Raw genomic sequence first — 63,534 nt, 5'->3', positions numbered from 1 at the left:
CCCTTGTGGTTATACAGGAATTGGGAGATAAATTATTAATACATAAGCTATTTTTGGAATTAATAATACTCACCCAATGAATCACCTAAACAAGGTACAGAGAGGGGAGGAAGGACCAAAGTCAATGTCAGGAGACCAGGAAGCACACTAAACTACTGAATCTAGGGCCTCCTGGAAGCTGAGATCTAGCCTCTGAATGTTGGGGAGTTGTCCTCAAGAGGGGTATAGACTTGGAAAAGCAGTTTGTATATTAATGGAATATAGAGATTCTGATGGCATAGAGAGAATAGAAGGGCTATGGATGTTTGGAGCAAGAGATTCTTTGAAGATTTCTTCTCTGAAGAACAGGGGAATATAAAGTAACAAAATAGGAGACTAACACTCAAGAAGAGCCGAGATAAGTACCAGGAGGTTCACTCTATGGCTTGGAGGCCAGCCGCACATGCTAGGGGAAAAGGCAGCTCAGATAGAGAAGGGAGCACCAAATAAAGAATGTTGGGACGATCCTCCCAGGATGGGAGATGCATGCTGAAAGTAGACTATAGACCAAACATGATTGCCACTCAATGACTCTTTTGCAAACCACAGCACCCAAAAGGAGAGAGAAAACTAAAGGGAATGCCCTGCAACAGGGGTGGGGTGGATGGGGAAGATAGGGGTGGGAGGGATACTGGAAGCACTGGCGGTGGAGAATGGGTACTGGTGGAGGGATGGGTACTCAATCATTGTATAACTGAAGCCCAAGCACAAAAAATTGTAAGTCTACAACTGTACCTCATGGTGTTTCACTAATAAAAATTTTAAAAAAAAAAAGAACAGGGGAATCTCAAGAAGAAAATCTGCTAAGTGTAGATGTGGTGTCTCTTTTTCTTTTCATATCTTAGGTTACTACTTATTTTAGTCCAGGTTTCCCTAAGCACCAAATTGCCATCTGATGGAGCCCAAAATTTGGGTGGGTGAGGGTGGAAGCAATGAGGAGGGATATGGTTTCCACTTTGCTCATAACTCTTACTCTGTTTCCCTGTTCATCTCATACGTAGGTTTCACTCTGTCTACCAATTTTCTTAGCATGTCTATTTGGTAATTTTTTTCATTCACCCAGCATGTGTGGTGATGGTTTACTTTTATACTGAGTTCATCACTGTGCTCATGATGAGGAAGCAAGGTATTAACTGCAATAGCAGGGGCTTTCACAAAGCTTGTGAGTTAGGAATTCATCAGCTTAATGTTCTGCCAAGAAAGGAATTCCCCTCTTAACTCCCCTGGCATAGTCACACAATCATGATTGAAACATTTGAAATAATGGAGAGTCGCTCATTTTTCATAGACAATTTAGTTTTTGCAAAGTTTATGTATGTATGTATGTGTATACACATATATATGCACATATATGTTAAAAATTTACAAAGTTATCAATAAATTGAGTTTTAGACATACAATCATTCAACACCAATCTCTCCACCAGTGTCGAGCATCCCTCTACCAATGTTGCAGATTCCCTCCCCATCCCAATCCTCATTTCAACCTCACCTGTCAACTTTACAGACACATTATAAAGTTTTAGTTGTTTTGATCTTATGTTTTCAGTTCTATTTAATCTGTGTTTTTGGTATATCACTTTACCCCTCACTCACATCACTGATATAACTGAAGCCCTGATGCCTTTTAAATCATTGCTCCTTGTTCTCTTCTCCCTTGATTTCTTTCCTTCTCTGTCTGTCTCCTCTCTAAACACTGGGGCCAAGATGATTTAGGCATACCTTTCCACTACAGTACATTTCCTCATCCAGTATTCTATATTCCACAGATAAGCAAGATCATCTTGTGTTTGTCCTTCTGGCTCACTTCACTCAACATGATATCTTCCAGTTCCAACCATGTTACATTAAATAAAAATATTTAATCCTATATGACATTACATAACTCAAATTTCATTTCCATAAAGTAACCTTTAGATGGTCTTCTACATTTAGTAAATACAAATTACTCACCCTCAATGCATTCTAGAGACAGAATAGTGAACCAGAGAACCACACTCTTTAAAATCACAAAGTCAGTACTTTATTTTTTTGGCTCCTATTGTTGCAGCTTTATTACTTTAAGAAATTGACATATTAAATGAAATTTTATTTATTCATCAATTATACATGGTTTCCCTTAAACACTATGCCCCAAGAATATATAAATGAACCCACTGTACTAGTAGAAGGACCAAACTGTTCAGGAATGATTGTATCATACAGTAGAAGGCAACAAGCAATCTAGAAGATGAGCAGGACAGTTATCTGAAGCTATGGTCTGATGAAAGGAGTCCTTTCTTCCAGCAGATGATGACAGAAGATTATTTCTTCATCTTGTTCTTTTCATTTGTGTGGGAGGGGAGATCACATTGACGGGTCTCAGGGTTTAGGACAGTACATAGATTAGGAGCCACTCCTGATAATACTCAGAGAACCATGTAGTACTAGGGATTAAACCTGGGATTCCCACCTATAAACTGTGCCTCCCAGTTATTTGTACCATCTCTCTGACTTTGTACAGCAGTCTTGGTGTTGATGCCTGGCAGCAAAAACCCCAAGTCCATATTTCATTTTGAGGATGTTATGGAGTGAAATTTTTATTCTGCCTCAGATTCATATGTTGACTCCTGAACCTACAAAGCTACAGTCTTTGAAGATGGGACATTTGGGAGATGATTAGGTTTAAATAAGGACATGAGGGTAAGGATTCTTTGATAGAATCAGTGACCTTATAAGAGGAAAAGAGAGGTGGTTTTTTTCTCTATGCATCTCCCTCTCTTTGTTCCTCTTCCTTTCTCTATTTCCTTCTTCCCACTGTAATTCTCTCCTTCCTCTTGCCCTCCCTTCCCCCTCCCATATTTCTCTCTTTCCTTCCCCCTTCCTCCTTCTCTCCCTCCTTCACAATCTCCTTCATGTAAGGAGGCAGTAAGAATTAAATTTGCTCACAACTTCATCTTGGGATTTTTCAGTTTCCAAATCTGTAAGAAAGAAGTGCCTACTGCTGAAGCATGGGGACTTCAGTATTTTCTTATAGCAAGTAGCCCAAGCTAAGTCAGTACTTTAACTGAAGATAGTAACAAATTCAGCTACAATTCTTTCTATTCTATATACTTTTACTACTCACAGAGAAGAAAATTAAATTGCATAAGCTGTACAAACAACTTGATATGGAAACTGCTAAATAAATCTTCAGTGAGAGCCACAGTTAATTGTATAAATGAACATTTAAAAGTACTTAGTATAGGGTCTGGAGTGATAGTACAGTGGGTAGGGCGTTTGCCTTTCATGTGGCTGACCCAGGTTCTTCCTAGCATCCTATATGGTCCCTTGAGCACTGCCAGGAGTAATTCCTGAATGCAGAGCCAGAAGCAACCCCTGTGAATTTCTGGGTGTGACCCAAAAAGCAAAAAAAAAAAAAAGTTCTTAATATAGTAGTTTTTGGTCATAAGAGGAATATTTGCAGTTTTTCATTATAGAGTCAGCAAACATTTCTAGAGTACTTGGTATTATATAAGAAATTCCCTTACACTTTTTGCTTACATTAACTCACTCAGTGTCACAGTATATTCATTTATGCATACGTTAAAACTGTATTTTACAATTGAGATTACTTAGAGTATATAACTAGTAAAAGCTGCTGATTTGTCAGCCATCTGGACTTTCTTCAGAATTTGTGACCTTTTTTGGGGGGCCTTTTTTGGGGTCACACCAGAGATTCTTAGAGGTTACTCCTGGCTCTATACTCAGGAATCACTGCTGGCGGAGGTTGGGGGACCTTATGGGATGCTGGGGATCAAACCCGGGTTGGCAGTGTGCAGGGCAAATACTCTACTCACTGTACTATGGCTCCTGCCCCATTGTGACCTTTCTTAATCCATGATCTGGACTGCCCAATACTTAGTTCCCTGTAATAAAGGGTTTGAATCCTCTAAATGAATTCTTAGGGGTTGCTATGTAGAAAGGATGTAAAGTTCGTTCTTAGAAGTATATGAAAACAGAAGAGAGAGATCCTCATTCAACAAATGAGCCAAAGCACTCATACTCCACACACATAAACAACATAGACAATACACACACACTCACACACACAAATATCCCTTGTACCCATTAAAAATGGTTAAAAAATCATTGTTGAAACTAGGAATATCTTGCTAGTTGAAAAGATAAAACTGAGACACAATTAATTGTAGGTACATTTCCAGTGAAATTTGTCCCAAGTTCTACATGCTAGAACTCCTAACATGCTGCTCAGACACTTGCACTGACCTCTTTGCCTAATTACCTGTGCTTATTCTGAGCAAAAGAAAAAATAAAACCTGAAATATCTTGGATAGTTCCATGACACAGCAGGACTGGGTATACTACTGATTATTTCTTCAAAATAAATACACCCTTTTAATGTGTAAATACACAAACCTTGCAATGAAGCTGGGAGGGAGATGCTACTCCTGGGCCTGGCCCCCATAGATAATGCTATCAGAATCCTGACAGGGCCCTTTCCAAGGCTGGCCTTACAGTGAGTCAGCTGAGCATAGGCGCATCAAGTCATATCATTCTAACCTAGATGAATGACAGTGAAGTGAGAAAAGGGAACTTGAGAAAAGGAAACTTCATAATTCATAAATACAGGCTAAGACTGTTTTTGCCTGATGAAAACAAGCATTATTCAGGTTTCTGTGTGTGCTTATACCCTTTTTTGTTTGTCTTTAAAACCCAAAGTGTTGTTTGCTCTAAAAGTGATGATAAGGTGAACCCTTCAAACCTTTGCCTCACTCCACAAACCAGTTCTGCATATTTCCCCTCTTGCCAGATTCATATGCCTGTTTTGGCATAATGATTAAGAAATTATTAAGAAATTTGGTTCTTAGGGGTTTTTTTGTTGTTCTAAGAATTAAGTGCACATGTTTTACCTATATGTGTACATGTTTTATCTATAAATTTACAATAGACTAAATTTTATAATAACTACTGTTTGCATAAATTTTTAATAAATTTTAATTGTTAGAATCTGGGGAAGTTATATAGTAGTAAACAGAGGAGAAACTCACTAAAAGACAAAAAATTAAAGGTATCATGGTATAGACCTCAACTTTCTATCAATAATACAATTATATAACTACTATAAAACTAGCCAGATTATTGTAATAGTGTATAAACAGCCCATTTTCCTCTACCTGGTACATGATGAAAAGACATTTCAAAGCATTTTAATGATAAACGATCTATTTTGCATGAGGCACAGAAAGGCATAAAATACTTCTATAACCGAGGAATATTTTTAAAATATTTAAAATACTGCCATGAAAAACAGATGTCAAAAATAATATTGTATATAGAAATCAGAATGAAACTGAAGTTTGAATACAGTCTTTGAGGCATAAATGTACATATAAATATACATATATACATAGAGAGAGAAAGCACTAAGTAATTTAATTACTATGGAATTCTTTTGTATAAAATTTGGATTATAGTTTTTATTTTATAGTTTTATAGTATCTAAATTATATCTGTGTTCTGATGCTTAACCCTATAAAAGTTAGCTTTAGATATACATATACTAAGTACCTTCTAGATGTCATCATCAGTCTGGGTTTTAAATGCATTATTTTTGTTATTATATAGCATGATATTCATCCTCTTATCTAAGTGAGTTAAGTATAATTTGTAATATGTCAAAAAATCTAAAAAGTGTAGTCAGAACGTTATTCATATCAGAATTTACTAGCAATACATAATTAAATAAACTAAAATATAAATATTCTCTTCTTTAATGCCATTTATCTCTCTAAAGGAAACCAGTCTAAAAAGTCTAGTGTGAATATTTCTATTTATTTTTGAATTGAGGGAAGAGAAAGGAAAAGGAGAAAAGGTGTTAGGGGAAAAGAGTCCTTTTAATAGTCCCAAGTTCCAGCAGGAATAATCCATGAGCACAAAGAGAGGAGTAAGCCCTGAGTGCTACAGGCATAACCCCACACCCTCAAAAGAAAATACCCCAAATATCTTTTTTATTACATAAAATAAAATATAATATGCTTTCTGTAATCATGAACCAGAGATTATGTAAAGTTTTGAAAGTCAGTGACATTGTGGAAATTCAAGATGATTTTGTATTATCCTTTGCTTTATTATTATGGTGTCAACACTTTCCCAGGAGATATAGTTTTCCACTTTCTGAGGTAAAGGAAGGTTGTGTGAGGTGCTAGATGTCTTGTCTCTGTGAGGTGAGCTACCCACTTCATTTGAAACATCAGCTGACTAGACCTGCCCCATCTTGTCCTTCAGTAACTACATAGATACCGCCTTCCACCTAGTGGTCAGAGCAACAGCTGCAACCTACTTTCCTAGAGTTCTTCCAATAAGTACCCAAGTATAAGATAAAGAAAAGGACTTGACTGAAATTATTCCCTTTTATTAACTGACGACCATTTATACTCACAGTATTTACAGTGATGTCATATTAATATTTTTGTGATAATATTTATGCCTCAACATTGTTTGAGGCATAAAATCAGAATTTATTCTTATGTTTACTGATCTATGCTATTGTACAGAGCACTAGGAAATTTACAAATGTTTTCCATAAAGACAGAAATGGTCTTCCCAAGGTCAATGAATAGGAAAAAATTAATAGATTCTATATTATGATTAGAATAAAGTAGAAAAATCACTAGTCTATGTACATGCACTACTAATTGTATAATATCAATATGTGAACAAGAGAAAAAGGGCAGGTGGGACATTTCAAATGATTGTTGTGTCGATAATACAGGTGATTATGTTAATAGTACACACATAATACAGTCAATAGCTACATGATAGTCAAATAAGTTATTGACTAGGTTAGGGAATTTCAGAAAGAATGACCTAATGAGAAAAGAAGAATAGACATAAGTTTAAACATTAAACTACAATGCACTGAAATACAAAATTTCCATGATTGTGGCAGGTATGATCTATATTAAAATAAAGATCAAATTTATTTAAGACAACACATAAAGCAATGCAGGCTTATCTAGAAAGAGTTCTGTTCCAATGCTGGCAGAAATGACAGTAAGGTCCCCCTCAAAAGTGTAAATATGACAGAGGGCATAGTTTTCTAGATAATCAGAGCTTAGTTGTATCTGTGAATGAAGCAGAAGAAGGTTCTTGGTGTTTGTCACCATGGTCATAATTGATAAAGGCAGTGCAAGAATTAAAACTTTTTATCTTACATCCATTCAGAAATATAAGTTACAGTTAAGATGTCTAACTGTATATAAGAGCAATAGTTTTATGAAATTATAAAATTAGTAATGAAATTTTGTATGATACCTTCTAATTCACAAATGAGGTCAATTTAAGAGAACTTGGAAAGTGGGAAAAATTAGGAGAGTCAACTTATACAATCTGGAACTGATAGTCACTTCATCTGAGTCTAGGACATAATAATTGAAAATATAAACAGAACTGAAAATAGTATTGGAGTAGAATTAAAATAGTAAAACATGAACAAATAAAACATACAACTTTGGTAACATAATTTATTTCATTCATTTTTGTCAGTTTCTCAAACAATGTGGTTTATTTATTGTTGTAGTACAATCAGATGCTTATTATGTTACTTTTCCTGGGTCTTTTCCCAAGCAGAGGCACAAGAATTGTGACTAGAGTTTGAAAAATTCATTGTCTCAGAGTACCTTCCTGCCCTAAGAGAGATAAACGCAGAATGATGAGAAGGCATATCTGGTTTAATCAGAAACATGTTATTATCTTCACTTTCTTTAAACCAGAAGTAGTCACATGGTCACTTAATTGCAAGGACAATGAGAAATACAGGAGAGCCATTAATTTTATTAAAGTGGATACAGGAACTCAGAATTTTGTCTTCAAACAATCAGAATTGAAAGCAAGATACTGGAGATGCAATGGGAGAACTCAGAAAAGTCTTTATTTAAGGGAAAGGGAGGAAAGGCAGAGAAGCTCCCAGATTATGAGAGGGCTCTCCCAAAAGAGGATCCCAGTGAACGGCAAAAATCTTGCCTATTTACAGCATTTTTTTAACAGAAGGAATGAATGAGAGTTCCTTTATTGAGTTTAAAGCAGGTAGACTGGTAAAACAGGGGTGTAGGCTGAGATAATTATCTTATTATGTCACGTCATTGAGGTTATTCAGTTATCTCAGTTATCAGCCCAAGCCTTAGTCATTCAGGTTATTAGACACCACGCAGGCCCATCCCTGTGACATCCCATACCAATAATTCCTTTTTATAGGGCCGTTTACCTAATTTCACTCTGTCTCATTCCCCTCTTGTCCCTGTCAGTTTCAGTGATTCATTTTGTTTTTGCCATTACTCTCTTTAGTGTTAGCCTTATGTATGAAAGCATCAGGAATATTGGATCTAAAACCAACACCATAATAAAGCATATTTTGACAATACTCATGCTATGAGAATAAGACCTAGGATTACAAAGGATTATCGAGTTGAGCTATTGCCCCAATCTAATCACTATCACCTAAAACTGTCTTATGCCAGAATAAGCAACTTCAACTTTGAAGAAATTTTGCTATATTTAATAATCTATTATTTCCTGTTTGATCTTACATTGTTATTATTTTTTTGCCTCTGGACTTTGTTCTCTTGGAAGTCCCCAATAATACTGTGCTCACACAATTCATATGTCAAGTGAGTTCATATGAGTGTAGTGACATTGTAGTAACATTGTCTACAGCAATGCCTATAGGCAGTGTCAGCTCTAAATGGTATAAATGGTAACAGTATGCAGTATAAAACTGCATACTGTTACCATTATTTAATTTTTATGAGTCTTGTTTTTGAAATATCCTGCTTTAAATGTTGAGAGTATGAAAAGTGGAATAAGAAGATGAAGCTTAATTACATACAAGTAGGAGAGGGATGAGGTGTTAGAGATATAGTACAATAGGAGGGAACTTTCCTTTTATGCACCTTACCTACAATTAATCTCTAGCATCCCATCTGGCCTCCCAAACCATCAGAAGTAAGTCCTGAGCACAGCTAGGTGTGGCCCAAAACCAAAATCAAAAGAGAGAGAGAGAGAGAGAGAGAGAGAGAGAGAGAGAGAGAGAGAGAGAGTAGAGGAGGAATGAAAGAATAAAATTTCATCAAAAGTTCAACATAGTGTGGACAGGGTGCTTGGCAGGTGAGGGGACATTATTAGAATGTTTTTCATGTGCTGGACCTGAGATCCATCCCTGGCACCATACACCCTGCCCCAGCAGTGTGGTAGTCTCTGGTATCATAGGATCAGAGCAACTCTTTATCCTTGGATCTGACTTGAAAGTATCTAGCCTGGCTTCTCACAGGGGTGGCACCTACCTCTTTTAGCATTGCTAATGAGGCCTCAACCTTCCACCCTGAACAGAAGAAAGAAAGAAAGAAAGAAAGAAAGAAAGGAAGGAAGGAAGGAAGGAAGGAAGGAAGGAAGGAAGGAAGGAAGGAAGGAAGAAAGAAAGAAAGAAAGAAAGAAAGAAAGAAAGAAAGAAAGAAAGAAAGAAAAGAAAGAAGGAAAGAAAGAAGAAAGAGGGAGGGAGGGAGGGAGGAAGGAAGGAAGGAAGGAAGGAAGGAAGGAAGGAAGGAAGGAAGAAAGGAAGGAAGGAAGGAAGGAAGGAAGGGAGGGAGGGAGGGAGGGAGGGAAGGAAGGAGGGAAAGAGGGAAGGAAGGAGGGAAGGAGGGAAGGAAGGAGGGAAGGGAAGGGAAGGGAAGGGAAGGGAAGGGAAGGGGATGGGAGGGGAGGGGAGGAGAGGGGAGGGGAGGGGAGGGAAGGGAAGGAAGGGAAGGGAAGGGAAGGAGGGGAGGGGAGGGGAGGGGAGGGGAGGGGAGGGAGGGAGGGGAGGGGACGGAGGGGAGGGGAGGGAAGGGAAGGGAGGGGAGGGAAGGGAGGGGAGGGGAAGGGAAGGGAGGGGAGGGGAAGGAAGGAAGGAAGGAAGGAAGGAAGGAAGGAAGGAAGGAAGGAAGGAAGGAAGGAAGGAAGGAAGGAAGGAAGGAAGGAAGGAGAACAACCAAAGAGGGGTGAACCTTGGTGAGAGAAGCCTGCTCCATTGCACAGAGTAGTACAGTAAAACTAATAACTTTAAAGAAAAAACACTCATCCAAGATCCATGTGGTGATCAGCAGAATTGAAAGGAACACCTTTATCCAGAGATGTGGAAAGCATTGTTTGACTCACAGGTAGATGGGGGATACTCCTTCTTTTTCTTGCACGTAAAAGTGAGTTTAGAAATTTTCACAGGAACTGGATTAGAGTTTTCATGGATAATTTCTCATGTATGTTACAAAAGAAATAAAGTTTTCCTACAGAATAAAAATCAAATGATAATTTTCAAAAATATATAACATATTGTTGAAAAGAAGGTCATACTGTTGGTGTTGGAAGACTAAATACCTGAAACAACTATGTTATAAACAACTTTGTAAATCACTGTGTTTTGATAAACATAAATTTAAAAATACAAAACACATTGTGCTTATTTATCTGAGGTAGAATGGGGGAGAGGATGTATCAAGCAGATAAAAGTCACTGACTATTTCTAAAAGGAAGAGCAAAGTTAAAATTACACATGAGAGATTCCATATGGATTCCCAATTCCATATGAAGGTTTTTAACTAGAATGTGATATATTCATTTTCGCACAAAATATTTCTAAATCAGTTAGTTAATAAGAAAATTATGCCCGGATATTAAAAATGTAACAACAGTCCAGTTGCTTTTTATCGGGACATTTATAGTGATAGAAACCTGTTCCATTAGTGTACAACTCTATTGAAATATTTTATATTATTAATTTCAAAAGACAAATTTTGAAAATGACCTCGTAAATTTTAATTCAAATTATTTAGCTATTTTCTGTAAAGAAACTCAGAATTATAGGGCATTATCTTATATCAAGTAAAAAATTTATACAAATATACTATCTGACTATCTCATTTCTTTTACCTAGTTTTAATCTATTCTCAACTTCTATGATTATAAGGTATTGTTGGTCTTTATTTTGCTTTCCTCTCTCCAAAATTTTATATTTATACTTCAATTCATAATTTTAAAATAGGCTAGCAAATACATTTTCAGTACAGTTGTGAAATCAATCCCCTAAAACACATGACTCATGTAAAGCAATCATATCTCCAAAAAGAAAGAAAATAGAAATTATTTTAATAGATATGTAAAGTAGGGAGAATTTTAATTTTTCCAATGGTGTATAACCAAATTTTATTATTTAAATGCACAATCTTAGGAAAAGCAAACAAAAGTTAAATTATTTTACCAATAAATAATTTCTCTGTACTTGACCTCCTTGATTCCCTTTGATTAGTAAGTCAGATAATTTTTGAAATTAAATAAGATGAATTTCTTACATTCCTTTATTCTATTCTATCATGACAACATAGTGAGAAGGGCATTTTGGATATATTTTTCCTTCAAATCAATGACAAGTTAATTAACTCTAACTAGTTCTCCCTTAACAGTACAAACTAAGAATCCTTTCCATAACCCTAAAGAATTGTGATGATATGGTTTTATTATAGCTAAATTTTACATATTTCAATTCTGTACTTTGTGACTTTCTCCCCGATTAGACAATACAGACTTTTTTTGTTTTGTTTTGTTTTGTTCATTTTTTAAATTTTTATTAGTGAGACACCATAAGGTACAGTTGTAGGCTTACAAATTTTTGTGCTTGGGTTTCAATTATACAATGATCAAATACCCATCCCTCCACCAGTGCCCATTTCCCATTACCACAGATCCCAGTATCCATCCCACTCCCCATTCCCCCATCCCACCCTGACTCTGTGGCAGGGCACACCCTTTTGTTGTCTCTCTCCTTTTGGGTGTTGTGGTTTGCAAAAGAGGCACTGAGTGACAATCATGTTTGATCTATAAAACTATACAGCCTTTTAAGTTAGGAAGTATATTTTATTCACCTTTATTTCTTCCATACCCATTAAAGGATATGGTACCTATTAAGCTCTTTATAAATTTTGGTAAATAAATAAAATGATTCCTCATATATTTATTAAATTTTATTATGATGCATGATTATTATTTAGATTCAGAAAAATATATATACAGCTACATAATCAAGAAAAAGACACTTCTAAAAGTTTTAAGTACTTATGAGCATGTATGCACACTTTTGAACACATCTTATTAACAAATATAACCTATTAACACAGAAAAATATGGAGGATATTATCTTGCATAAACTTTTTCAAACTTATCAACTTCATTCTCCTTTTCATTAAGGACATCCGCATACATACATTTCCATTTGTGATATCTTGAAATTCCTTCCTCAAATATTTAGCAAATATTAAGGCTCCTATGTAAAGTGAGATAAATGTACGTAATAGATTTTGAAATCTAACCAGAACATGAAAACAGAGGTTTCTCATAACTTGTACCTGTACCACAAAATTTTGTTTGTGTGTTTAATTAAATTCACCTTTGTATTACTTTTTAATAAAAAATATTAACCTACCTAAGTAACCACCTAAATCCCATTTCTTCATTTGTTTATTCAATAATAATAATAAATAATGCTTCAATGGATTTTTGTAGGGCTCAGCTATATAAAAGAATGAGCACTCTCTGGGATCAGTATCAACAGTAGAGGCAGTGTACATAATTTCTTATGTTCTATTTTGGAATACCCTGAATTTATGTGAGGATCCACGTTCCATATTTAAGTTTTTTTAAGCCACTTTAAGTAAAACACTTGCATCTTCCTATCTACAGTTAAGGAATTTGATTCTTAATTTTTGCACAGCATCGTGTTTTATAATTCATTAAGCTTTTTTCTTCCCAGTCTTCCTCGGTCAACAATAATTTTGTATTCAGCTGTTCAACTATGATAATACCTCTATATATCAAGAGATCTGGGTGGAGTGGCAGAAGAGTAAAGCTAGTGAATGAAACCAAGGGTATCAGCAAGACCTCAGAAAAAAGTAGAAGTGGCAAATGATGTCTCACAAGGAAGCAGCACATCTGGACAGAGAATAAAGATAGGAGAGGAAAGACATAGAATATAGAGACATCAAATACACAAGGCTCTGTAAGAAGCATGAAAAAGAAAGATAGATAGGATATAATGACACTTAATATTTGAATGTGAAAGTAAAGACTAAGGGCAGTGGACTTAGGAAAGGACTTAAAAAGGGGTGATTAAAGCAAAAACAGTAATTTCAGGAAAAATTAGTCTACATAAAATGAAACATCTATATACAAAATACTACTAAGCAGTGAAAGATAAATTAACTATTGACAAATGCAACTTAGATGAATCTCAAAGGCTTTATGAAAAATGGAAGACTAATCTCAAAAATTACACACTGTGTGATTACTTTTTATAGTATAATTTTTGTTTTGGTTTGTTTTGTTTTTCTTTTTGGGTCACACCCAGCAATGTGTAGGGATTACTCCTGGCCTATGCACTCAGGAATTACTTCTGACAGTGCTCGGGGACCATATGGGATGCTGGGAATTGAACCTGGGTTGGCCGCGTGCAAGGCAAACACCCTACCCACTGTTACTATCACTCCAGCCCCTATAATATAGTTTTGAAAGACAGTAAAAGCTGCAGTGCTAGAAAACAGATCAATGTTGCTAGAAGTTTACAATGGGATGTATGATTATTTAAAACATTAGCTGTATTTCTCTCTCTCTCTCTCTCTCTCTCTCTCTCTCTGCATGTTATATGTGTATGTATGTGTGTGTGTATGTGTGTGTGTGTGAGAGAGAGAGAGAGAGAGAGAGAGATAGAGAGAGGAAGAGAGACAGACAGATAGACACATGGGAAAGAGAGTAAATATTCAATACCATTATTTTACTTTTAGAGAAACAAAAGTTTGTTATGAGGTCTAGAGAACTGGATTTTCACAGTTAAAAAGTGTTTAGGAAGAACCCTTACTCCCAACATACATTCATGCACACAGACCTATACTGTACTCACAGATTATTTATGGAGGAAGTGTATAGGGGCCAAGATAGAGAAAGGATCTTATTTTCATTTAGTTTTTTTTTTTTGATTTGGGGATCAAAAATTGTTTTCCAATTTTAGGCAAAACTTAAAGAAATAGAGCAACAATTCCATCATTGGAGTGACACCCAGAAAAGAGAATGTCTGTTAGGGCTATGAGACATTTAAGAATTGTGAATTAAATAAATCAGACCTGGCCACACAGCACAAATAAAATGATTTATATTTTTAAAAATTTTATTAATAGTTACAACAGTTTACAGAATAACAATCACCTCAGGGAACATCACAATGATCAGAAAACAATATTGCTTTGGCTGAATTTATAAATTAATGGAGAATAAATTTCTAATTCTTCAAAAGGGAAGCCTAGACATGATTTCTCCTTTTTTTTTTTTTTTTTGGCCAGTGCTACTACCCCTGGCTCTATGCTCAGCTGTCACGCCTGGTAATACTGGGAACCACATGGAGTTCCAGGAATCAAACCTAGGTCCTCGTCCTGCAAGGATAATGAGCCTTACCACTGTCCTATCTCTCCAGTCCCTGGTTTCTGCTCTCATGTACTGAATAAGAATGTCTTAAATTTGGAAAACTATACCGCAGATGTTACAGGGTGAAGATTGCAAAACAAATCTAGAATCTATGACTGTTTGATAGGACATTACTATTATTTAAATTGCAAAAAGTCTCATACATGACTTATAACTAGGTTAGTACTTTTAATTAAAAGTTTTTTCAAAGCAAGAAACTATAAAAATGTATATTATGTGTTTTATTTGCATCCACGTGTTTTATGAAAACCAGTATTTTCAATAGTAAATGTTATTTTAGCCTTTGAATTTTTTTGATAAATGACACAGGCTACTTAAAGATAAGTATAAATGCACATTAGTGAACATTGTATGACTGAAACCCAATCAAGAACAATTTTGTAACAGTGTATCTCAGCATAATTCAATTAAAAACAGATAAATATAGTTGCAATCGTATAATGTCCCTTATTGTCACTTTAGTAAGTTTTTTAACCTGATATCACTTTTTATTAACATTTAAATTTTTCTGTATCACTTTTTGAATTTAAGAATTTTTATCATACTTTGTTTTCTCAGTACATTGTCTTTTAATCTCTACTTAAATTTATGCTAGAAAGTAGTATTCTGTAACAAAAGAATGAAATTTAAAACTCCTTAAATATCTTCCTATGAAAATGGTAATAAATTAAATTCATATAATTTTTATGACAACCCTTTAGTTTCCCTAAAATGTGATACACCAAACTTTTTTTAAATGTTCTTAGTGACAGGACAAAGGTAACTACAAACCTATTTTGGAAATTAAATAGACTCAGTATGACAAATTTATAAAAATTAAGTAATGAGTGTATATATATATATATAAAGACAATGAAAATAACAGTGAATGAGACAGGTCCAAAATTCTAAGAACTATCACTAACCAGGTGTACAATAACTGAATTGTTCAGGAATAAGTAGACATTTATTGGCTTTGGATAGTCACATATTCAAATATCCCCCTCAATTAGAAGGAATACAAAGATATCTCATTGTTACCACTAAACTTTAAAAAAATCATTTTAAAACGATTTGATATTTTTATTACTTTGAGTTTTTAAAATTTTCCTATCATAGTTTACAATAGTACTGAAATCACTGTTTCATACTTGTTGAATTTCCATATCAACCCTCCGTGTGTCAGGACACCTCCATGATGAACACAGAACTTCCATACAACCAAGTGACTCTGTTCCACTCCCCCCCAAACATTAAAATATTAATCGGAAGAGACATATGCATACCATTTTGCTTTTCATAGTTTTTTCTATCATGGAAGTCAAAACGATAATATTTTAACTATCCTTGATGCAAATCCAGGACACAACGTTTTCTGGGCTCTGAAGCTTTGTTTAAGTATAAATGTCTCTAAATAAATTGAATTTTTTTTATCTGTGTTCAAAAGTGATATATAAGTAAATAAATAATATAAAATAATGATGCTGGGGAGACTATGGTGTCTCAGCATTAGAATTAATAGCTTCAATAGCAGATCTTATATCCTGTTTTTGCTAAAAGAAAATTTCCATGTGTATCATGGGAAATGTCTTATTTTCTTACATATTACGTATTATTTTAACATCACTTCAATGTTCTTAAGATAAATGCTCTATTGATTTGATAGCCAGCTCTAATGTCACTAATTTGCAGTTTGTATTGTTTCTAAAGATTTGTAAATGAAACAGAGTTTTTAATAGTATGGTTCACATTAGAAGTTATTTGGCTCTTTATTGACGTAAAATGCATATCCAAGTAGATTATTTTTTAGAAATATATGATTAAAAATCATTCAAGAGGCAACAGTTAAAATAAAGTAAAAGTAAAGGCCCTCCCGTTGATCATCGATTTGCTCGAGCGGGCCCAGTAACGTCTCCATTGGAGACTTTGTTGTTACTGTGTCTGGCACATCGAATACTCTCGGTAGCTTGCCGGGCTCTCCGAGAGGGGCGGAGGAATCGAACTCGGGTCGGCCATGTTGGCTGCGTGCAAGGCAGACGCCCTACCCGCCGTGCTATCACTCCAGCCATATATGTTATTTTTATAGTAAAAATAACAGATGTGCTTTTTCTATGTTGATACTTTTGGAATATTCTTAGATTGCTTGCTGTCAGAATATGACATGCAAAAGCAAAGATTCCATATTCAAGTTCAGATATTTTTATTTCCTTATATCTATATTTATATAAGCACTCAGTTATGAAATAAGATGCTAATAGATAGCATTTATTGAGAGAAGTAGCAATCACCAAAGAGAGCAAAGTAAGCAACATTTAATTTACATATCTATATCAGTCAAGCTCCATAGATAGTTAACAGTAGATGAACAAGTATTCTTTTTTTTAATTTTTATTTACTTTTTAAAATTTTTATTAGTGAGAAACCATGAGGTACAGAGTAGACTTACAAATTTTGTGCTTGGGTTTCAATTATACAATGATCAAATACCCATCCCCCCACCAGTGCCATTTTCCACCACCACAGATCCCAGTATCCCTCCCACCCCCCTCCCAAACCCCCCCATCCCACCCTGCCTCTGTGACAGGGCATTCCCCTCTGTTTTCTCTCTCTCTCCTTTTGGGTGTTGTGGTTTGCAAAAGAGGCATTGAGTGGCAATCATGTTTGGTCTATAGTCTACTTTCATCATGTTTCTCCCATCCTGGGAGAATCCTCCCAAGACCCTTTATTTGGTGCTCCCTTCTCTATCTAAGCTGCCTTTTCCCCTACCACGTGTGGCTGGCCTCCAAGCCATGGAGGAAAATTCCTGGTACTAATCTCAGCCATTCTTGGGTGTCAGTCTCCTATTTTGTTACTTTATGTTCCCCAGATGAATGCAATCTTTCTATGTCTATCCCTCTCTTTCTGACTAATTTCCCTTAACATGATACTTTCCATGTAATACCACTTTGAACAAGTATTCTTAACAGACAATAAACTATGGTTCAGCCACAATTAATGTCATAAGATAAGATTTAAATATATTGAAGGAAGAAATTGCTCTATCAATCAATAGAATTTCTTTCCCTAGATTTCTTCCTGGATTATCAAAAAAGAAAAGAAAATTAATTTAAATTTTTAAACCACATAGTGCAAAAGTCATTTCTTTTTTTCTCTCTTTTAAAAATTCATTTTGGTTTTGAGGTCATACCCGGTGAGCTCAGGGCTTACTCCTGACTATGCTCAGGAATCTCTCCTAGCAATGTTAGGTGATCATATGGAGTACCTCGGAAATCAAACTGGGGTTAGCTGAGTGCAAAGTAAGCTTCTTAGTTGCTTTTCTATATTTTTGGCCCCATCTGTATTTATTTTATGTAAAAACTAAGCAAATAGAGAAGCAGTAGGGTATATCTAAATCTAATCAGTAAAGTAAAATATCAGGAAATAAAGAAGAAAATCTGAATAATTAGTGTGTAAAATTTGTTGCAAAATATAGTGTAGAAGAAGAAAAGGAGTGTTATAGGATCTAGTTTCAAAAAAACAAATGGTAAAGTAGTTGATGGTTACTTAATACACACACGGTCCTCCCGTTGTTCATCGATTTGCTCGAGTGGGCCCAGTAACATCTCCATTATGAGACTTGTTGTCACTGTGCTTGGCATATTGAATACGTCACGGGTAGCTTGCCAGGCTCTGCCGTGCGGGCGAGATACTCTCTGTAGCTTGCCGGGCTCTCCGAGAGGGGAGGAGGAATCGAACTCGGGTCAGCCATATTGGCTGCGTGCAAGGCAAACACCCTACCGCTGTGCTATGGCTCCAGCCCGATGGTTACTTAATCTGTATAATTTTTTTAATAACTAAATACACTTGCATGCTTAAGAAACAAGTTTTAGCAATAAGCTTTCTGAATTGTGTCTTTGATATTTTACCAGCAAGTTTTGTTTACTACAGGTATTATTATTTCTATATTATTCAATATCATTTCCAGTATGGTTAAAATAAAATCATAGTAATGTAAAAGTGTTGATTGTTGTTGTTATATTTATCCTAACACACAAAATTTATGTCCAACTACAAATCTTGCATCAGATTAACTATTCTTTCATTATGTATAGGCTCTAGAGTGTCCAATCTCATTTTTTGCTTACCTCTTTTATATATTTCTTTTTCTTAAGATCGCTAGCATTTCTTATTTTTTAAAATCTACTTTTCCCTAATTAAAAACTCTACATGTGGTAATTTATTGTATATGTATCAATCATAGTCAACTTTAACTCTACGTAATAGTTATGATTTTATCTATTTGAATAAAAGATGAAAAGAGAGAAAAGAGAAGGAGTGGATGGGGGAGCCTGATTATGAAACCAAGGGATTATCCAATAATGGGAAAGGATTAAAAATCCTTGAGTTCTCAAGATATGAGAGTTAAACATTAAGCCCTCCTGTGTACAAAAAATAAGTGAACAATGCTTTTCTTAATCTGTTTGGTCTTGATACTGTATATAATGGGGTTCATTAAGGGGGGAAAGAGAAAGTAGATATAGCTCATGCTAATGAGAACTATACGTGGTGCATGTTTCCCAAACCTGTGAATGAAAGTCAGGCCAAGCACAGTAACATAAAAGACTAGAACACAGCTGATATGAGATATACAAGTGTTAAGGGCTTTAGATCGCTCCTCTCCAGATGCAATTCCCATAACCGTTTTTAGGATTAAGATATAAGAGAAAAGAATAATCAGAGCATCTAGAAAGAAAGTAAAAACAACCAGAATAACTGGATATATACGATTGAATGTAATATCAGCACAAGCAAGTTTCATGATATCTTGGTGAAGGCAAAAAGCATGGGAAAGAACATGGGAATGGCAATATGAGAACCAAAAGAGTGGTAGAATTGGGGGCACAATGGACACAAAGCCCCTCATGACTACTCCAAGTCCAATTTTTATCACCCGGGAATTGGTAAGAATAGAGTTGTATCTCAGGGGGGTGCGGATGGCAACAAAACGGTCATAGGCCATGGCAAACAAGATACCTGATTCCACGATGGAAAGGGAGTGAATAGTATAGGCCTGCAGGAAGCAGGGTCCATGACTAATCTTCCGGTAATTCACCCATAAGACACTCATCACACTTGGCATCGTGGTGAGTGTCACCATCAAATCTGAGCCTGCTAGCATAGCAAGGAAATAGTACATAGGTCCATGTAGATTGTGGTCTTCTTTGATGAGGTAGAGGAGTGTGCCATTGCCAACAAGGACAGAGACATAGACAGCAAAGAAGGGGATGGAAATCCAGGGATGAAATTCTTCCAGACCTGGGAATCCAGTCAGTAAAAAGGGTGCATCACTATTATTGGGCCACATGGTATGTCCATAGAACTGAAAAACAAATGTATGGGAAATATGAGTATGACCACAGAAATCCAGAATTTTTAGTTTTTGCGATGTCTTCATGGAAAAACATTACAAAAGCCTTAATCACAATATTTGTACATAGGATAATCAATACATTGTTGCATTAATTATATACATTATCTATGTAATTATATAATTATCTTAAAATAGTAGATTTCTAAATTTTACTAATTATTATTAATTATGATTATTATACTCCAAATTAGCAGTAATTTAAGTTAATGACCAAAATTTTCTTAAAATATTTTGAATATTTTCATTCAATTTTTTTAATTTTTAAAAAATATTAGTTCATGCAGTTATATAAATTCTGGACTATACTTGAAAAAAGTGTTAAAAATTAAAAGAAGAAATAAACTACGTGCAAATGTCAACAATATTACTTAGCTACACTATTTGATTTTAGAATTCTAAAATTTATTTAAATATAATTCTAATTTTACATTTTATAGTCATGATATAGACAATCTCTTGTTACAACTGGTTTGTTTTGAAACTGAATGTTAATATTTTACAAAATTTCAACCAAAGTCATAAACTTTCTATAGAGAAAAATAGTCAAGTATAAAAAAGTGTAGTCACATTTTTGCTAAAATATTCACATTTTTCTTAAAGTTTATCTTTGGACCTCACATTAAAATCTTCTGATCTACTTTGACAAATTTATCTAAAAGAAAATTTTGTGTTAATTGACGGCTCACCTCAGTTAGATCAAGTCCAGCTATTGCAGATCTCTAGAAATCTCTATCTTCTTCTACTGCAAGCACTCAACATCAAAAGGGAGAGGAGTCCATCCATATTTCTGCTCCTAGCATATATCCACTTCAGTCCTATTGCTGAAAACTCCTTGTTTCTTCCTTATTTGAGAAATTAGACCTGGCTCTTCTTAAACAGTCGAGGAGCTGAGGTTAGAGAGTATTTCTGGATAAATTACTTCCCTAGAGTTTAACCTCTCCAGACACTTGGGAGATTCTTTGGTTTTCTTTCTTTCTTTCTTTCTTTCTTTCTTTCTTTCTTTCTTTCTTTTTCTTTCTTTCTTTCTTTCTTTCTTTCTTTCTTTTTTTTTTTTTGGAAGTCTTTTACACAATGTCCTCAAACTTCTCTTACTTCTACAAGAATGTGAGAGGAAAAATTGAAAACTCAAATGTTACTGATTTGGGCATGCTAAGGCTTAGTTAGGTGATTTCAAGATACTCTAAATCAATATTAAACAAATCCATTTATGTATATTTTTCTATTGTTTATCTCAAAGATCAAGAGAATTTCATATACTCTCAGGAGTCATATATGTCTTTGGTATTTTTATTATTCCTAGAAATTCTGAATTCCAACATTTCTCTCTTCCTTTGGAGAAACCAACTCTGATTTATAAGATCCTCAGTGGACTATAAATAATATAAAAATGTTGGACAGCTTACATTTTAGCTTAAGATTACTTTGCTAAATTTATAGTTTTAATAATTTTAAATTTTGTTTGTTGAATCACTATGAATTACAAAGATACAAAGTAATTAATGATTGTGTTTCAGATACACAATGTTCCATTGCCAATCCCTTCACCAGTGCCCACTTTCCTCTACCAACTTCCCCAGCTTCCCTCCCACCTACTTCCCAATTTAAACCATTTTAATGTCAGTTTTGTATGATAGATGGTGTTAGTAACAAATATGAATTTATTAGCATTAAAAATAATAAGGCTGTGGGGATTAGAGATAGATAGTATAAAAGGTAGGATAATTGCCTTAAATGTGACCTGACCTGGGTTCTATCCTCAGCACCACATGTGATCTCCAGAGACTCACGAGGAGCGTTACCTGAGCCCTGGCCGAGTCAGGAGTAAGTCCTGATCACCACCAGTGTGATCCAAAACCACAAGTAAATAAAATAAAATTTTAAAAGTAAATATTAACTTATTAGCATTAAAAACAAGGGTGAACAAGAAAAAATTTGCTATAAATTTACATTGCACTAGCATTTCTGCCTGAACATTAGTATCTTGAAAAATGCACAAATAATATCTCCGTGATCTAGAAAACCTATAGTTACTTTGGGTTGCACAGCATTCATTCTACATAAGACTGAAAAAGGGCTACAGTTAAAAAAAAAAAAGAAGTATGCCCTAAGTATGGGCCAAGCAACAAAGGACAAAACCAAACAAAAAATAATTTTATGCTGAATTTATACTAAAGAACTATAGTATCTCTCGAATAAGACATGAGTCAAAATAAGGGTTGACTCAAGAAGGATCTATTATAGGTGCTAGAGAGATGGTAGGGCAACTCAGGTGCTTGATCTTGATGTGGCTGATAAAAATTCAATCCCAGACACCACATATGGTTCCTTGAACACTGCCAGGAGAGATTCCTGAACTCAGAGCCAGGAGTAAATCCCTAGTACCATTGGGTGTGGTCCAAAAACAAAAATAACAAAAGTGAACTTATAACAGGTTCTGATCCCTTAGGGTCTTAACAATTCTGGCAAGAGTTTTTATTTTAATTTAAACATGCTAAATTGGTAGTAATAAAGATACTCAAGATAATATTGTCATTGTTTCAAGTCCCTTTACTATTTTACATTAGCACATTAAAAAAAAAGCATGACAACTAAGAAGAATCAGATTCATGTAATAAATTATGTTGATGAGGATGATGTGTTTTAAGTAGTGGTGAACAACAGAATATGTAAGAGGGTTTCTCTGATTCAGAAAGAACAGAATTTAGTAATTACTGTAAATGGTAGATTAAAGAGTAGTAAGAGGAAACTGCTGACTTTGTGACTTTTACTGAATGGTGGGTATTATATTTACTTACAAAGGATTCATGGGAAGTTAATGATTAATCAATGAACTTCAGGTGATCTCATTTACTATAATTGGGATCACACAAAAAAATGACTTTATCATTAGCCCACAGTGGTTTGTTGATTGGTTTGTGTGTGTATGCATGTGTATGTGTGTGTGTGTGTGTGTAAACTCTAAATTTGGAAAAAATCAAGAAGAGAGAGAACCCATTTGTTTTAAGTAGTTTTTTGTTCTGTGTAAGCAACTACATACAATGATGAATCATCAAATTAAATTAGAACTTATTCTAAAAGTAAGATTAGAAGCATTGTTTCTAATTACTAGGATTAATTATGAACACGGGCTGAGTGGGTCTACCTGAGTGTGAACACTAACCTTATTTCTTTTGTTTCTGTGTTGCTGCGTATTCAATATTTTGCTTTCTCCTGAGGATACTAAAGTTTATTAAAAACACTTTTGAAAACACAGGTTAAAATAAATACTAATATTTATGACAAATTCTTCACTGTTTATTGACATAGTCTTAGAAAATATTTAAGAACTCAGTAAGTGTAATTTTGCTTTGGTTTGTTCTTTCATCAAAAGAATACAAAAGAAAAATGTGTTTTTAAAATGAAGATTTATTTTTATTTAAAATAAAACAACACCATGATATTTATTTGAGTTTCTAAAGAATTGAAAACAAAATCTATAAATGTGGATGTAGATGTAAATGTAAATATAATGTAAATATGAATGAAAAGAATCAGAAAAAAAAAGTATCTGAAAGTCCTGGTGTTGTAGGGATAGCTAGATTGGGAGTAACTGAAGGAGAAAACTTGATGAAAAATGATAATTTTCAAAAGGCACTTAAAAATTTTCCATAACATTATTCTCATTGTCAATATATTTCATTGTAAGAAAGAATCATATATTGATTTCCAACTGGCTGAAAGTTCTTCCTTTGAAACTATTTTGATAGGTTGAATTTTTAGATATATGTCTTTGTAAGTGATAATTATAGTTATATAAATAATATAATGTAGCAATGTCTGTAGCACTGTCCTCCCGTTGTTCATTGATTTGCTCCATCGGACACCAGTAATGTCTCCACTGTGAGACTTGTTGTTACTGTTTTTGGTATATTTTATATGCCAAGGGGAGCTTGTCAAGCTCTGCCATGCCTGCGGGATATTCTCAGTAGCTTGCCAGGTTCTCCAAGAGGGACGGAGGACTTGAACCTAGGTCAGCCGCGTGCAAGGCAAAATCCTTTCATTATAGCTCCTAAATCTATCCTTATCACTTAAACATTTGTTAGGATGGAGCTGTATCTCAGGGGATTTCGGATGGCAATAAAAATGATCATAGGCCATGATGTGCAAGACTCCAGGCTTCACAAAAGAAAGTGAGTGAATGAGATAAGTCTGAAAAAAAGCAGACTCCCTGACTCTTATCCTGTGATTCAAACACTGAACACCAAGCATTGTGGACAGCATTGTTAAAGTTACTCCTAGGTCTATAGACGCCAAGATAGCCAGAAAGTAGTACATAAGTTCATGACGAGTGTGGTCTTTTCTGATAAGGAAGAGAAAAGTGCCATTGCCAAGGAGTATGGAGACACAGAAGACAAAGAAGGAAATGGAAATCTAAGGATAAAATATCTCCAGACTTGGAAGTCAAAAAAGGAAGCAGCACTGGTATTGACTCACATGGTAAATCCCTAAGAAGAAACAAAAAAGGCTCTCTTGAAATTAACCTTTTCTAGCAGAAATGGAATTTTAACCACAGAGATTTTAAATTTTCTGGAGCAAACTTTAGGGTGAAAAGGGAAGAATTTTTTTTTAAAAAAAGGGAATAATTTTTAAAAACTAGTAATATTTTATTTAATATGCTATATCCAAAACATTAATATTACAAACTATATAGTCAGTATAAAATTCAGCGATGAGGTAGTATTCATTTCATGATACTAGTTATTATATAACTCAGACCAAAGTACTTATGCAGCAAAAATCTACATCTCCTGAGAAAAAAATCACAATTGCTTATTAATTTCTTGAATAAAGTATACCTTCTTTTTCTCATGAATAGATGGATTCGTTTTATAGAATTATAATCTGATAGTACTATGGCTTTTCAGTATATCGCTACATTTCTACCTCTCTCATATGTGCATATTTAAAACTGGCTTCTGTTTTTCTTCCACAGATACACATACTTCAGTTTTCAATTTTCTAATTTAAACTCAATATACTTAGAGGAATTTTTTTTGTAATACTCTTCATAACAAAGAAAGATATTTGCATTTTTTGTGGTAGACATCTTAGATTTCCTGTAAATAAACAAGCTGTTTATCTCTACAGATACCAGTGAACTGACTTATCAACAAGTCCTCCATACAAGTTACCTTTTGTCTTTAATGATTATCTTATAAGTTTACCCTGTATCAGAGAGATTCATGGATGTTTTGGAGTATTGGTCTAGTTGACCACTCATATATTTCCTGCTTATGTAAGTAGAACATATATGTAGTGCCCTGGGAATCTAGTGTTAAAAAATAAGTTGCTGAAATATCACACTGATACCAAAAGCAGACAGAGATACCACAAAGAAAGAGAATTACAGGCCGATATCCCTGATGAACACAGATGCAAAGATCCTCAACAAACTACTAGCAAATAGAATCCAACTACTCATTAAAAAGATCATACACCATGACCAAGTAGGATTCATCCCAGGGATGCAAGGATGGTTTAACATTCGGAAATCAATCAACATAATCCACCATATCAACAAAAGAAAAGATAAAAAGCATATGATCATGTCAATAGATGCAGAGAAAGCATTTGATAAAATCCAGCACCCCTTTATGATGAAAACCCTAGCCAAAATGGGTATAGAGGGGACCTTCCTCAACATAATTAAAGCCATCTACCACAAGCCTACAGCAAGCATCATCCTCAATGGGGAAAAACTGAGAGCCTTCCCTCTAAGATCAGGGATGAGACAGGGATGCCCACTCTCTCCACTGCTGTTCAATATAGTACTGGAAGTACTTGCAATAGCGATTAGGCAGGAAAAAGATATTAAGGGCATTCAGGTAGGAAAGGAAGAAATCAAGCTCTCACTATTCGCAGATGATATGATACTCTACTTAGAGAACCCAATAACTTCCACCAAAAAACTCCTAGAAACAATAGACTCGTATAGTAAAGTTGCAGGTTATAAAATCAATACCCAAAAGTCCATGGCTTTCCTATACGCAAACAGTGAGAGAGAAGAAAGCAACATGAAAAAAACAATCCCATTCACAATTGTGCCCCAGAAAATCAAGTACCTAGGAATCAGCTTAACTAAGGAAGTAAAGGACCTGTACAAAGAAAACTACAAAACGCTACTTCAGGAAATAAAAGAGGACATGAGGCAATGGAAAGATATCCCCTGCTCATGGGTCGGGAGACTTAACATTGTCAAAATGGCAATACTACCGAAAGCATTGTATAAATTCAATGCAATCCCTATAAGGATACCCATGACATTCTTCAAAGAAATGGAGCAAACACTCTTGAAATTTATATGGAACAATAAGCCCCCACGAATAGCTAAAGCAATTCTTGGGAAAAAGAAAATGGGAGGAATCAACCTCCCGAACTTCAAACTGTACTACAAAGCAGTAATAATTAAAACAGCATGGTACTGGAACAAAGGCAGAACTGCAGACCAATGGAACAGGGTTGAATACACTGACATCTCTCCTCAATCATATGCTCATCTAATCTTTGATAAAGGTGCAAGTAATGTGAAGTGGAGTAAGGAAAGCCTCTTTAATAAATTGTGTTGGCATCACTGGACGGCTACATGCAAAAAAATAGGCTCAGAACTCTGCCTAACACCATGTACAAAAGTAAGATCAAAATGGATTAAAGACCTCAACATCAGACGAGAAACCATAAGGTACATTGAAGATAAAGTTGGCAAAACCCTCCATGACATTGAAGCTAATGGTATCTTCAAAGATGCCACGCCACTGGCCGAGCAAGTGAAAACAGAGATAGATAAATGGGACTATCTTAAACTAAGAAGCTTCTGCACCTCCAAAGAAACAGTGACCAAAATACAAAGACAGTCTACAGAATGGGAAAGGATATTCACCGAATACACATCTGACAAGGGGTTGATATCCAGGATATACAAAATACTGGTTAAACTCCACAAGAAGAAAACATCCAACCCCATCCAAAAATGGGGCAATGAAATGAACAGAAACTTTCTCAAAGAAGAAATCCGAATGGCAAAAAAGCACATGAGAAAATGCTCTACATCATTAATCATCAGGGAGATGCAGATCAAAACCACAATGAGATACCATCTCACACCTCAGAGACTGGCCCACATTCAAAAGAACAAAATCAACCGATGCTGGCGTGGATGTGGCGAGAAAGGGACACTCCTTCACTGTTGGTCGGAATGTCCACTGGTTCAGCCCTTCTGGAAAACAGTATGGACGATTCTCAAAAAATTAGAAATTGAGCTCCCATTTGACCCAGCAATACCACTCCTGGGAATATATCCCAGAGAGGCAAAAATGTATAGTCGAAGTGACATCTGCACTTGTTTGTTCATTGCAGCACTCTTTACAATAGCCAGAAACTGGAAGAAACCTGAATGCCCAAGAACAGATGACTGGTTAAAGAAACTTTGGTACATCTACACAATGGAGTACTATGTAGCTCTTAGAAAAGATGAAGTCATGAAATTTACATTCAAGTGGTACAATATGGAAAGTATCATGCTAAGCGAAATGAGTCAGAAAGAGAGGGATAGACATAGAAAGATTGCATTCATCTGGGGGATATAAAGTAACAAAATATGAGATTAATACCCAAGAATAGCTGAGATCAGCACCAGGAGGATTACTCCATAACTTAGAGGCCAGCCGGGTATCCTAGAGGAAAGGGCTATTCAGATAGAGAAGGGAGCACCAAATAAAGGATGTTTGGAGGATCCTCCCAGGAGGGGAGATGCATGTGGAAAGTAGACTATGGACTGAACATGTTTGCCACTCAATGCCTCTTTTGCAGACCACAACACCCAAAAGGAGAGAGAGAACACAGGGGATTGCCCTGCCACAGAGACAGGGGGGATGGGGGGATGGGGGTGGGAGGGATATTATCCATGGTGGTGGAAAATGGGCACTGGTGGAGGGATGGGTATCTGATCATTGTATAATTGAAACCAAAGCACAAAAAATTGTAAATCTACAACTTTAAAAAAAATAAAATAAAATAAAGGGAAAAAAAAAGTTGCTGGGCTAGAAAAATAGAACAGGAGTTAAGGCACTTGAGGTCAAACCTAGTTCAAACTCTTGTACCGTGTTTGGTCCTCCAAAGTCATGATTAGTCATGGCAACTACTGTGTGTGATCCCCAAACCAAAATAACAACAATGACGATTTATCTTGTCAATTATTTTAAAATAAGAATTGAATTTTCAAACACAAGCAAATACTTCAGAACTCATTCAACAATACTTGCCTACTTCTCATATTTTTAACATCCATTTTCTGTTTGGGGAGAAAATAAATAATTCTCTATAATATTTTATGATTTTTGAAATGTTTTTATTTAGGGGCCAAAATTTACAATGCTGTTAATAACAGAGTTTCATATATCAAATGTTCCAACTCCAAACCCACCACTATATCAACACCCTGTTACTATGATGCAAAGTTACCGTTCATCCTCTACTTGCCTTCTCCTCAATCTCATTTTTCAAATTTAATTGTATTTTATGCACATTTACTGTAATACTCACTCATGTTCTTATACATATGTAGGTACCTCATCTCTCCACTACCAAACTGTCCAAGGTTCCTGACCAATGACCCCATGTTCCATCAGTTTGTATCCTCTTTTCCCACCCCCTCCATCATTGGTATTATCATTTCTAGTCCAGGGACAAGGGTTTGCCACCATAATAATTGCCACTACCTTGTCTTGATACTCTATATACCACAGATAAGTGAGAACATCTTGTATTTGCTCTTCATCTGATTTTGCATAACATCATGCCCTTCAATTCTATCTAGATTGCAGTAAACTACATGGTTTAATCTTCCCTTGCAGTTGAATACTATCCCATTGTGTATATATACCACAATTTCTTCAATATTGGATTTTAAAGTTTTTTTAAACATATCCTGGCTATGCTACTAAGCACTGCAATGGATGTAGTGGTGCATATATCTTTTTGAATTTTTGTTTTTGTGTTTTGGGGAAGTAGATAAGAAATCGAACAGCTGGGTCAACTGAGGACTCTACTTTTACTTGTTTTGAGAAATATCAAGAGGACATAAATGGACACTTTTACGAGAGGAAATATCATCAGTTATTATCAAGGAAATACAAATCAAAAGTATTATCTACACACCAAAGAGAATGGCATTTATCAAAAAGACTATTAGCAATCACTTTTGGCAGAGATGAGGTAAAAAATAAAAAATTTTCATTCATTTCTTCTAATAATATTGTCTGACTCAGCCCCTGTTTTATTATTTTCAACACCTGGGTACAGAGCCACTCATCTATAACTTAGTGCCATAATTGATTTTCCTATGAGCTTACAAATAACTCAAGCTCAACTAAACCTTGTTTAAATTAAATAAGGCAAAAAGAGGTTTTTATTGGCTATGAAATCAGAGGTGGAAATTGAACTGTTGTTATTGAATCTTTAGGAAAACATGAAATTGGTGATTCTTGTGGATTTTTATTTTCAGTCTCTATAATTTAATCTAAGTAGTTCAAATAGCTTGAAATCGTTAATCTGATAGAACATATAATAATCATCTATTCTGTCTTTTATTATTTCTACAATAATAAAATGATACATCTTTTCATTCCATAAGGTTTTTAAATCTTGAAAACCATCTAGGGGCTGGAGTGGTAACACAGTAGGTAGGGCTTTTACCTTGCCCATGACCGACCCAGGTTCGAATCCCAGTATCACAAATGGTTCCCCGAGCACCGCCAGGAGTAATTCCTGAGTGCATGAGCCAGGAATAAGCCCTGTGCATCACCTGGTGTGACCTAAAAAAAGCAAAAAAAAAAAATCATCTAACTTTACTTGACAGAATATGGGATTTCAGAGATATAATAAAAACATCAACTCCTAATCTAATACTTGAAAGATAACTTGATGTTTTGGAGTGACAATGATAAGATTAAATTGCTCTTTAAGTTCCTTTACAATTTAATTCCTTCCTAAAATAGAGAGATAAAAAAGAGAGATTTTTTTTAATATACTGGACTTACTATAAGTAAAATTTAAGACAGGGATATAAATAAGTATAATGTTTTTAATGAGTTCTCTGAAAAGTGAGGTTTTCATCACAAAAGCTGAATGTAGATGCAGGAAGGAAATAAGCAATAAAATTTTCCTAGCTAGAGTTTAACTTCAGAAGGCAAGTCAATCAGCATATATTTATACCTTACTTCCTGAGAGCCAAAACCAATAATCTTAGAGAGGTTTTCCTAATTCATTGACAATAACAACCTGAAGGAAGCAGAAAATGATTGAAAACAGATGACAATCACAGAATAAAATTATTGGTGTCACACTATAAAATGGTGTCACACTATAAAAGGATCTGGACAATTCATCTTCCAACTAGAAAAAATCATTTTTTTCTCTTTATTCAGATTTTTTTTAGTTGAATGTGACTTTGTATTTATTTCTTTTTAGACTTACAAATTTTTGTGCTTGGGTTTCAATTATACAATGATCAAATACCCATCCCTCATTTTTAATTGAATTTTTTCATTTTTATTTTTAGCACTTCCAATTTATATGCATTAGCAATAAAGGCCCTCCCGTTGATCATCGATTTGCTCAAGCAGACCCAGTAACGTCTCCATTGGAGACTTTGTTGTTACTGTGTTTGGCATATCGAATACGTCATGGGGAGCTTGCCAGGCTCTGCCGTGCAGGCAAGATAATCTCGGTAGCTTGCCGGGCTCTCCGAGAGGGGCGGAGGAATCGAACTCGGGTCGGCCATGTTGGCCGCGTGCAAGGCAAATGCCCTGCCACTGTGCTATCGCTCCAGCCTAGTCCGAAAGTAGTAAAATATCGTTGATTTTTAATCATACAACAATTCAACACCAATCCCACCAGGGTCAATTTCCTTCAACCAGTGCTCCCAGATTTCCTCATCCCAACCCTCACTTGTCTTGACAGGCATATTAGGCAGTTTCAGTGGTTGCCATTTAGATGTCATGTTTTCAGTTAAGTAGAATCTCTGTTTTGGACATATGGCCATATCAACTAGAAGAATCATTTTTCTTGTTCTACCTAATTCTGATAGTCTGATTGCGAGATATTGAAGACATAGTTTCCACCTTAGAGACTGTTTTAATTTGAGTTGCATCTCCCTTTCAAGGTCATGAGAAATTTTCAACCAAATAAAATTATCATTTTACTCTGGAGACAGTTCTACTTATGTAGTAAGAATACAATTACAGAAAGCAACTATTTATTGAAAAAAAAAAGTAGAATGCTGGAAAGATAGTACAATATGTAGGACACTTGACTTTCATATGGATGGCTCAGGTTCAATCCCCAACACTACATGTAGTTCCCTGACCACCATCAGGAATGATCTTTGAGCACAGAGCTAGTAGTAAGCACTGAGCACTGCCACGTATGACCAGCAAACTAAAATATATAAATAAGAAAGAAAAGAATATGGGAAAAGATCACTTTATTTATTTATTTATTTATTGAATCACTGTGGGAAAGGTTACAAAGCTTTCAGGTTTAGGTCTCAGTCATGCAAATATCAAACACATTTCCCTTTACCAATACTTATTTTTTACCATGAAGAACCCCAACAAAACCCTAACCCCCACCCCTCCCAGTCCCTGTGAGGCAGATGAATTCTAGTTAACACTCTATCTGCTTTGATTAGATTCATTGTTTCAATAAAAGATTCACCACTATTATTTAGAGTTTACCCCCCCCCCCCAAATCAGACATGCTGAAAAAGCATTGTGAAGTGATTTGCTTTCTACAGCTGGGTTCAAGAATTAAATGTTGGTTTTGGATTTCTGCTATTTTACTTATTGACCCTGGAAGTATTTCTACTGAAAGTCAGATAGTTAAGAAATTGGTTTCTGTGCTCTGGAGTCGTGGCCGTGCTGGAGAGCCGCTCGTGGGGGGCAACTGGTGGCCTCGCTAGGGCGTGAAGGGCGGACCAAAACGCCCCCCTTCCCATGAGGTTTTAGTCGCCCCCACACCCCCGGCTCATACCTGCTATCCACAAGGCTCCCATGCGGTCGCCATCTTTCTTTCCAGAGAGGAGAGGGCGAATGGGGCAACCCCCTTTCCCCTCCAGACAGACATGATCACTTTAGACCCTCAAACTTTGTTAATAGCTAAAGGAGGGAGAGAAGATGACCGTCTCTATTCAGATATACTAGTTAGCCACTGACTGATACTCTACATATGGCATGAATATTTTAGGCTAAGGCAGAATAAAAATTGGAGTAAAAATGGAAGAAGGCACTAACAATGTTTATTTTCTCTCAGATTTCCATGATTCTTCTCATTACAATATTTTTTGTTTGTTTCTATTACAGTCACACCCATCAATGCTCAGGGTGTACTCCTGGCTCTGCTTGGGGATCATATGGGGTGCTGAGAACCAAACCCGGGTCAGTCATGTGCAAAACAAGTTCCTTACCCACTGTCTATTGCTCCATAACTCACCAAAATTTTTTTATAATTATGTACAGTCTTGGGAAATAAATGCAATTTAATACTTTTGAAACAAAGTCATAATCTTTTACGGAACGGATTTAGGAGATGATTAGGATACCAAGTGATGAGTACACACTACACTAATCAAGGAAGAATGTATGCTTTTTAGGAAAACTTCTGAGGCTTAATGGTCAAAGTATAAGTCTCCTTAGTTTGTGTGAATATATATTTATGGAATAATTCATATTGTATAGAGATTAGATTGGATGTAAGAATTCAAGCTTCATTTCATTCACCCGATGAAAATTCTTATGTCCACATATTGCCTTTCTAACTTTAAATAAATATATTACAGTTACACTATAAACATAGATGTATTTAAGATACTATTGTCAAAAAATACTGAGTGCCAAGCAGATCGATGTACTTAGTCTCCAGAACTTTTGTGTTGTTTTGGAGTCACACCTAATTGATCTCAGGGCTTACTCCTGACTACTCTGCACTCAGGAATCACTCCCGGCAAGGCTTGAGACCATGTGGGGTCCAAGGGATAGAATCTGGGTCAGTCACATAAAAGGCAAGCATCCTAATTACTGTACTATCTCTCTAGCTCTAGCATACACAATTTTTAAATTACAGTAATTTTACAAGTGGATTACACCAAAGCCTGATCTTAAAGAGATACCTTAAGGATACTTTGTAACTCCACATTTAATATTATTTTACCAACAGAGATGATAACTTTTGGTTGCTATGAGACTTCTTTATACCCCTGCCAAAACTCAGAGTTTTCATATAGCATATGAAGGGCTCAAGTTCACAATAGATTAGGCTTCAACTTTATGCATAGTAAAAATGCGAAGTATTCCACTGCGGATCTGCTTGGTCTTGATACTATAGATTATAGGATTCATTAAGGGAGGGAACAGAAAATAGACATAGCTCATAATAAGATGAACAAGATGTGGAACATGCTTCCCAAACCGATGAATCAGAGACAACCCTATCACTGTAACATAGAAAACTAAGACACAACAAACATGGGAAACACAAGTGTTAAGGGCTTTTGCCCTCTCCTCTCTGGAGGCAATGCTCAGGACACTCTTTAGGATCAATATATAGGAGATGAGGATAATTAGAGAATCCAGAACAAATATAAGGCCTACAAGCACAACTGGATACAGTCGATTGAAGGTGATATCAGCACAGGCCAGTTTGATGACATCCTGGTGAAGGCAGAATGCATGGGAAAGGATATGGGAGTGACAGTAGGGGAAAAAATAGAGTGGTAAAATTGGGGGCACAACAGATACAAACGCTCTCATCAGAACAGCTAGCCCAATTTTCATCACTCGAGTATTAGTGAGTATAGAGGTGTATCTAAGAGGATCACGGATAGCGATAAAACGGTCATATGACATAGCAAGCAAAACACCAGACTCCACAAAAGAAAGTGAGTGTATGAAATAGGCTTGAGTAAAGCAGGCTACATTCTGAATCTCCCTGTGATCCATCCAGAGGACTCCCAGAACTGTAGGTAGCGTGGTCACAGTCAGTCCTAGGTCTGTGGCTGCCAGCATGGCCAGGAAGTAGTACATAGGTTCGTGAAGATTGTGATCTTCCTTAATGACAAAGAGGAGAGTGCCATTGCCGAAAAGGACTGAAATGTAGACAAAAAAGAAGGGTGCAGAAATCCAGTGGTGAGCTGCCTCTAAGCCTGGAAAACCAGTCAACAGGAAGGAACTGGAGTTGCTGTTGGGCCACATGTCAGGGTTAGCTAGAAGAAATGTCCGATTTTTACCTCAATAATTACCATAGGCTCTGCTTTCAGGGTGTCTCTCCACTCTTTTTGTCTCAGAATTATTTCTAAAGGTAATAATAACATTGGTATAAGACACTGGTTTTCTGAAGATATTCTTAAGATTATCTGTATCTGCGTTTTCTAGGGATAACTCCTTACCTGTTTGATCAAATGATTGGATTTTTATTGGCCCTTTATATTCTAATATACTCCCCCCAAAACTACAGCTTACAAAACATCCTCACTGATTTTGCAGACATCACAAATTCCATATTTGAGATATTTTAAGAAACCTAAGCTAGATCTTACTCTGATATAATATAATATCAAAAGGTACAACTACAATTTCTTTCTCATACTATCCTGAATATACATATTTCTCTGAATTCTCAACCAGAGTTTCAGAAGGTAAAAGAAAACCTATGGAAACGATGTACCATTGTTACTATTACTATATAGCTGCTTTTGATATGAAGAGCTATTGATATGAAGCAACCTTTGATATGTAAAGGTATTTTGCTTTCCACCTTCTTAGAATAGTGTTAAACAAAAATGTTTACGTGAAAAGTACATTAGGCTACTCAGCAATAAAAACTACTTACTATAAGTCTCAACAATGCACATTTAATTAGATAGACCTTTGGGCTGAACAAAATGCATGAATCTGTCCAATGGCATAATTCATGATAGTTTGTCCTATTTAATTTTTTATCTTTATATAAATTTTACTTTTTTGAATATAATTTGAATGTAGTCACCAGAATAATTCCTCAGAATATATCTCCCTTTAAATTATCCATATATATTAAAACAGCCATCCTGCCCCTCTCCTTCCTTTCATAGAATCAGACACTTCTAAATATTTCTTAAACAATGCTAAGTGAAAACACTATTATTACTTGTACAGAATGAAATTTGTCATTGAAGATAAAAGGTATCCTCACTGAAGAGGTTTTGACATCTCTTCTCCCTCTACACAGTGATTTTTGCAAATAAAACCATGTTATATTTGTCCTGCTCAGTACTTAACAAGTATATAATGTGACCTGCATAAATAGATATTTCACATATATACGCCAGATTTAAATGTATGTTTATCTATTCATATGCCATCATTGTATACAAAGTTAAATTTGTATATGTGTTTACAGATATACAAAATTCACCCAATATTTATTCAAAATCTTCTATGTAGCAATACAATATATTAAGCACTGGAATTAATAGTGATAAATTCCCTGATCTAACAGATCACTCTGACTCAAAAGAAAATATTAGATAACTGTCATTATAATTTAAAAACAAAATCACAATCATGATCACAACCATCCTGTTATTCGTCGATTGCCTTGAGCAGGCCCCAGTAACATCTCCTTCGTCCTAGCCCTGAGATTTTTTTAAAAGTGCCATATTCAAGGCTCTTTCAGAGTTAGGAGAAAAACAAAATAGTTTTATTTAATAGATATGCATCTAGATGGTATTAATATAAGCTATCAATAATTTGAGTGATCTGGGACTCTCTAAGGATATGACATTTAAGCTAAGACAAAGATAATAAGATCTAGCATTTGAATAGAGACATCAATATTGTTCTATTGAGAGCACTGCAACTAAATATATAGTGGATCTGATATTGGTAACAGATGAAGTCAAAGACACTAGAAGTAATAAAAATTTATAAATCTTATAGATAGTGATAAAAACTTCGCCCTCTCTTCTCTGGAAAGAAGGATGGCGGCCGCATGGGAGCCTTGTGGACAGCAGGTATGAGCCGGGGGTGTGGGGGCGACTAAAACCTCATGGGAAGGGGGGCGTTCCAGTCCGTCCTTCACGCCCTACCGAGGTCACCAGTCGCCCCTCACGAGCGGCTCTCCAGCACGGCCACGGCCCCAGAAGCACAAGGACTTAATGCAGAACCCAGCAGCTTGGAGCAGAAAAGTGAACGGACTATGCGTTGATCCAGCCCATCAAGTCTGCTGGAGGGGAAAGGGTGTTGCCCCATTCGCCCTCTCTTCTCTGGAAAGAAAGATGGCGGCCACATGGGAGCCTTGTGGACAGCAGGTATGAGCCGGGAGTGTGGGGGCGACTAAAACCTCATGGGAAGGGGGGCGTTCCGGTCCGTCCTTCACGCCCTACCGTGGTCACCAGTTGCCCCCCACGAGCGGCTCCCCAGCACGGCCACAGTCCCAGAAGCACAAGGGCTTAATGCAGAACCCAGCAGCTTGGAGCAGAAAAGTGAAAGGACTATGCGTTAATCCAGGCAATCATTTCTGCCCAGAGGGGAAAGGGTGTTGCTCCCTTCCGCCCTCCTCCCTCTGGAAAGAAAGATGGCGGCCACATGGGGGCCTTGTGGACAGCAGATATGAGCCGGGGGTGTGGGGGCGACTAAAACCTCATGGGAAGGGGGGCGTTCTGGTCCGTCCTTCACGCCCTACCGAGGTCACCAGTTGCCCCCCACGAGCGGCTCTCCAGCACAGCCACGGCCCCAGAAGCACAAGGACTTAATGCAGAACCCAGCAGCTTGGAGCAGAAAAGTGAACGGACTATGCATTGATCCAGGCCATCAAGTCTGCCGGAGGGGAAAGGGTGTTGCCCCATTCGCCCTCTCCTCTCTGGAAAGAAAGATGGCGGCCACATGGGAGCCTTGTGGACAGCAGGTATGAGCCGGGAGTGTGGGGGCGACTAAAACCTCATGGGAAGGGGGGCGTTTCGGTCCGCCCTTCACGCCCTACCGAGGCCACCAGTTGCCCCCACGAGCGGCTCTCCAGCACGGCCACAGCCCCAGAAGCACAATGACCTAATGCAGAACCCAGCAGCTTGGAGCAGAAAAGTGAAAGGACTATGCGTTGATCCAGGCAATCATTTCTGCCCAGAGGGGAAAGGGTGTTGCTCCCTTCCGCCCTCCTCCCTCTGGAAAGAAAGATGGCGGCCACATGGGAGCCTTGTGGACAGCAGGTATGAGCCGGGGGTGTGGGGGCGACTAAAACCTCATGGGAAGGGGGGCGTTCTGGTCCGTCCTTCACGCCCTACCGAGGTCACCAGTTGCCCCCCGCGAGCGGCTCTCCAGCACGGCCACGGCCCCAGAAGCACAAGGACTTAATGCAGAACCCAGCAGCTTGGAGCAGAAAAGTGAACGGACTCTGCATTGATCCAGGCCATCAAGTCTGCCGGAGGGGAAAGGGTGTTGCCCCATTCGCCCTCTCCTCTTTGGAAAGAAAGATGGCGGCCACATGGGAGCCTTGTGGACAGCAGGTATGAGCCGGGAGTGTGGGGGCGACTAAAACCTCATGGGAAGTGGGGCGTTTCGGTCCGCCCTTCACGCCCTACCGAGGCCACCGGTTGCCCCCCGCGAGCGGCTCTCCAGCACGGCCAGGACTCCAGAACACAGAAACCAATTTCTTAACTATCTGACTTTCAGTAGAAATACTTCCAGGGTCAATAGGTAAAAGAGCAGAAATCCAAAACCAACATTTAATTCTTGAACCCAGCCGTAGAAAGCAAATCACTTCACAATGCTTTTTCAGCATGTCTGATTTGGGGGGGGGGGGGGTAAACTCTAAATAATAGTGGTGAATCTTTTATTGAAACAATGAATCTAATCAAAGCAGATAGAGTGTTAACTAGAATTCATCTGCTTCACAGGGACGGGGAGGGGTGGGGGGTGGGGTTTTATTGGGGTTCTTCATGGTAAAAAATAAGTATTGGTAAAGGGAAATGTGTTTGATATTTGCATGACGGAGACATAAACCTGAAAGCTTTGTAACCTTTCCCACAGTGATTCAATAAATAAATTAAAAAAATATATATAAAAAAAAAAAAAAAAAACTTTGTGTTTTATAAAAATATGTGGTGACAAGACAATGTTGATTTTAAGTAATCTCAGTAGGAATAATTGTAGTGAAATTATAAAAAGCATTTTAAAAATTATAGCTCAGGCTATCTATGGGAATAGCAGATAAACCACAAAGCAAAACAAAAAGGAATAGTTAAAGAGCTATTGACAAAAATCTATAGGCTACATAATAAGGACCGTGACTAGGACATAAATTGTACAAAAGAAAAAAAGTAAAACAGATAAGAATACATATTTTAACATTGACATGATGATAAGACAGAAAAGGGAAATAGAAAAAAAAAAACAAAAAAGGGCTGGAGCAATAGCACAGTGGGTAGGGCATTTGCCTTGCACGTGGCCGACCAGGGTTAGATTCCCAGCAACCCATATGGTTCCCTGAGCACCACCAGGAATAATTCCTGAGCGCAGAGCCAAGAGTAATTCCTGTGCAATGCCAGGTGTGATCCAAAAAGAAAAAAAAAGAACAAAACAATATTTACTCTTAATTTCTTGCTAGAACAAATGAGAGAATAGTGAAGTCATTTTTTAAAAAATATATATGTGGAGAAACCAGAGCAATAGTTCATTCATTCATTCATCATCCTGTTATTCATCAATTGCCTCGAGCAGGCCCCAGTAACATCTCTTTCATCCTAGCCCTGAGATTATATTCAAGGCTCTTTAGGAGAATGAGACCCATAATTGTTACTGGTATTTGGCATATTTGGTACGCCACTGGAAGTTTGCCAGACTCTGCCCTGTGGGCAGGCTACATTCGATAGCCTGCAAGTTTGTCCAAAGTAGGAAGACCTCCAGGACCAGCCACCACCATGCCGAGACCACTCTCCGCACACATGAAGGTACTGGCAGAGGGACAAAGAGCAATAGTACAACAGATATAATGTTTGCCTTGTCAACCAGGGTCTGATTCTTCAGCATCCCATTTGATTCCAAGCACCACCAGAAATAATTCCTGAACGTAGAACCAGGACTAACCCCTGAGCATCAGCAGGTATGGCCCAAAATAAATAAATAAAAATCAAAACTATGCAGAATATATATGCTTGTGAGAAAACCAAGTCACTATTAAGTGTATTTTAATTAAGCAGTTGTATGTTCTACTTATTACTTTTAATATAGAAGAACAATTTCTTCTGGGTGTCTAAATTTATCTCTCATTAAAATCTTTTTTAATTATGTAAAGTTCAAAAAGATAGTCTATATAAAATGAGTTTCCTTTTGTGAGGTTATTTTGTCTGTGTAAAGCACCACCGTTAAGCTACTTCTAAAGAATCCTCTTACCTTGCACCTGTTCAGATGGGATCTAGCTGTAAGCTTCCTGCACCAAAAAGGTGTCAGATAAGTGGAATGAGGTAGTGATTCAAACCCTTTGTTTAACCCTAAGAGACAGGAAGTTGTCAAGAATCAGTAATCATTGTCCATATCTTGTCTCCAAAAATGATAGACACAAACCCTAATTTACTGTTCACTTGAAAACATGAGTGGTTTTAAATCGTTAGTCATTGAATGCACAGTCCCACACAGCTGCTCCTTTTTATTGCTCTAATTACACTCTTAGCCCTCTTGCATCTCTGGACCTTTAGTTATGATCTTCAACACAACTTTTTAGCAGAACTTTGTAAAGAATTTCCTCCTAAAAAGAGTATATAACACAGAGAGTGAATCACTGTTAAGAAAATTACCCCCAAATAGAAAGGAATCAATGTATTTAGCCCATAACTCTGGACTCAGTATTTTCTTTATTAATAAAAAGAATAAGATACAGGTCTACCTAGCACTTCAGGACTTTACCTTGAGATTCTCTTAGCTTTTGAGAAGTGCCTTGAAGTAAAACCAAAAAGCCTGAAAAAAAAAAAAAGACTATAGAAGGCATAGAGGCTACAAAAGTTGATAATTGAGCCAAGAAAAATAAAGAACTTTACTTGAGTAAGTCTAAATTGAGCAATGATTGACACCAATAATTCTGTGCTCTATTTAAAGTGTGATAGAATAAGAGGTGTCATTGTATTCTTCGCCTGGAAATAATATGGGGACATAGGCACATCAATTAAATTCAAACCACGGAGCTGGCAGATCACAGGTAGTCATGCCCAAATGTCTTCCCAAACATTACCAACTTTGTACTGAGACCCTTACACTCATCAAAACCTGATGATCATTGCCTTGGTAAGGTAAACCTTGATAAGGTAAACCAAAAGAGTGTGACCCCTTGCATACACCATATCAGAGTGTTCAAGGATCACAACCAAGCTTGCATGTTTCCTGGCCATCCTAAAACAGCAACACAAGAAAAGGGAAGGATAATAAAATAAGTGATGGATTGTTCCTTGGCTCCCCACTTTCTTCTTTCTAGATAGCTTTTAGAAGAGTCTTCTTTAACCCTCCTTTTTGCTCCTGCTGAATGTTCCCTCACTCACCTGCACCATAGCTTAGAGATGCAAAGCAGAGTTTCTGAAACCTGCATAAAGATTCTGATAGCATGACTTCTTTTCAGAGTCTAGATAATAGTCTGAGTGAATGAAGCTATTAATGAAGAAATTGCCTCCCCAGAGTTCTTTCTTTGGCTAGCCCACTGGGATCTTAAAGCATCTATTATTTATTTAAACCCCTCTTATGAAGGATGGAACACTTAATGTCCCCCAAGTACTTACAGCATCTTTTAAAAAAGGGTTGTGGAGTTAATTGAGACTTAGGTGATAGTTTTATTTGCATATCAGAATGTTTGTCCTTTTGGCCTCAGCAGACCTTGGTTTCACCCATGGGAGATCATCATAAAGACAAACATCAGCCCAATTGGCTCTGAATCATTTGTGGGGTAGCCGGCCCTCCTGAGAACCTCTTGGAAGGGAAAGAAAGAAAGAAAGAAAGAAAGAAAGAAAGAAAGAAAGAAAGAAAGAAAGAAAGAAAGAAGAGAGAGAAGAGAAGAGAGAGAGAGAGAGAGAGAGAGAGAGGGAGGAAGGGAGGGAGGGAGGGAGGAGGGAAGGATGCATATTTGATCATTGTATAATTAAAACCCAAACACAAAAATGTGTAAGTCTGCAACTGTACCTCATGATGTCTCACTATTAAAAAAAAATTAATAAAAAAATAAAAGAATCAAAACTAAATTAAGTTACTAAAAAAATAAAATAAAATAAAATATTTATTGTACAAATCTTACAAGTCTTCCATGTATTGTTCATTTTTGTGTCTGTATTATGAAAGTTTGAACTATTGAGACATGGAACATAATTAAGATACTCTATCTGGAATTTGAGAGTTACATATTTTTAAGATAAACATCATTATCTTGTCATCTTTTTAGTGTTCAGCAGGTATGAACTTCAATCTTTTCCTCCAGTCATTAAATAAAGTCATTTCCTCAAATGAAGTTTTTTTTCTTTCTTCTCCCCCACCTGTATACTTTTTCTTTCTTTATGATTTTTCAATTGTTTTCCCACTAAGTTTTTATATGTACTTTTCTATTATTTATAAAAGTCACTTTTACAGTTATTGCTTTTTTAGATATTATACATTATGAAAAGCCATTATATTAATTTAGATTTCATCAATCTAGAAAAGAGCATCATGGAGAAAGTGCCTATATATCTGACATTAAAAGTGCCTATATATCTGACATTAAAATGGGCTGGAGCGATAGCACAGCGGTAGGGCGTTCGCCTTACAAGCGGCCAACATGGCCGACCCGAGTTCGATTCCTCCGCCCCTCTCGGAGAGCCTGGCAAGCTACCGAGAGTATTCGATATGCCAAACACAGTAACAACAAAGTCTCCAATGGAGACGTTACTGGGCCCGCTCGAGCAAATCGACGATCAATGAGAGGGCCTTTTATTATAAAGTGACATTACTCAAATATAATATGTTCTTATAACTTTGTATTCTTTTTCGGGTTATGAAATTTATTTTTACTAATCAATTAGTTCTGCGCAGCATATATTTCTCTATCTTAAAAATATTTTGTGGATCTGCGTGGGACGGGCACAGAGGCCCAGCTCTGGGCAACAAAGCTGAACGGCTCCAATTCCAACAGGTACAGCCCGCCCCCAGAGGCCTGGGTCCCTCTCTGGGCACGTGCAGCTAGAAACAGCCCCTAGACAGCCGGTTTTCAACCCCTGATCTGCGTGGGACGGGCACAGAGGCCCAGCTCTGGGCAACAAAGCTGAACGGCTCCAATTCCAAACAGGAGACGTTCCCAACTCCTTGCCCAAGTGCCAGGGATTCTTTCCAGAGCCGCGGCCGCTGACGCGGCCGCGAAATATTTTCCCACTACATATGCCATAGGAACCATAAGCTAACTTCTTAGATGGAAACTTCTCTATTTTAGCTCAGCCACTAGAAACACAGTAGCCAATAACTCATAAGCCTATCTTAACTAACACTGCATATCAAGCAGAATAGTAACAGTGAACGTGAAGGACTAAACCACACCTCTCACAATGGTAAAGCAACACAAAAGCCCACCAAACTTTCATATTGAAGAGTCTAGCCCAGATGACACCAACAGTACTGTAGTGTTAGACAACCTCTCTGACAAGGAATTCAGAATGGAGCTACTTAGGATGCTTAGGGAATTAAAAGAAACAATAGAAACCAATGCCAATAGAAGACAAGAGGATCTGAAGGCAGAAATGAGGAAAATGCAATCATAAATGTCAGACCTGAAAAATCTCGTAGGCGAATTGAAAAGCTCAGTGGAAGGCCTCAGCAGCAGAGTAAGAGCGGCTGAGAACAGAATCAGTGAGCTCAAAGATGAAGTTCAGAGACTCTCCAGAAAAGAGCAGAAAATGGAAAAGAGACTCACAATTCGGGAACAGATGGCAAGAGAAGATCGTGATGAAGCCAAGAGGGGTAACATAAGAATTATTGGAGTCCCAGAAGGACAGGAAGAAAACCTCGATGAAGAAGAAACTGTCAAAGAAATCATTGCTACAACATTTCCAGAGCTGAAGAAAACTTGTGACCGCATTCAGGAGGCCCGAAGGGTACCAGCTAGAAGAAATCCGAATAAAAATACCCCAAGACATATTCTGATCAAAATGACCAAAACCTTAGACAGAGACAAAATTCTGAAAGCAGCAAGATCGAAGAAAGAAATCTCTTACAAAGGAGCATCCTTAAAATTCACAGCTGATTTTTCTGATGAAACCCTCATGGCCCGAAAACAGTGGTGGGACATAGTAAAAAAACTCAATGAAATAAATGCCTCCCCAAAAATACTTTTCCCAGCAAGACTCTCATTCATAATAGAAGGAACAACACACAGTTTCACAGACAAACAAAAGCTCAGCAACTTCAGAGATTCAAAACCATGGTTACAAGAACAACTAAATGGGCTACTTTAAGGCAAGAAAGGCCCCTCAAATACACCAAATTTTAACAGAACAATGGGACAAAATCCCATAACAATAATCTCTCTCAATGTCAATGGGCTAAACGCACCAATTAAAAGACATAGAGTGGCAGGATGGATTAGAAAATTGAACCCAACATTCTGCTGCCTGCAAGAAACGCATCTCAATAGTCAAAGCAAACACAGACTCAGAGTCAAAGGCTGGAAAACAATCCTACAGGCAAACAGCTCCCATAAAAAAGCTGGGGTAGCCATCCTTATATCAGACCACATCGATTTCAGAGTGAGGAAGGTCATAAGAGACAGTGAAGGCCATTTCTTATTGATCAGAGGATCTGTACAACAGGAAGAACTTACAATAATAAATGTATATGCACCTAATGAGAGACCAGTAAAGTACTTAAAACAACTACTCATAGATTTGGAAAAAGACATCAATAGCAACACAATACTAGTGGGAGACTTCAACACTGCTTTGTCACCTCTTGATAGATCAACCAGACTCAAGCTTAGCAAGGACATACTTCATTTGAGGGAAACAATGGAAGAAAGGGACTTAGTAGATATATAAAGGACACTTCATCCACAAAAAGCTGAATACACATTCTTCTCAAGCGTACATGGAACATTCTCCAAGATAGACCACATGCTGAGCCACAAAACATGCCTCCATAAAATTAAGAAGGTAGAGATTGTATCAACAATCTTCTCAGACCATAAAGGTAAAGGTAAAGGCCCTCCCGTTGATCGTCGATTTGCTCGAGCGGGCCCAGTAACGTCTCCATTGGAGACTTTGTTGTTACTGTGTCTGGCATATCGAATACTCTCGGTAGCTTGCTGGGCTCTCCGAGAGGGGCGGAGGAATCGAACTCGGGTCGGCCATGTTGGCCGCGTGTAAGGCGAACGCCTTACCTGCTGTGCTATCGCTCCAGCCCATAATGCGCTGAAATTAGAAGTAAATCACACACAAAAACAGAAAACTAAATCAAACACCTGGAAATTAAACAGTGCACTATTGAACAACGAGTGGATTAGACAGGAAATCAAAGAGGAAATCAAAAGATTCCTAGAAACGAATGAAAATGAGAACACGAGTTACCAAAACTTATGGGACACAGCAAAGGCTGTGTTAAGAGGAAAGTTTATAGCTCTACAAGCATTCCTCAGGAAGGAGGAGCAAGCACACATAAGTAACCTAACCTCACAGCTTAAGAGCTTGGAGAAGGACCAAAAAAAGGAGCACAACCCGAACAGGAGAAAGGAAATAATAAAACTCAGAGCAGAGATTAACAAGATGGAAACCCAAAAAACAATCTGAAAGATCAATGAAACCAAAAGCTGGTTCTTTGAGAAAATTAACAAGATCGATAAGCCTCTAGCAAAACTCACAAAGAAAGGGAGAGAGAAAACCCTAATAAACCAAATCAGAAATGAAAAGGGGGTCATTACAACAGAAACCACAGAAATTCAGAGGATCCTCAGGGAGTACTTTGAGAAGCTTTATGCCACGGAACATCAAAACCTCGAGGAAATGGATAAATTCCTAGACTCCTACAGACTCCCAAGGCTGAACCAAGAAGACCTGGAATACCTGAACAGACCTATCACCATCAAGGAAATTGAAATGGTAATAAAAAGTCTCCCCAAGCACAAAAGTCCTGGCCCGGATGGATTCACTAGTGAATTCTTCCAAATCCTTAAAGAGGACTTACTCCCAATGCTCTTTAAGCTTTTCCACGAAATTGAAATATCAAAAACACTTCCGAACAGTTTCTACGAAGCAAATATCACACTGATACCAAAAGCAGACAGAGATACCACAAAGAAAGAGAATTACAGGCCGATATCCCTGATGAACACAGATGCAAAGATCCTCAACAAACTACTAGCAAATAGAATTCAACTACTCATCAAAAAGATCATACACCATGACCAAGTAGGATTCATCCCAGGGATGCAAGGATGGTTTAACATTCGGAAATCAATCAACATAATCCACCATATCAACAAAAGAAAAGATAAAAAGCATATGATCATATCAATAGATGCAGAGAAAGCATTTGATAAGATCCAGCACCACTTTATGATGAAAACCCTAGCCAAAATGGGTATAGAGGGGACCTTCCTCAACATAATTAAAGCCATCTACCACAAGCCTACAGCAAGCATCATCCTCAATGGGGAAAAACTGAGAGCCTTCCCTCTAAGATCAGGGACGAGACAGGGATGCCCACTCTCTCCACTGCTGTTCAATATAGTACTGGAAGTACTTGCAATAGCGATTAGGCAGGAAAAAGATATTAAGGGCATTCAGGTAGGAAAGGAAGAAATCAAGCTCTCACTATTCGCAGATGATATCATACTCTACTTAGAGAACCCAATAACTTCCACCAAAAAACTCCTAGAAACAATAGACTTGTATAGTAAAGTTGCAGGTTATAAAATCAATACCCAAAAGTCCATGGCTTTCCTATACGCAAACAGTGAGAGAGAAGAAAGCAACATGAAAAAAACAATCCCATTCACAATTATGCCCCAGAAAATCAAGTACCTAGGAATCAGCTTAACTAAGGAAGTAAAGGACCTGTACAAAGAAAACTACAAAACGCTACTTCAGGAAATAAAAGAGGACATGAGGAAATGGAAAGATATCCCCTGCTCATGGGTCGGGAGACTTAACATTGTCAAAATGGCAATACTACCGAAAGCATTGTATAAATTCAATGCTATCCCTATAAGGATACTCATGACATTCTTCAAAGAAATGGAGCAAACACTCCTGAAATTTTTATGGAACAATAAGCCCCCACAAATAGCTAAAGCAATTCTTGGGAAAAAGAAAATGGGAGGAATCAACCTCCCGTACTTCAAACTGTACTACAAAGCAGTAATAATTAAAACAGCATGGTACTGGAACAAAGGCAGAACTGCAGACCAATGGAACAGGGTTGAATACACTGACATCTCTCCTCAATCATATGGTCATCTAATCTTTGATAAAGGTGCAAGTAATGTGAAGTGGAGTAAGGAAAGCCTCTTTAATAAATTGTTTTGGCATCACTGGATGGCTACATGCAAAAAAATAGGCTCAGAACTCTGCCTAATACCATGTACAAAAGTAAGATCAAAATGGATTAAAGACCTCAACATCAGACGAGAAACCATAAGGTACATTGAAGATAAAGTTGGCAAAACCCTCCATGACATTGAAGCTAATGGTATCTTCAAAGATGCCACGCCACTGGCCGAGCAAGTGAAAACAGAGATAGATAAATGGGACTATCTTAAACTAAGAAGCTTCTGCACCTCCAAAGAAACAGTGACCAAAATACAAAGACAGTCTACAGAATGGGAAAGGATATTCACCGAATACACATCTGACAAGGGGTTGATATCCAGGATATACAAAATACTGGTTAAACTCCACAAGAAGAAAACATCCAACCCCATCCAAAAATGAGGCAATGAAATGAACAGAAACTTTCTCAAAGAAGAAATCCGAATGGCAAAAAAGCACATGAGAAAATGCTCTACATCATTAATCATCAGGGAGATGCAGATCAAAACCACAATGAGATACCATCTCACACCTCAGAGACTGGCCCACATTCAAAAGAACAAAAGCAACCGATGCTGGCGTGGATGTGGCGAGAAAGGCACACTCCTTCACTGTTGGTGGGAATGTCCACTGGTTCAGCCCTTCTGGACAACAGTATGGACGATTCTCAAAAAATTAGAAATTGAGCTCCCATTTGACCCAGCAATACCACTCCTGGGAATATATCCCAGAGAGGCAAAAATGTATAGTCGAAGTGACATCTGCACTTGTTTGTTCATTGCAGCACTCTTTACAATAGCCAGAAACTGGAAGAAACCTGAATGCCCAAGAACAGATGACTGGTTAAAGAAACTTTGGTACATCTACACAATGGAGTACTATGTAGCTGTTAGAAAAGATGAAGTCATGAAATTTACATACAAGTGGTACAATATGGAAAGTATCATGCTAAGCGAAATGAGTCAGAAAGAGAGGGATAGACATAGAAAGATTGCATTCATCTGGGGGATATAAAGTAACAAAGTATGAGATTAATACCCAAGAATAGCTGAGATCAGCACCAGGAGGATTACTCCATAACTTGGAGGCCAGCCGGGTATCCTAGAGGAAAGGGCAGTTCAGATAGAGAAGGGAGCACCAAATAAAGGATGTTTGGAGGATCCTCCCAGGAGGGGAGATGCATGTCGAAAGTAGACTATGGACTGAACATGTTTGCCACTCAATGCCTCTTTTGCAGACCACAACACCCAAAAGGAGAGAGAGAACACAGGGGATTGCCCTGCCACAGAGACAGGGGGGATGGGGGATGGGGGTGGGAGGGATATTATCCATGATGGTGGAAAATGGGCACTGGTGGAGGGATGGGTATCTGATCATTGTATAATTGAAACCAAAGCACAAAAAATTGTAAATCTACAACTTTAAAAAAAATAAAATAAAGGGGAAAAATATTTTGTAATAATAACATATATTGACAACCTTGGAAGTTATGTAACTTCCAGTTACATAACTTCCAGTTATGTAAGTTCTTTGTACATTCCATTTTTCCATATCTAGGAATTTCCATAGAATGATCAAATTATTTTCCTTGCTAACATTGGAATTTCGGAATGATGAAACTGAGAAAACTTAAGACCATCATATAAATGGATAGTTCATTCAAGAAGCAAATCCTGAAGACTAGAACTTAATGTGCATTACCTAAAGAAACTATTTCCTTTGTCTTTTAAAGGGCTTATCTTGGCTCAACAGTAGCACTTCCATGTTCCTCTTTACTGGATTTCCAGGAATGGAGAAGGCACATCACTGGATCTCTATTTGATTATTTATAGTCTATCTCTCCATACTTCTTGGGAATAGCTTACTTCTTTTTTTTCACCAAGGATGACCATAATCTCCATGAGCCCATGTACTATTCCTTAGCTATGTTGGCAGCTGCTGACCTAGGAATGACTGTGACCACAATGCCCACAGTTTTCAATATCTTCTGGTTAAATCATAGAAAAATTATCCATGAGACCTGTTTTGCTTAGGATTATTTTATTCATACTATTACTCTTGCTGGAGCTGGAGCAATAGCACAGCAGTAGGGCGTTTGACTTGTGCGCAGCTGGCCCGGCCAAGCTGCGTTCAATTCCTCCGCCCCTCTTGGAGCACCTGGCAAGCTACTGAGAGTACCTTGCCCGCTCAGCAAAGCCTGGCAAGCTACCCATGACATATTTGATATGCCAAACACAGTAACAACAAGTCTCATGATGGAGACCTTAATGGGTCCACTCAAGCAAATCAATGAACAACAGGAGGATGGTGACTGTGATTACTCTTGCCATGGCTTATGACAGCTTCATTGCTATCTGAAATCCCCTAAGATATTCTTCTATTCTTACTAATACCAGGGTAATGAATATTGGATTGGGGGTTTTGACAAGAGCTGGTCTGGTAATTATGCCACCAATTGTCATTCTGCCTTAGTTCCCCTATTTTCAGTCAGGCTGTCTTCACCGTGGCCCCTGGGGTGGAGGGTTGAGTTTCCTTCCCCACATCAAGCAGAATTCTGGAAGCCAAAAACCTCCAGACCCAACTACAGCTATGCTCAAGGCCACTCTTCACATGCTCAGACAAATCTCATGCATGAAGGAACTGTCAGAAGAACCCAGGTATGTGGGACCTGTGACTGAGCTCTCCAAGCCTGCTCGGATCAGGACTGGGCCTCCTCCACCAAGATCCTCAGTTTTCCAGTAGCCTGGCAATTACACCCACAAACTGCCCCCGGTGCCATGTAATTCCATCAACGGCCAAGATCCAGAGACTACAAAACAAAGTTCCAGAAAGAGAGAGATGCAGTATTTCCTGGAGCACAACTCCGTCCCTCTAAGAGAGCCCAGCAAGCTACTGAGAGTAGCCATTGGGATGGGAGATGTGTGCTGAAAGTAGATAAAGGACTGAACATGATAACCTCTGAGTATCTGCATTGCAAACCATAATGCCCCGATGTAGAGAGAAAGTATGGGGAATATTGTCTGCCATGGACGCAGTGGGAGGGTGGTAAAGGTGGGGGTATACTGGGGATATTGGGGGTGGGGAATGTGCACTGGTGGAGGGATGGGTATATGATCATTATGTTATTATAACTCAGACATGAAAGAGTGTAACTATATCTCATGGTGAATCAGTAAAATTTTTTTTTAAAAAAGAAAGAAATACTACTGGACAATGATGCTGATTTAGAATTGCTTCTTGTTCATGAATCAAAACAATCAATAAAGTATTTCTATAGAGAGGAAAAAAAGCTACAGAAAGTATCCTGCCTGCACAACAGAGCCTGGCAAGCTACCCATGGCGTAAGCCAAAAAACAGTAACAGTAACAGTATAACAGCTGATAAAATAGTATATTATAGAGAATTAGTGTACCTGCAATAAGCAGACCCCATTGAGCTACACTAGCATGCGACAGGGATGAACGGAGATGTTACTGGCACCCTCTGGAGCAAATTCATGAGCAACGGGATGACAAGTGACATAAATGATGGACAAGTTAGACAGTGTAAATAGTGATAAATTAAATTTAAAAATAAATTAGACTCCTCTATGTGTATCACGATCATGATCACGACCATTCTTTTATTTGTCAATTGCCTCGAGCAGGCCCCAGTAATGTCTCCTTCGTACTAGCCCTGAGACTTTTTAAAAAGTGCCATATTCAAGGCTCTATCAGGGTTAGGAGAATGAGACCCATCATTGTTACAGGTATTTGGCATATTGGGTATGCCACGGGGAGTTTGCCAGACTCTGCCGTGTGGGCAGGTGACATTCGGTAGCCTGCCAGTTTGTCCAAAGTAAGAATGAGATAAGATGTCGCACGGCTGCAAATGCGGCCACGCAGTTCCAGGAGCTGGATTTTATAGTCTCTGAGTCTTGACCATTGATGGGATTACATGGCACCACAGGGCCAGTTGGTGGGTGTGACCCCCGCCTACTGGAATTTGGGAATTTGGAGGATCTGGGTGGAGGATGCTCAGCCCTGATCCGAGTAGGCTTGGAGATCTCAGTCCCAGGACCCGCATGCGTTTGTTCCTCTGCCGGTACCTTCATGTGTGCGAAGAGTGGTCTCAGCATGGTGGTGGCTGGTTCTGGAGGTCTTCGGCTGCTGGAGCCCTGGTCGGGGCGGGGAGGGAAACTCAACCCTCTCCCCTCCAAGGGGCCCCAGTGAGGAAAGCCAGGTGTGGGGGCAGGAGGCTATGTGTATCAAACTATAATAATTAAACTAAAAATGAATTTTATTTTTATTCATTTTTTAATTTTATTTTTAATTCCAAGGATGGAGGATAGGTGTGAGGGGGACCGTGGATCATTGGTAGAAGGATATGGATACTGGTGGTGGGTTTGGTATTGGTTACTGTATGTCTGAAACTCTATTATTGTAAAAAGCATTTTAAGTAAGTACTAAAGATAAATTAGTTTGGCACAACTATTTTCTGCTCTGTTAATCTAGAAACCTCTTGAAATCGTTAAAACAGCAAATAAAAGATATTTTATGATTTATTTATTCTAAATGATATTTTATGATTATAAAATGCTATTCATTTTCATATGCATTATAATTTACATATTAATTAGCACAATGACACATTTATAGATTAATCAACCATAAGATAAACTCATTGATCAATTATTTTTTCTTTGGAAAGTTTAGTGGCTTGCTTTTTCTCCACATATTTTTTTCTTGATCTTCATTAGTGGTAATTTTCTGACATTTTAAGAGTCCACATCAGTCCAGATCACTGGATATTTTACTTTTCTTCCCAAAGCTGAAAAAATATAAATAACTACAAAATTATTTTAGAAACAGAGCTTATGCTGGAGCTAAGAAACAGACAGGGACCTTGGGGATTGCAGTACAAAGCCTAAGAGAAAAAAAAATTAAAAGTTGAATATGGTGGAAGGAGAAAGGCACCAAGAGAGGTGAGAGGGAGGACTGAAAAGGAAGAGCAATGAACAGCTGGAACCAGAAACAGACCCTCGGGAGAAGTTTCTAAAATAAATCTTCCTTCCAGTGAGAATTTTGTGAAGACATTAAAAAGAACAGGATTATGACAAACTCCTTCATAAAGGAAGGACTCCTGGTTCCTGACTATGTTTCAGAATGAGTGGGAGAGACCCAAAATTCAGGTCAGTGAGGGTGACTGATGAATTTGCATCGTAAAACCTATCACAAAACAAAATATGTTCTAATAATGACAGAGATCTAATTGGTTTTAGCAAATAATTTATGAACTGGTAATCAAATCATCTAGCTGGAAAAAGGCTCTTCCAGCAGGTTCATAAGTTAAGGTTTTTACAGTCAGAAAGAAGCTAGGACACAGTTACTATCCAAAGGGAAGAGACTGTTTTATGCAAAAATAACTACTCCTTAAGGGAGGCAGAGGTAGTATTTTTGTAGATTAATTTCATTAGTACTAAGTGGCAAACTCCAGAGTGATTTGCTCAGAACTCTAGTTTGGGCATAGTTTGCAATTGCAATTAGGTGAGATGTTAGGATATTTTATATTCCAACATGAACCCCTTCAATTGGCTGTTTTTGCTTACTTGTTATGCTGTTATTTCTTTATTTTTTTTTAAATTTTTCACTGCGGCACCAAAGTAGAATAGAGAATTGAAATAGGGACTTGTTTTCTCATCAAAAGAACATCTAAAAACCTGATTTCCCAAAACATTTTGAGAGAGTAGTTTTACCTTCTCAGATGTATAAAATAAAGCCCGGGATAGTTGTAGATAGTTGTAGAAAACAGTAAATTAATAATATTTATGGAATCAGATTAGAAAATGGGTGTAGACATAGGATAAATTACACTTTCCTACTTTTTGCTCCTCTAGGTCTGAACTCTCTTATCCCCATTGACGTCTGTCGATAGCTCATGACCTGAATAGCCTTATGGAAATCCAGAAAACTTCGAAGATAATATCTCTTCCCAAAGTATTTGGGATAACCCTGTAATCTTCTGTGGTAAGATATTTTCCAGGGACAGTCATTATCTGACATCTAAGACTCTTAAACCAGATCAAAATTATTATTAAATAGAAGTTGGTCTTTGTGTGCCTAATATGCAGGATAGCAAATTGCATAGCTGTGTAGATTTTGCAACCATGGAAATTTTAGTCTATTCAATAAACACTCAATACTGATGAATTTAATAGATGGTGTTTTTTTATAACATCAACAATTGTTCAAAATAAAGTATGACATAAAATCTCTCGAAACCAATTTTAAATTTGATTTGATTCTGATCCAATAAAATTGTCCAAAATCAAGATGGTCATAAAATTGATTCATTTCATTTCATCATCCTGTTATTCGTCGATTGCCTCGAGCAGGCCCCCGTAACGTCTCTTTCATCCTAGCCCTGCGATTATATTCACGGCTCTTTAGGAGAATGAGACCCATCATTGTTACTGGTATTTGGCATATTTGGTACGCCACGGGGAGTTTGCCAGACTCTGCCCTGTGGGCAGGCTACATTCGATAGCCTGCAAGTTTGTCCAAAGTAGGAATGAGATAATAAGATGTCATAAAAAAAAGTTCTGAATAAATAAAATTGATTATTGACTTTAAAATATAGGCAAACCAATCGTTCTATCATTGCAACATATGGCTATATGCATTGTTCCAAGGTGACTCTTTAGAATGGAGTCTTGGGAAGTGCACAGATTAAAAAGATGAATTGCAAATTTGAACTTTCCTGTAAGGGAATAATAAAACACTAAGACTAGAATATTTTTAAAATGGTGACAGATATTAAGTATTTGAAATGAAGATGGAAGTTTTGGTCAAAGTGAAAGAATGGAGCCCAAGGAAGGTATATCAACATAAATATTTGAAGAGAATCTCCACACTTTAGTGGTGTGGAAGCATTTGAGATGTCAGAAATCAACAACCGCTGGTAAAAATTCAGCTCCAGTAAAAGAGAAAGAATATGGGGTGACAGGAGTAGAGAATTTTTAACCCATTCAGAATTTGTATACACATAATCTCAGATAATGCAAAAAAAAGCTCAGACTTAATAAAAGTTTTTAGTTTTTCAGTATCAAAACAGAAAATAGTTATAGGAAGTTTGACTATACCAAATACTACAAAGGTTTTCCCCAGTCCTGGCATTTTCCTAAACCAGTTAAAACTATATTCTTTCTTAACTTTCTTAATATATCATATGTGTAACCAATATGACTCTATAACATGGGGTTAATTAATTATTTAAAAATATTTTAAATATTTTAAAAAGAATCACATAAAATCTGTCCTCCTGATGGTGCACGTAATGTAGGAAAAATCATTTTCCCTAGACTTTCCTAGGAATGTGGATTAGACATCCACATAACAAAAAGCAGAAAAACAGACGTAATGGGGGTTGTGGAAAAAACAAAAGTTTGATAAAATGCATACCTTCTAAATAGAGGGGCAAGATGAAGGGTGAGTAATTTCCTTTGAGAATTACATGTTTACATGACATCTTCATTTAAAAACAGAGATCTGGATGGGAGCAGTCTCTGTGAGGCCAGTAAAGGAAGGGCATGAGACTATCAAGAAAAGCACCGTAAGGAAGAATGTGTTATAATGGAGGCTTAATGCTTACGTTACTGACTTTCTCTTCTGTACTGAGCAACGAAGAAGGCTCATACATGCTCACACTTTCAGGAGTGAAGACCGAGACAGGAAACACAAATGGAGATTTTTCTTTATTCATATAAATACTTCTTATAAAAAAAGATTAACTCCATGGAGCTTTCAGAGCCCTGCTGTTTCCACAAATTAAAAAGCTGGAAACAATACTTGAGCATTTGTAAAGCCTTTGGGGTGGAAAACAATTTCCCCTGAAATTATATATGTGTGTGTATGTGTGTGTGATATATATAAGTGTATATATATATGTATATATAAGTATATACATCTGTATATATATACATATATATATATATATATATATATGAGTTTCTTATGTAGTTTTCTCAAGTGTCTATACTCCCTTTGGTGCTTCTGGTGCCCTGGCATCCTGCTGCCAATTCTTCTTCCTGTTTTTGGTGTTTTGTTGTTTTTGGATATACCTAGTTGTGCTCAGAGCTTACTCCTGGCTCTGCACTCAGAAATCACTCTTGGCAAGGCTCTGGGAAACCATATAGGATACCCAGAATCAAACCCCCATCAGGTGCATGCAAGGCAAGGGCTGCTGTACTCTGACTCCTAGATTCCTGCTTGTTTAACTCTGAATAAATTGAATATTTTCTAAATGTTTAATACTACCCAAAAGTCTGTTATTATTTTTGTTCTCATTCCCTGTAAGACAAATGTTATGTTCCTTCAATACAGTTTCAGTGCTTCACTACTTGACTTTAATATATCAGAAATCAACAGAGTCACTCACTACTCTCCTCTTCTTTCCTTTTGCTACTCAGGTATTTCAGCCTTTCCCCACTGTTTTCATTGACTTCTTATTTAATTTCAGTACCAAAAGAAATCCAGTAATGCATTGTTTCATATCTGATCTCTAGTCTTCTTTGGAAAATTGGAAAATCTCAAGGTTAAATTTATTATCTCAAGGATAACAAATTTTGAAAAATGAACAAGAGTTAGCATCTCACAAAGCTCTTTCCCACTGACAAATCAATTCCATTCTCAAATGATGTCAACAGCTGTTCTGGGCAAGAAAAATGTCATTAGTGTCATTTAAAGATAGTGAAATCCAAGCTTAAAATTTGCTTACTACTTCAATTTTGTTTCAATAGAAAATAATGTATTTGGATCGTAAACCAAACTATTCTGAAGGTAAACTTCCAGTAAAATGACAGATTTTATTTTCATTTTCCATGGGTAAAAGTGACCCTGGGAATCACATATTAAATTAATATGAACAAGTTATTTTTGAAGCTTTTGACATTTACAAAATCCTACCAGTCACAAGAGAAAAGGATGTCATTATCTCTAGACTGATGCCACTAACCTGCACTTTACTGTGGAGATTAGCTGCTCACATTTTGTGCAGTCTTATCAGACTCCATAGCTTTCAAAATATCTTTAGTTTAATTTGACTAAATAAATAATTTACATTTTTATTTCCAAATATTTGATTTCCCAATAATAATATATCTTTCACTTTAAAGAAATAATACTTTCAATTTTTATTGTGCTAATCTTCCCTGTATTGCTCATTGTGGTTGTCTATACTATGAAATTTTTAATTAATTAAGTAATATGTATAATATAAATAAGATTCTCTAAGATAAGATAAGATACCCTACCTGGTATTAGAGATTTATGTGTTTTGAAGATGAATACATCACTAACTCATCATCTTTGTTGCTTCCAGCAGGCATAAACTTAGTTCATTTTTTCCACCTGACATTGAATTAGGTCATTCTCTCAAATGAATTATTTTACTTCCTTTCTCATCCACCTGTCCTTTTTATTTTTCTTTATGATTTTATCATTGTTTTGCCATTAGGTTTTCATATTTACTATTCCAATACTACTTAAAACCATTTCTTTAATTTACTGGTCTTTTAGGTCAGACATTCTGAGGAGTCATTATATTCACCTAGATTCTATCAATCAAGAAAAGGAGCATGAAGGGGAAAAAGCCTGTATGTTTGACACTATATGACACTATTTAAATATAGTGCTTCTATACAATTTTTGTCTTTATTTTTTTGATTAAATGATTTATATTAAATGATCAGTTGCATTACCTAAAGGGAATATTTCTTTTGTCTTTGAAAGGGCTGATATGTGGCTCAACAATAGCGATTCCGTGTTCCTGCTTACAGGCTTCCCAGGAATGGAGAAGGCACATCACTGGATCTCCATCCCATTATTGATAGTCTATCTCTCCATACTTCTTGGGAATGGCACACTTCTTTTTCTCATCAAGGATGACCATAATCTGCACGAGCCCATGTACTATTTCTTAGCTATGTTGGCAGCCACAGACCTGGGAGTGACTCTGACCACAATGCCCACAGTTTTGGGTGTCCTCTGGTTCAATCATAGAGAAATTGGCCAGGGGATCTGCTTTTCTCAGGCTTATTTTATTCATACCCTGTCTATTCTTGAGTCTGGTGTCTTGCTTGCCATGGCTTATGACCGTTTCATTGCTATCCGAAACCCCCTAAGATATTCTTCTATCCTGACTAATGCTAGGGTAATGAAGATAGGGTTGGGGGTATTGACAAGGGCTGGTGTGTCTATTATGCCAATAATTATCCGTCTACATTGGTTTCCCTATTGTCGATCCCATGTACTATCTCATGCTTTTTGTCTACACCAAGATGTCATTAAGTTAGCCTGTGCTGATATAACCTTCAATCGTCTCTATCCAGTTGTTGTTTGTTTTGCAATGGTTTTGATAGACTTCTTAATCATTGTTTTCTCCTATATTTTGATCCTCAAGACAGTCATGGGTATCGCTTCTGGAGAAGAAAGGGCTAAGGCTCTCAACACATGTGTCTCTCATATCTGCTGCATTCTAGTCTTCTACATAACTGTAGTAGGTCTGACATTCATCCATAGGTTTGGGAAACATGCTCCTCAAGTGGTTCATATCACAATGAGTTACGTCTATTTCCTTTTCCCTCCTTTTATGAACCCTCTCATCTATAGCATTAAAACCAAACAGATCCAAAATGGTATAATTCGCTTATTCTCTGTATCTCATTCTAGGTCACGATCTTAACTCAGTGTTATCTGGGGTTGACTCAAAGAACCTGATCATAGCTTTGTTGGTGGGAGCAACTGGGGAAAAAAAATCAATGAAAAACCCAAACTACTGTTTAAAACATCATTTTAACCTTTACCAATTTATTTCTGCGTTGTAAATCATAAAATAAGCATATTACACTCAGCATTTATTTCAAGTACACAGGAACTCAGCCAGTTTCATGAGTTCTGTAGCTCCTGATATGTGATTCTTGGATCCATATTTGGGTCACAGTATTTGAGTCAAATTCCATTGTTTTTCTTGAGTCAAATTCCATTGTTTTTCTTAAGTTACATATGGAATTATTGTGATATTCTTAATAATGACAATCACATCACAGATATGTGCCTGTTTTTTTCCCAAAAATAAAACTATTTACTATGTCTGAAAACACCCTAAGTGCAGTAATAAGTTTTGCACTATCCTTTGTTTAATATAGAAATGTAGGGTAATTTTCTTAAATGAAACTGTTTTTTCATGCAATATTTTATTAGAATTTATTATATATTAATATTATAAACACTAGATTTAGATATTGTGTAAATGATGTAAAAACTGATTTTATTTTTGTATCACTGATAGTTAAAAGAATAGAGGTATAATCCTTAATCCAGGTGACCTATGAATTCTAGTTACTATTGAACAATAAAATGTATTTTCATATAGTAAAGTAGTATTGAATTCTGTTAGGAAATATACCTTAGATAAGGCTGGATGGTTGATCTAGGAATGTCCAAAATATAATAGCTGATAAAAAGTGAGTAATTATTTCAGTCAGAAAAAAGGGAAAGATGTGTGTAATACATGCAACTGGAAGGGGAAAGATCTTTTGTGAGTCCAGGTATCCATCAGTTGTTTTAATTCATAATCAAGGCATTGGGACATAGAATTCATCATCTTATGCCAGCAGAACAGCAATCATCACTCAACTGATGGGATTTCAGGTGAACCCTGGAAGATACTTTTATGCATAGGCAATGCAATATGAATTTCTAGGGGTACAGAAGGAGCCATTCAGTTACTATTACTTTCCTTCTTATTGATGACCATTGTTTCTAGATTCTGTCTTATGTCACGCAAAGAATTCCCTTACCCTTATGCCCACTCTTGGTCAAAGAAAAGTGAGAATTTTCTAAGGTTATTGAGATGTCTCAGTAATATTGAAAACTACACATGAAATCAAAAGTTTGAGACAGCTTCCAGGCTAGTAAATAGTTTTTGTCAGCTCAAGGAAATGCTTATTTGTTTTTTATTTGTTGATTTGTATATTGTTAATACATACGACTACACTTTGCCCGTATTATATATTACATTAGTAAAGTAAAGTAAAGTAAAGTAAAGGCCCTCCTGTTGATCATCGATTTGCTCTAGCGGGCCCAGTAATGTCTCCATTGGAGACTTTTTGTTGTTACTGTGTTTGGCATATTGAATACGTCACGGGGAGCTTGCCAGGCTCTGCCGTGCGGGCGAGATACTCTCGGTAGCTTGCCGGGCTCTCCGAGAGGGGCGGAGGAATCAAACTCGGGTCGGCCATGTTGGCTGCGTGCAAGGCAAATGCCTTACCGCTGTGCTATCGCTCCAGCCCCATTAGTAGTTTTCTTTTAAAAGATTTATCCCATGTTCTGTTTCAACTATAACACAAATCTTATTTCCCACGGTGTTACATAAATGACTACTCAGAAATTTTTAAATTTTTATTAAAATTGGTGAAATATAAAATGACTCTGGTTGCATCTCTCTGTTGGCTTTCCATTTACATATATCTCTAAATAAGCCTGATTCCTGAATATCTATATTATTATAACCTCCAATGTCTTCAAATATTGGGGTATTAATAAGAATTACTGTTATAAGTTATAATAAGCCTTTGTAACCTATAGTCTCATCTAATATTCACGCAGATATCACAGAGTTTGAATCAATATCTATCTTTTCCTCAGTCCTGGGAGAAGGTTCAGTAAGTTCTAGGATACAATATATAAAATAATTCTTGATTTTCTTGGTACAATGATCCTGAGAACAGCCACAGTAGGGTTAGATATACAAAGGATTTTGGAATTACATTATACTCTATAAATAAATTACATTTTTTAAACTGTATTTTACAGTTTTCAGAGGTGCATATTTGATTCTTGGCCACATGTTGCTTTTTTTCATTTCTGCACTTCTTGATCTTAAAAATGTTGGATGGAGTGATCAGAGAAAGAACTCATAAAAATAAAGAACTCCAGTGTCAGTATACATAAGGTGGCACTGGGAATCAAACTCAGGGCCAAATACCTAAGCCAGTGTTTATTATTTGATATTTCCCAGCCCCTGTACCATTTATTTTTATGGAATTTAGTCTAATGAAACAGCCGTACTTTGAAATCATGATGTGGTTATTATATCTCTAAAAAAAATAGTCAGTTAAGAAAACCTTAACAGAGCTATTTAATGCTCTGCTTTAAACTTCACATTTGCACTTACTTCATTGCTGAGGTAAAACTCTAAGAGTTTTACAAAAACTGTAGCACTGTCCTCCCGTTGTTCATCAAGTTGCTCGAGTGGGCCCAGTAACGTCTCTTTTGTGAGACTTGTTGTTACTGTGTTTGGCATGTTTGGCATATTGAATACATCATGGGTAGCTTGCCAGACTTTGCCGTGTGTGCAAGATACTCTCAGTAGCTTTCCGGGCTCTCGGAGATGGGTGGAGGAATCAAACCCAGCTCAGCCAGGCCGGCAGTGCACAAGGCAAACACCCTACCACTGTGATATCGCGTCAGCCCTAAACATTGCAGAAAAATGACTACTTTTCTTTCATACCTGAATATAATGTATTGTCTGATTGTATAGGATAACATCGGTTTGTCCTTTCTGCCTTGCCACAGGGAGCTAAGGTTTATTGGGTGTCACCCATTCACAGTGCTCCAGAGGCACTCTCATTCCTCTGTTTTTATTTGTAACCTCTTTGTACTCTGCTTCCCCAACTGGTCAATCACCTTTATCTCCTAATCAGACTCTGTCAACTTGTAAATGTTGCTTTTTTCTTCTCCTCGTGTCTTTTGCATAGTTAATTCAGAGCAATGCCATATTTGTATAGATACAGGAAGATAGTTTATGGTATGCTTTTGTAACTTGAGAAGTTAATTGACTCTGAATAATATTCATTCCTGGGCATCTGCTTCTTTGACTTAAGCCTCAGTTGCCCTTATTCCTAGCACCCCAAAAGCAGGGTCTCCATGAGGGATGAATGGGTCCAGGGCAAGCTGTGACCTACGCTGGTATCAAAATGGTGCATTTACACAATGGAGTACTATGTAGCTGTTAGAAAAGACGAAGTCACGAAATTTACATACAAGTGGTACTACATGGAAAGTATCATGTTAAGCCAAATGACTCAGAAAGAAAGGGATAGACATAGAAAGATTGCATTCATCTGGGGAACATAAAGTAACAAAATAGGAGACTAACACCCAAGAATGGCCGAGATTAGTACCAGGAATTTTACTCCATGGCTTGGAGGCCAACCACACATACTAGGGGGAAAGGGAGCTCAGATAATGAAGGGAACACCAAATAAAGGTTTTGGGAGGATCCTCCCAGGATGGGAGAAGCATGCAGAAAGTAGACTATAGACTAAACATGATTGTCACCCATTGCTTCTTTTGCAAACCACAACACCCAATAAGAGAGAGAGAATAAAAGGGAATGTCTTGCCACAGATGCAGGGTGGGATTTGGGGGATAGGGGGTGGGAGGGATACTGGGATCCGTGGTGGTGGGAAATGGGCACCAGTGGAGGGATGGGTATTTGATCATTGTATAATTGAAACCCAAGCACAAAAAATGTGTAAGTCTACAAGTGTACCTCATGATGTCTCACTATTAAAAAATTTTTTTAATAAAAAAAAAAATGGGCCAGGCCAAAGTGCCATAATACTTAACTCTAAGTTAAGAGCATGGTCATGGACAAATTCTATCATGATCCAAAAAGTAACAACTAAGATTAGGAAAGATTAATCTGGCCTGAGTACTGCAGTCTGAAATCTACAGAGAGATGTCCTCAGGAGAGCCATCCTGCAAGCTTAATGTATCTCTTACTGTGTCCATACAAAATAACTAACATTAATAAGTAGAATTAAGATGTTAATTGATATTTTAATTAAGTTATTGGACTAAGGAAAGGAGGAAAAAACCCTAAGTGCCTTTTTGCCCTTGAGCCTGATCTGGGATCAGGAAGGGCTTTCATATGTTGATTGAGCTACCTGACCTGGGTGTTTGGTTGCTACCCTCAATGTAGGGAGCTAGAGAAACTAGAAAGAGACTAGAGAGATACCAGGAGAGAGAGTTGGGAGGGTGGAGAGATGAGTGAGGGAGACAGGAGGAGATAAGAATGAGGGGCTTAGTGAGACTGGAACAGACGCTTGGGGGAGAATGGAATAAATGGCAACTGATCATCAACCAGCCTGGTGACCCTGTTCTCTCCTTCATGCATCTGTTGGCAGCAGCTGCAGGCCAGGGTAGGGAAGCAGTTCAAGACCACAGAATGCAAGCAGTGAGAGAAAATCACGGAATTTCCTAGTTGCATTGTGATTACAAAGACCCACATGGTGAATCTTAAAGAAGAAACAAAAAAGTCTCTCTTGAAATTAACCTTTTCTACCAGAAATGAAATTGAGCCACAGAAATTTTAAATTTTCTGGAGCAAACTCTAGAGTGAAAAGGGAAGAATTTTTAAAACCTAATAACATATTTTATTTAATCTGCTATCCCCAAAACATTAATATTTCAAACTATAGTCAGTATAAAATTCAGCCATGAGATAGCATGAGATAGTTTGCATTTCATCATACTAATTTTATTATAAAATCTAGGCTATCGTTCACACTTCCTGAAAATCATAACTCAGACAATACTATTTTCCCAGCAAAAATCTACATCTCTGAGAAGAAACTCACAACTGCTTATTAATTTCATGAATGAAAAACATCTTTTTTACTCATAAATAGATTGATTCATTTGTAGTGGAATAATATGGGTATAACTGTATCTTCATGTTTCAACTTCTCTTTCTGTGAATATTTAAAACTCGCTTCTATTTTTCTTCTGCAGAAACACATATTTTAGCTTTTAATTTTCTATTTTAAATTCAATATTCTTGGAGGAATTTTTTGTAATACACTTGAGGACAAAGGAGGATATTTGCAATTATTTTGTGGTACACAGTTTAGATTTTCTATAAATAAACAAGCTTTTTTTTTCTTTATAGGTACCAGTAAACTAAGTCATCAAGTTCTCCAAACAAGTTACATTTAGCCTTTAATGATTGTCTTATAAGTTTACCCTGTATCTCAGGATTCATGAATATTTTGGAGTATTGATCTAGTTGACCTCTCATATATATCCTGCTTATGTATGCAGAACATATCTGTAGTATCCTGGAAAGCTAATGTTAAAAAATACATTGCTGCTAGCAATGTCCTCCTTAAAATCACAGGATGGGATGGGGGTTATGGGGGGTGGGAGGGATACTGGGATCCATGGTGGTGGGAAATGGGCACTGGTGGAGGGATGGGTATTTGATCATTGTATAATTGAAACCCAAGCACAAAAATGTGTAAGTCTGCAACTGTACCTCATGATGTCTCACTATTAAAAAAATTTTTAATATAAAAAAATACATTGCTGGGCCAGAAAAATGAGACAGGAGTTAAGGCACTTAATGTCAAACCTAGTTCAATCCCTGGTACCATGCATGGTTCCCTAACGTCAGGAATCATCCATGGACACTACTGAGTGTGACCCCCAAACTAAAATAACAATAATTTTGTCAATTATTTTAAATTAAGAATTGAATTTTCAAGCATAAGCAAATATTTCATAACTCAGTCAACAAGACTTGCTTTCTTCTCATATTTTTGACATCCATTTTCTGTTTTGGGAGAAAATAAATAGTTTTCTATAATATTTTATGATCTTTAAAATGTCTTTATTTAGGGGTCATAATTTACAATGCTGTTAATAATGAAGTTTCATATATCTAATGTTCCAACTTCAAACCCACCACCATATCAGCACCCCACTACAATGATGCAAAGTTACCTTTCATCCTCTACTTGCCTCCTCCTCAATCTCATTTTTTAAATTCAACTTTGTTTTGTACACATGCATACAATAGTATAGACTCAGGTTTTTGTACATATGTTGGTACCTCACCTCTCCACTACCAAACTGTTCAAGGCCCCTGACCAATGACCATATGCTGCCATC

General features: G+C 37.1%; 3 protein-coding genes and 1 pseudogene across 3 annotated transcripts; 2 read left to right on the top strand and 2 right to left on the bottom strand.

Annotated features, from left to right (window-relative positions):
* Nucleotides 1-18,957: 18,957 nt before the first annotated feature.
* On the bottom strand, nucleotides 18,958-19,893 carry LOC130025282 (olfactory receptor 51B2-like). Its single transcript, XM_056116238.1, has one exon. It carries the CDS (start codon nucleotides 19,891-19,893, stop codon nucleotides 18,958-18,960), a length of 936 nt encoding a protein of 311 aa, XP_055972213.1.
* A 13,409-nt stretch (nucleotides 19,894-33,302) lies between these two features.
* Nucleotides 33,303-34,241, bottom strand: LOC130025228 (olfactory receptor 51B5-like). Its single transcript, XM_056116174.1, has one exon. It carries the CDS (start codon nucleotides 34,239-34,241, stop codon nucleotides 33,303-33,305), a length of 939 nt encoding a protein of 312 aa, XP_055972149.1.
* A 6,042-nt stretch (nucleotides 34,242-40,283) lies between these two features.
* Nucleotides 40,284-56,191, top strand: LOC130025440 (olfactory receptor 51B6-like; annotated as a pseudogene).
* Nucleotides 56,192-56,314: 123 nt separating this feature from the next.
* Nucleotides 56,315-57,259, top strand: LOC130025439 (olfactory receptor 51B6). Its single transcript, XM_056116387.1, has one exon. The coding sequence runs from the start codon at nucleotides 56,315-56,317 to the stop codon at nucleotides 57,257-57,259; it is 945 nt and encodes a 314-aa protein (XP_055972362.1).
* The last annotated feature ends 6,275 nt before the right edge of the window (nucleotides 57,260-63,534 follow it).

Source organism: Sorex fumeus, unplaced genomic scaffold (genome assembly GCF_029834395.1).
Source record: "Sorex fumeus unplaced genomic scaffold, SorFum_2.1 ptg000030l, whole genome shotgun sequence".
NCBI classification, from domain to species: Eukaryota; Metazoa; Chordata; class Mammalia; order Eulipotyphla; family Soricidae; genus Sorex; species Sorex fumeus.
The sequence above is the reverse complement of the archived record's forward strand: the minus strand, read 5'-3'. Positions and strand labels throughout refer to the sequence as shown.

What these genes read in the sequence shown, in the direction of transcription:
- LOC130025282 (XM_056116238.1), bottom strand. Translation starts at nt 19,893, where the DNA reads ATGTGGCCCAATAATAGTGATGCACCCTTTTTACTGACTGGATTCCCA.
- LOC130025228 (XM_056116174.1), bottom strand. Translation starts at nt 34,241, where the DNA reads ATGTGGCCCAACAGCAACTCCAGTTCCTTCCTGTTGACTGGTTTTCCA.
- LOC130025439 (XM_056116387.1), top strand. Translation starts at nt 56,315, where the DNA reads ATGTGGCTCAACAATAGCGATTCCGTGTTCCTGCTTACAGGCTTCCCA.